At 39.8% G+C, this 68724-nt stretch overlaps 5 protein-coding genes across 7 annotated transcripts; 2 read left to right on the forward strand and 3 right to left on the reverse strand.

Moving 5' to 3' along the window:
• Positions 1-4724: 4724 nt before the first annotated feature.
• On the reverse strand, positions 4725-5767 carry LOC121055029. 2 transcript variants are annotated; one of them, XM_040526390.1, is made up of 2 exons: positions 5695-5767; positions 4725-5456 (listed from the first exon to the last, which is right to left on the reverse strand). In XM_040526390.1, the coding sequence occupies exon 2, from the start codon at positions 5441-5443 to the stop codon at positions 5012-5014; it is 432 nt and encodes a 143-aa protein (XP_040382324.1). In that variant the 5' UTR covers positions 5444-5456; positions 5695-5767; the 3' UTR covers positions 4725-5011. The 2 variants fall into 2 exon arrangements, with proteins under 2 accessions (XP_040382324.1, XP_040382325.1); XM_040526391.1 differs by having other exon boundaries at positions 4725-5459; positions 5695-5756.
• A 255-nt stretch (positions 5768-6022) lies between these two features.
• On the forward strand, positions 6023-9969 carry LOC102706770 (arabinogalactan protein 1-like). Its single transcript, XM_006658463.3, has 5 exons — positions 6023-6566; positions 6895-6990; positions 7065-7113; positions 7490-7615; positions 9421-9969. The coding sequence occupies exons 1-4, from the start codon at positions 6045-6047 to the stop codon at positions 7579-7581; spliced, it is 759 nt and encodes a 252-aa protein (XP_006658526.3). The 5' UTR covers positions 6023-6044; the 3' UTR covers positions 7582-7615; positions 9421-9969.
• Positions 9970-10920: 951 nt separating this feature from the next.
• LOC107304622 lies at positions 10921-12196 on the reverse strand. The gene is made up of 4 exons (XM_015839568.2): positions 12079-12196; positions 11891-11944; positions 11532-11601; positions 10921-11263 (listed from the first exon to the last, which is right to left on the reverse strand). The coding sequence occupies exons 1-4, from the start codon at positions 12145-12147 to the stop codon at positions 11214-11216; spliced, it is 243 nt and encodes an 80-aa protein (XP_015695054.2). The 5' UTR covers positions 12148-12196; the 3' UTR covers positions 10921-11213.
• Positions 12197-34461: 22265 nt separating this feature from the next.
• On the forward strand, positions 34462-39943 carry LOC102707047 (heterogeneous nuclear ribonucleoprotein R-like). The gene is made up of 10 exons (XM_015839133.2): positions 34462-35151; positions 37166-37255; positions 37345-37581; positions 37690-37911; positions 37995-38370; positions 38451-38671; positions 38747-38809; positions 38921-38980; positions 39065-39141; positions 39238-39943. The coding sequence occupies exons 1-10, from the start codon at positions 34645-34647 to the stop codon at positions 39368-39370; spliced, it is 1986 nt and encodes a 661-aa protein (XP_015694619.2). The 5' UTR covers positions 34462-34644; the 3' UTR covers positions 39371-39943.
• A 1509-nt stretch (positions 39944-41452) lies between these two features.
• LOC102699877 (tetratricopeptide repeat protein 27 homolog) lies at positions 41453-58923 on the reverse strand. 2 transcript variants are annotated; one of them, XM_015839945.2, is made up of 21 exons: positions 58454-58923; positions 55446-55596; positions 54149-54459; positions 53369-53450; positions 52320-52635; positions 51024-51082; positions 50648-50737; positions 48601-48692; positions 48414-48512; positions 48231-48308; positions 47688-47772; positions 47529-47587; positions 47385-47454; positions 45801-45892; positions 45248-45310; positions 45106-45172; positions 43535-43750; positions 43336-43455; positions 42706-42858; positions 42343-42436; positions 41453-41857 (listed from the first exon to the last, which is right to left on the reverse strand). In XM_015839945.2, exons 1-20 carry the CDS (start codon positions 58852-58854, stop codon positions 42353-42355), a joined length of 2688 nt encoding a protein of 895 aa, XP_015695431.2. In that variant the 5' UTR covers positions 58855-58923; the 3' UTR covers positions 41453-41857; positions 42343-42352. The 2 variants fall into 2 exon arrangements, with proteins under 2 accessions (XP_015695431.2, XP_040382089.1); XM_040526155.1 differs by lacking the exon at positions 58454-58923 and having other exon boundaries at positions 41457-41857; positions 54149-54443; positions 55446-55531.
• Between the last annotated feature and the right edge of the window lie 9801 nt (positions 58924-68724).

Raw genomic sequence — 68724 nt, forward strand, 5'->3', positions numbered from 1 at the left:
TAGTAGTTGCCTTATGTTAGTTCCCTCCCCTACATAAATTCTCCCCTTGTATCTTATGATTCCTGATTCCAGTGAATAGTCAGAAGGTTGGCCATCGTTTTGGTTGATCAGTGGTGTAATTTTTTGTGCTTGAGCATCAGCCACATAGCTATCTTTAATATCCTGAATCCAATCGGGAGTCACAGTCGTGATGGCCAAACATTTGGTTTCCTTTTCCTGAGGTTTCCTGGACAGAGCATCAGCTACTTTGTTCTCCTTCCCACTTTTATATTCTATGGTATAATCATACTCCATGAGCTTGAGTAATAGTTTATGTTGAATTCCCTCAACCAACCTCTGAGTGACCATATATTTCAGACTTTGCTGGTTTGTCCTAGTGATAAGTTTGTTTCCCAGCAAATAATGCCTCCATTTTTTTAAAGCTTCTAAGATAGCCATTGCCTCTTTTTCTTAAACTGATTGAGCTGCAGCTCTGGGTCCCAAGGCTTTACTCATGAAGGCAATAGGCCTACCAGATTGCATCAAAACAGCTCCAATGCCTATATTGCAAGCATCAGTCTCCACCACAAAGGGTTGCTGAAAATCAGGTAGAGCTAACACTGGACTATTGCATAAGCAGTTTTTGAGTTCCTAAAAAGCTTCTGTCTGACTTTCTCCCCACTGAAAGGCATCCTTCTTAAGCATATCATACAATGGTCTACATATTAGCCCATAATTTCTGATAAATCTTCTGTAGTATCCAGTCATGCTTAGGAAACTTCTGAGTTCTGTTATATCTTTGGGAATTTTCCATTTCAACACATCAGCCACATTTTTGGGGCTAGTTGCCACACCTTCCAAAGAAATCACATGTCCCAGATATGCCACACTAGATTCAGCAAATGTACACTTCGTCAGTTTTGCCACTAGCTGGTTATCCTGTAATGTCTGCAATACCTGCTGCAGATGCACTGTGTGTTCCTCCAGATTCTTGCTATAAATCAATATATCATCAAAGAAAACCAGCACGATTTTTCTAAGGAATGGTGCAAAAATCTGATTCATTAGTGACTGAAAAGTGGCAGGAGCATTAGTTAGGCCAAAAGGCATAACTAAGTACTCATAGTGTCCCACATGTGTTCTAAAAGCAGTTTTTGGTATATCCTCGTCCTTCATCCTGATTTGGTGATATCCAGATCTCAGGTCCAACTTAGAAAAAACTGATACTCCTTTTAGCTCATCTAGTAAATCTTCTATAATCGGCATAGGAAACTTGTTTTTTATAGTCTGTGCATTCAACTGTCGATAATCCACACACAGTCTCCAGGAGTCATCCTTCTTCCTAACCATCACCACTGGGGAAGCATAAGGACTTGAACTAGGTTGTATCTCATGTGATTCTAGCAATTCAGCAATTATTTCTTCCATAGCCTCTTTTTTATAATGTGGCACTCTATAGGGTCTGATGTTGGGAGGTTCTGACCCAGCTTTGAGTTCAATTGAGTAATCACATTGTCTTCTTGGTGGCAACCCTTTTGGTTCTTGAAACAGACTGATATTTATGAAGAACTGATTCAATTTCTAGGGGTAGAGCACTCTCCCCTTTTGTTGCTTCACTCTGATCTGACAGGGTGTGTATGTGTACCAAGCATCCCATGGCCCCCTTCTTGATTATCTTGTCCACTATCTTGTAATGTGTTTTGAAATTCTTCTTGGGCCTGGTGAAATCTTGGAACTGAATTTTCTTCCCTTCTTTAGTAATTTCCAGAATTCTTTCCTTTAGATCTAGACCAATAGGGCTGTGCTGGTATATCCAATCTATACCCAGAATAATATCATACCCCTTCAATTCCAGGACATTAAACTGATCTCCGAATTTAACTCTTTGTATAACATATTCTGTCTTAGGAACCAGGAAGTCAGAAAACAACTCTCCTCCTCCAGCTACTGTCACCCTTTTTGCTTTAGTAGTGACTAACTGACATTGACTTTTAACAGCAAACCTTTGATCCATAAAGGTAGTAGTACTTCCACTATCTACTAACCCCACAGCCTGTTTGCCATTAATTTGTAATAATAAAGAAAAAGTTCCTGTCCTAGGTGTCCCCTGTACTGCATTCAAGGAAATACTCATGACTTGTTTAGGTTGGACATTACCTTGGGGACTTCCAGGAGCTGTTTTATAATTAGGGTCATCCTTTTCATCTTCATCTGATTCTATTTCTTTTTCATCCTTCTCCTGCAACAATGCATAGACAACCCTTTTAATCTTGCATTGATGCTTAGGGTCCCATGGTTCCTTGCAATACGAACATTTTCTCCCTTCTCTGCCAAGGTTGCTACTTCCCTTTTCATTTGCTTTAGCAGTAATCAGCTTAGGACTTGAGTTCTGTCCCACAAATCGATTCTTCTGAAAAGTATTGTTAAAATTTGACCTCCTGGCCATAGCTGCCTTTTCATAATTCTTGGCATACCAATAAGTATCTAGTAGTCCTTGAGGCTTGTGACCACATACATCATGTTTGATTTCCCCCCTTAATCCACCAATGAAACAACTTCTGAGAAATGGCTCCTGCAAATAAGGATGGTCTCTTTTCACCAGATCCATGCATTCCTCAAATTTATCAATATATTGAGTCACAGTTGACCCCTGCTGCCTGACATTCTGCAACATTTCCACTGCTTCATGCATATTGGCATCCGAGAACCTAACACACACCATAGCACACCATTGAGGCCAGGATATAGTCTGCCATTGAAGTGGTACTCCTCTAAACCAGGTAGCTGCCCTTCCTTGCAGATGAGCTATAGCCATGTTTACCCATTGATCCCCAGGTGTTCCAGTTAATTCATAGAACTTCTCACATTGCTTAAGCCAATTCACTGGTTCCTCCCCTGAGAATAATGGAATCTCCAACCTAGGACCTTTTAGGACAGCTTCAGCATAAGTGTTTCCTTCCCCTTGAGGACCCAAATATACATTCCTCTGAGCATCAAACATTTGCACCCTTGCATTGAGTTTGAATTGTGCTCCCCCCATGACATTTCCCATCATCGGCTGATTAGAAAAACCTGGAGGAATCATACCAGAGTTCAGCAGTGGTGGAGTTGGTTGGTTTCCTATCATTCCCGGGTTGATGGAGTTTGGTATAATCCTGAACTGATTTGCCACCTTTCCTCCTTCACCAGGTGCCATGTTAAGGTTACTTGCCTCTAGCAACTGAGTATCTCTTGTTGGCCCTCCTTCTCCTGAACCTTCCCCAGGTGGTTCCTCCTCTTCTGCGTTCTTTTTCTTAAAAAATCCAGCAGCAAATCCTTGATCTCCCTCACCTCAGATCTCAGTGTCTTCAATCCGGTCACCTCCTTCTTCAGAGTAGCCAATTCCGCCCTGACTTCTACCAACTCTTCTCCCTCAGCCATAGATCCCTGTGAACGAGTCTTGCTCACCATACACTGGATTGAGATGAATCTGATCTACCGCCCCCTACTCCTCCGAAATGAACACTCACCAGCGCCGCCAGAAAACCACACGCCCAGGGAATTTTATGGTCGCTGAAGGATTAACAGCTCCTAACCCTAGACGTGCTTGCTGCCCGATCCAAGGACGGATCTGAGCTTTGATACCTCTGTCAGGAACCGTGGTGGAAACCTGACGAAACTGAACAGAAATCACACGAACAGAGCAAGAACAGAGCGAGTTCACGGAGAAAATTAGGTGGTCGCCGCAAGACAAACTAATTAAACCTAAATTACAAGATAGAGAATACTTTTAGGGTTCGAATGTCTCTTTCACCAGCCGGATCGGCTATATATATAGCTGTTTTCCCTTGATTACAAGCTAATGCTCGCTTAGAGCTTAAACAGTGCTTAATCGTAATTAACTGAAGAAAAAAATGACAAAGCATGACATCAACAGTAGCCGATCGCGTCCAGCCGTTAGATCTTCATAACTCTCATACCGTCTCCATCTGGACCGTCCATGTATTTGTGCCCTCTGTCTCTTTTTCTTTAGAGTGCAGACTGAATCTTCTTCAGAATTCAGTCTGAATCCTCCCGGCCTAACAAGGCGGCATCGGTCGCGGCGGAGTCGGGAGTGGAGGCGGCGACCGAGCGAAGGCGGGGGCGCGTCTGCTCCTCGCGGCGGCTCCCAGCGGCGCCGAGAGAGAATGCAGCTGAGTTGGAGGCGGGCTCCGAAGCAGAGGCGACGTAGGTGGCGACGACGTCTGTCTGGATGCCGGAAGCAGACACGGTGAGAGGATGCCAGCGCGCGCCGTGGTGGACGACGAGCGTAGCGTTGTACGTTGATCGCGGCGGCGTAGCCGGAAGCGGAGGCGGAGTCTTGGGGTGGCAATGAAGTTGGAAGTGAGGGAGGGGCGTCGATAGAAGGAAACCGCAAATTGGGGCCGGAAGAATGCAAGCCTGAGCGTTTGGATTAAACCCGACAGATGTAGTCCATTGAATCTAACAGGTGAGGTGAGGACATGGAAGTGAGTACCGCGTTGTAGAATACTCCCTCCGTTCCAAAACAAATTAATTTTTTTTCTTAAATACAATGTTTAACTCTCCGTTTTATTAAAAAAATTTTATGATTAATAATTTTATTTTTATTAGATGATAAAACATGCATAGAATAAAAGTGACTAATTTTTTTAAAATTTCTTAAAAGTTTTTCAAATAAGACAGATGATCAAATGCTCGAAAAAACCGAAAAAATTGGTTTTTCAAATAAGATGGATGATTTAAATTTGGTCATCCGATGATTATCTACACTAGTTTCATCTATATATGACATCCTCTTCGGAAGTGTTTGGTTGCCTGCATGGAACTTAGCTCATACCAGTGGAGCAGACATGTATGTTTGGTTGTCTGCATGCAAATAAATGCAAATAAGAGCCTGCACCCGCGGGTGCAAATATGGGCTCACAGCCAGGCTGAGGAACGCCCAATTTCTCGTGCAGGCGGTCGTCGTCGGGGCGTCGCTCCTTGGCCGTCGTCGCCTCATCGTCGTCACGGCCGTCGCTCCTCAGTCGTCTCATCGCGGCCGTGGCTCCTCAGTCGTCGCGGCCGTCGTCGCCCCGTTGTCTCCAATGTCGTCTTCGCTGGATCCGCTGCCGCCGCGCCGCCCGTCACTGGATCCGCGCCGCACACCGTCGCTCGTCACCGGATCCGTGGGCACGACGCCGCCCGTGGCCGGATCCGCGCCGCACGCCGCCGCCCGTCGCTGGATCGGCGCTGAGCACGCCGCCGTAGCGCTCCAAGCTGTCATGGTGGTGGATGTGGTGCCTGACGCGTCGAGGTTCCGCGCGTCGTCGCGGACGCAGGCCACACGGCCGCCCGCCCGCGCGGCGGCGACGGCGAGCGCGACGGCCGTGGCTGGGGACGCGTCGGCCGAGGCGACGAGGAGGAGGCACGCCTGGCTGCCGGCGGCCAGCGCGGCGAAGTACTCCATGCTCCTAGGCTCCATTACCACGCCGCTGCTGCTGTATGAATGATAAAAATATTAATTAATATATGTGCTATTTTTTACCACGCCGCTGCTGCTGCTGTATGAATGATAAAAAAGTTAATTAATATATGTGCTATTTTTACTATTTATTAAATTGTTTGAATAATTTTCACCTATAAACTATAAAAGAGAAGATAATCAACCAAACAAATATCTAAGGTATACAGGTTTGACAGATACATCAACCAAACAGCTTTCTTTGCACCCACCTATCTAGGCCAGAGGCAGCATGGATGGCTCGCCATGCGAAACTAATGTAAGCAACCAAACATGCCCGATATCTTTTCGGGAAATGGAGAGAATAGAGAGAGATCATCTAAATATAAAGATTCTCTTTTCTAATATAGATGACATCTAAAAATAGATGATAGGATGTCTTGTTCTGCTCAATTTTCTCTAACGCCGGAGACGACGGGGAGCCAAGACAGCCATCCTATGCACGGGCCCACATGTCTGTATCACTAACAGCTGAACCCTGTTACCACGTCACCATTTCAAAATTCAAATCGCCTCTACTCTCCCCAGCCGAAGCGGAGCGGAAACCAACCCCAACCCATCCATGGCGAGACCCAGGGCGACCATCGCCGCTGCGCGAGCTGCTGCCGGAGCCGCCGTCTCCAGGCGTGGCCGGGCCAGCACCAGGCCTAGGGCACCCTCCTTCCTCTCCCCCGTCGCGCCGCCGCCTGCGGCTCGACCGCTCCGCGCCGGGAGGCGCACCGGCTTCTCCTCCCCGTCGTCGCATGACACTCCGACGGCGGCGGGCCTCGGCTTCCTCTCCTCCCCAGCCTCCTCCGCCTCCCCGAACCCCATGCCGCCTAGGTCCAGGCCGTCGAGGCTGCGGCCTACGGCGCCCAAGCCGGCCGCGCGCTCGCCGCTCGACAGCCCCCGCACCGCCGCCTCCCCTCCCTCCGCCGCGGCGCCGGCCCCGTCCCCTGCATCCGCCGCGGTCTCCAGCGTCGGGGACCTCAGGAGAGTCGCCAACTTGCAGATGGAAGCCCTCAAGCGCCGCCTCGACGCGCTCCACTCCCGCTCCCATACCGACCTCGACGCCTCCCTCTCCCGAGCCTCCAAACGGTTCAAGGTGGGTGCCTCGTGCTCCTCTTCGGTCCCATTGGGGAATGGGGAGCCTTGCTGATCGCTAGGGTTTCATACCAGTGTGTCATGTGTATTTTGTTCATTCACCAGCAGGCATCAACGAACAGCAAGATATTAGGTGCTCACAGATAATGTGATAAACATTCCTTTGGAGTTTAGAAGAAAATTAATTGCAATAATAAAAATAATATGGATAGCTTTCATTTAATCTCCTTACTGAAGATATATCTATCTAGCTTAAATACATTTAGAGATAATTTGTATTTTCTGTGCTTTTGGAGGTAACATTTTGTGGGATTTCAACATCTTTTCAGATCCAGAACCAGGCCTGTCAGCAGCTTACAGATGAAGTGGACAGCGAATACAAGAAGATGTCTGATAGCATAAAGGAAAATGCAGAGATGATCAAGGTCAAATAGATCGTTTGTTTCACTGCAGGTTTTTCAATTCCTGTTTTGAGCTAAAATTTATTTTCCTTTTTCAGGTGAAGTACAAGCAGATCATGTCAGAGGCACAGTCATCTACATCTCGTGGTATTACAGCAGTGCTTTGAATTTCTTATCCACAATATTCACCTTAACTACACCTGCTCCTCCCAAGAATAAAATCATGATCTATAAACTGGCATAATATGTTCATAGCTGCATAAGTGAAAAAGAACATGCTGTTTCTTGTTAATTTGGTTTGTTTGATTAAATTCAAGTGGTCTGCTTTTAATGGAGAGGCAGTAATTTTTTAGCTCGAATTATCTTTATGATTTTTGAACACAACTGTTAAAAGGCTAGCTTATGATGATGATATCTGATATGTACCAAATCACCAATTCGTATAATCCCCATGTTTGAAGTTATCTTATGGAAATGTATTATGTTCTGTATCTTCACCCATTCATATATTCTTTAAAATTAGTGCGCAAGGTGACTATCCCTGAAATAACGAAGTCTGTGGAGAAAGCTATTGACGGTCTGCGCAGCCGTTATAATATCTCAATGCCAGTTTAGGTAGCAGTTCAAGCTCTATCTGCTACACTTCTGAGTAAGACTACTTTGCAGATCATCTGAACTATTATCTTTTCTATCTTGTATCTGCTACTTCAATTGATACAAACTGGAGACTTGTACATTGTATGTGTGATACTCTGGGCTGTAGCTTCTATGAAGCAAAGGCTGAGGTTTTTTTTCCCCATTATCCAAAAATGTGCAATGCTTGTTTTGTCTGTAGTATCAGTTTTAAATCATACTTTGGTTAAACCTTCTTACACCATCGTATTATTATTTGTCTGTTTGGTGCCTACCAGAGTAGTAACCTTTAGTTTGTTGCTCATTTCCTTTTTGGATCCTCTCTTTTGGCTACATTTGTTATGCCCTGATGCCGTAATTTGTCTGCTTATAAGCCTATAATACCTTTTATCTGAGAAAGCACACTTTACTAGCGAGTCATTGAATATAGTGATAAACGTAAGATATATTTGACAGACAGACCATATCCTTCTGTTGTGAGTTTGTGATTGCATTACGGGCCAATTCTTAGTTGGTTGCTGTAAAGAACTTTCAATTAGGATGTGTGGAAATTGTGAACAATTGCCATGTTGTTAAGAATGTCAACATGAAAAAAGAGTATTCAATTATTCATACTCATGCATTGCATACAAACTTGTCAAATTTCTAACCACACCATATTACTTCATAATATCCATGTAAAGCTTAACTTAGATGGCTGAGAATGATGGGACTTTAGTTCTCCACAAGGATTGAGCTGTAACCGATCCATTTTTAGAACCCATCCAAATAGTTCCTGATTCCTGCAAATTAAATTTGGGAAGTAGCCTTGGAAAGTCTGTGATCTTAACTCTTTTAAGTGCAAGTACAATGCAAATATTTTATCATGGCAAGAAGTTATTAGTATCTCAAGTCTTGTGGAGGCTGGAAGTAAATCTTCCAATATCTAAAAATGGTGGTGCCGACTGCCGAATAACTGTCCGTTGACTGTTCTAATATTTGTCCCATGGTTAGATTTGGATCTCGTTTGTGCAAAGAACAGATGCCCTTGAACTAGGGATGCGTTCCATTCTCATGAGAGATTTTAGATTTATGCAGGCATGCTTCCCAAACTCTTACATGGTGCCTTTCATGCAAAGGTTTTCTATCTAAAAGTTTATCATCTGACATTTTTAAAGTAGTTAATTTAGTCGTTTACACTCCCAAATAGCTATAAGAAATTCAGATAATACTTCAATCCTTCACTGACATCTATCACAAACATCACCCTAGGGTTTAGAGGTTACCTCTATGGTTCAAAGTTTTCTAGAAAAAGATGGATTGCTCTTTATATATAGCACTGTAAAATTATTTCACTGACTTACCAAGTACCCTTTTTTATCTTGCTATATTCATTGCAACTTACGATGGTTGAGAATATGCAAGCATGTGGAGAAGTGAGATGTTTTTCTCCTTCGGAGACTAGATATCTAGGTGGTGTTTGAGATAGCTAAGATTTTTAGATTGAAGGATTATCTGATTTTTTACGATAACTATTCGAGGGTATAAACGACTGAATTAACTTTAACAAAATGAAAATGTTACTTTAGAAAGATCAGATGATAAACATTTATATATAAATGTTGTGTACGAATGCACCGTTCAGAAAATTGAAAAGCTTACCCATAAAAATTGACAGTCATGGAAAAATAACACAGCCCTAGTTGATGTCTGGCAATGTTCTATCAAGTACATAAACAATGCAGTTCCCCTTGCTATTTCCATTACTCACTCATGCACATCGAATCCAGCTGGCGATGTAATATTTCTTAAATCTGATTATGGCATTTGTTAACTTTTCAGGTAGGTTTCTTCACATGAAGTCATCCTCTGGACCGTGAACCCTTTGGTGGCATGGGAGTGGTTATTGTTTGGACGTCTGTAGATAAAGTAGTACAGAATCATCAGGTCATTGATATACAATTAAGAACATAGGGGGGAGTTCATCAGTATAGAAATGGATACACCAAATAGATAGTTTGTCAGTACTCAGTACCATTCTGTGTCTCTTTTCTTTTTGTGTGTATGTAGCAGAATTGTGCAGAGCTCCTTTTTTTTTTTTCAAAAATACTGAAGCGACACCTCCAGAGCTGAAGCCTGAAGCGACTTGTCATGTTCTGTTATAGTAAGGCTGAGAAAGTTTTGCATTGTTGTATCGTATGAAATGCTATGTTTTCAGGTTGATCGGTTTTGTAGCATCAATGCTCTGATAAATATGAATCAGAAGATGCAGGTAGGCATGCAGAAAAAACAGCATATTTTTGTTGTTTCGTCGTTTGTCATGTTAAACAGCATATGTTGAATGGAAAGAGTGTGGAGATTAAAAATTTGATGTTAATAGGAGCATCTCTAATTTGCTGGGCTCTTTGGCTAAGCAGGAATGAGGTGGTTTTTGACAAATCCCTTCCCAAAACATATTTGCAGGTTTTTTTCAGAGTGACGTATTTGCTGTGGTGGTGGGCAATCCTACAAAATCATGAAGAGAACAAAAAAATTATCTCTATTACGTGTCAGAAGTTGGAGATTTTAGCTATGCAAGTGTTTGGATACTTTGGTTGGAGATTTAGCAATAGAATTGAGTAATGCTTTACTCTAGTGATCCTCGTTGTTTCTCTCTTGCTTGGACTTTCAGCTTTATGTATGGGCTAAATTTATGTGGGTTAGAAAACTATAAACTTTGTGATAAGTGGTTGTAGCTTCTTTAAAGTCAGGGCTGAATTCTTTTATCCATTATTAAAAAAAACTGTCCAAGAGAAAATATCCTGCCATGATGGAAACCTTAACATTCTGAAAACATAAGGCGACGACATGAACACCAACCCAGCATCCGCACATGGTAAAGGCCTGAAATTTTGACATTTGGTTCTTTTAAAAACTTATTTTATAAATAGGTCCCTAAAAAGATTTACTATTGAATCTTTTTGACCACTAAAAAGATTTAAAAATAGACCCTTTTTACCACATCATTGTCATTGGTATCATCGTTGTATAGGTCAAGCCAACGTCAGTGGCACTATTCTCCAAGTCACACTGGAGGATGACGTCAATGCTATTGGCACTATCCTATACAATGACGGCGTTAATGACGTTGGCGTGGTCAAAAAAAATTATTTGTGTAATAATTTTGTTTAAGTCTATTTATAAAATAAATTTTTGAAAAAGACAAATGTCAAAATTGCAGTGGTAAGGACACCTTCGGAATGAAAGAATCCTCCAAAACAAATAAAGCTCCTACAATCTGAATGGGGCCTAAGACTGTAAAGCACAGCATGATCACATACATTTATGTTTCCAATCCATCTTCAAGTTTCATCAAAGGATTACTGTGCTCTGATAAGGTAGCAACAAGCCTGATGGCAATATGACATCGATAGAGATCACCCTACTTTATCTGATTATTCTCTCTAGCAAGCTTGGTTTGGTCAGCAACACCAAAAATTTACATTGTCACGTGGTGTGATCCCAGATAAAGCTGGCCAGAATTACTACATCAGAGCAAGATCCTCCTAGCACAGGAATCATAATCAAATCTGTAGGCAAAGATTGATGCAGGCATGCAGCAGCATGTTGAGAAGTTCAATGGTAGCAATGATTTTTCAGGCCTGATCCAGCTTCTGCAGCCGAGCTTTCGACGCGTCGAGTTGCTCTATGAAGCAGGAACCAGAAGGCAGAAGCATTGTTAGCAACAGCAAATAGTTGGCATTAGCTACAGGAAACAATGATGATTATCCGTTCTTTCGTTTCTACTTATACTTATAACTCAAAATTTAAATTTTTAATCTTAAATTTGGAGTTGATTTAAGTTTTTATTTTCACAAAAAATTATTTTCCATTCTTGTCTTTTAGATCACTGAGAATAATTTTTTGTTTGCAAATATGCTATTTCGCAAATGAGCGATGAACTTAGACCGTACTCTGCTCCGACGCGACCGCCGACTTGACGCTCTTGCCGAAGAAGAGGTTGCCAGTCTTCTGGTACACGGCCTGCACCGATCCAAGAACAGCATGATTTCAGAGCCAGGATACATACCAACATATAAATAACTTGCCAGTTTGATGTAGCAAGAACAACAGCTAATGATGAATTTCAGAGCAGCACAAACGCCAACATCAATCTGCTATCAGTCTCATCCAGCATCAATGCTGAACGACCACCGGCAAAATCTTGCCCTAATTGGTGAAGAGCTCTGTGACATTTGCTCTAACTGGTGTAGCGGCATGCAAGTAAAAGTGGATAGGGAGGTGCAGTTGGGAAGAGGAGGGAGACGCTAACCCGGGAGGGAGGCAGGTTGTTGAGCTCACCGATCGCCACCTCGTGCGCCCTAACCTTCACGGATCCAAACCAGTTTCAATCCAAGCAGGGGAAAAAAAATGAAATTTAGCCTCACGAACCAAATCGCACGAACAGGAACCGATTACGGGAGGGGAAAAAGGGCAGTGAGATCGCTGATACGGTAATACCTCTTTCATCAGCTGCACCTTCTTGTCCGCCTCCTTCGCCGCCGGTGCCGGCGCCGCCGCAGTCGCCATTGCTGTCTATCTGCGCTCTCAGAGAAACCCTCTCTCTCTCTCTCTTTGATAATCACTAGAGATTGGAGAAGGCAAGGACTTCGACGCGTGAGTGCGGCTCAAGGCCCGATTCGCTTGCAGCCCAGCAAAGGCCCAGGATTGGAAAGAGCGGCCCACGATCGCTTTTCGCTTCTGCAAAACCGATCCCTCCCGGCGCGGCGGCCGGCGGCGCCTCCGCGCCTCCGAGTCGGAATTTTTTGAATTTTAAATTTTATTTATTAAATAATTTACCAATTTAATTTTGTATTTCAAAAAATCATGAAACTATCCTCCTGCCGCCCTCTAGAAGGACGGAAAGGTGACGTGGCAAACGGTCACTCGGTCACAACGAACAGCCCCAAACGGTGGCACAACAAATTTTATATTTAGGCCCTTTCTGAACGGAAAGGACCTAAATACAAAATTTGATGTGCCGTCCGGGAATTTTTCTATTGAAACGAGAATTTTTTAATTGAACCGCGGTTAGATACGTATATATACAACATATGTAATTGTTTGATCATAATTACTATTATAGCTCAGTGATCGTTGTCCCACTCTTCTATCCAGGAGACTAAAGGTTAAGTCTATCGGGCTAGTAAAAATAGGAAGAAAATATGCTCTTATGAGGATTCAACCTTGGGTCTTCTAAATAGAAGAGAGAGTTAGTATCCACTGAACCAAAGACTATTTGTGATCTAACAATTACATACGTTATACATATACATATCTAACCGTGGTTCAATCAAAAAATTACTGGGTGGTACGACAAATTTTGCGTTAGGTCTTTCCCGCGCTTACAGAGGGCGGAAAGGGCCTAAATGTAAAATTTGCCATGCCGCCGTTTCTGGCGGTTCGTCGTGACTGAGTGGCCGTTTGCCATATCACCTTTCCGCCCTCCCAGAGGATGGCAGAAGGTTAGTTTTGTGATTTTTTGAAATACAAAATTAAATTTGTAAATTATTTAATAAATAAAATTCAAAATTCAAAAAATTCTCCGAGTCGCCGGTGTCGGGTCGCGGCGGCGTTCTCTCTCTCCCCGCACCGGCACCGACGGACCGACCACCACTCCTGGCCGCTCGTAAGCCAGACGATGTCATCTGAGCGAGCAACCCACAGCGACAACGCCCTCACACAAGCTAGGGCGAGCACCAGAACGGAGAACCCCCTCCGACAGGCCTCCCACGGTGAGTGAGGGGAAGGAAGCCATGGAGTGGGGGGGGGGGAGGCGCTTCTTTTGTATTGGAAATACTCCGTACCCCAGTCGAAATAGGTTGCGAGATTGCTTGTTAACTTCCACTGTTTTGCAGTTTGCGCATACATGCCGCGGATTTGTGCCATGATCCGCACTGAATCTAAAAACCTCATCATGAAATGGGAAGAAATTATCTGTGGAGGTTCTTGTCTGCATAAGTGCAGGAGGGGCTGGAACTAAAGACTGAAGGCACATAAGAACCTCCACAGGATCCGTTTTTTCTCATCAGGATGCTAGCAGAGGGATGTGGCTTTTTTTTTGGAAGCAAAAGGATGCATACTAGGTTAGTGCTGATTCTGCTACCCAAACGTCCATTCCTATGTGCTAGTCAGAGTGTCAGAATCTGCTAAAATGGTGATATTGGATAATGCAACCATCCTTAAAAAAATTTGGAAGATTTGGCTAAGGGAGTATACTTTATTGCATAGTGTTAATATCATAGTATAGCGAAAGCTGTATGGGGACCAAAGGGTTGTTTAGTTTACTATAGTTCTATTAAAGGGAACAATTGAGACCTGATTGATTCTGTACTCAGGAAGGCCATGCAGAGTGCAGATCTGATCGGCCAGTCATTCCAAGCACCATGACATCAATAGTTCGACACCGAGCTGTAAAGCAATACCTACCATGTTTTAGAAGCTAGTTACACCTGTTATATTTGCATGCAATGGAGAGAGGGAGGGGCTAACTGGCAGGATAGGGCTGGACATCACGATGTTCTTGTTATGATGCATTGTGTGATTTGTGTCAGACCCACGAGATTGAAACTTATGAATATATTGCACAAACATACAGAAGTAATTGTGAGACTCAAACCAGATTTGCCCACCTGCTAAGAAAAAGATTCAATTTGGCTTCCTGTTTTTTTTTTAAAAAAAAAACAAAAATCCAAAGTGAGTGTAGCCATGATCTGACATTTTAAGGTGTATCTTGATAAAACTATTATGGATATACCTTTTTCTGTGAATATTTTTTCATTATTCATGTCCTAATAAATGCAGATGCTAATGTTTTTAGTTTTCAGTGATAATGCTGAACTTGTATGTTAACTCTCTAATTACATAGACAAAATGAAGGTCACAGGTTGAGTGATGCCAGTCTTTATTTCATTCATCAATTTTAATTTTATTTGTGCTATCTGTTTCTTTTACCTTTGTTGTAGAAGTTAGAAGCTATGAGTTGTGCATTACTTTTACTTGGACTAATACTAAATGTGGTGTTTATTTTTTTTCCTGTCACCACATACATTAATTTCTTCGTTGAATATATTTCATATGTTTTCTGCAAACTACAATTACAATCCACGCTTCATACTATATATTGAAAAACAGTTTTTTTTTATGCCAAAAGAAAGGAGTGAAGTATTCTTATGGTTAGAAACCTGTGAAAATCTGAACTGGTATGTATTATAGGCAATTACATCTGGTGTCAGTGTGATACAAACTTCAATCAGAAGCTTTGGCACACAAACTTTCGAAGCAAAGAATGCAAGTCAACATTCGCTAGTCCTCTACTATGGTGGAGTACACATGAAATACCATACACTTTTTCTGGCCTAGGGGTTGCCTGGATTTCAAATTTTCAGAAACACCACCTACACTCCTAATGCTGCGTTAGTTTTGCAAACAGTTTCAAATGAGAGTAGCATGTGGTGTCTTGCTGGGGCACACGCACTCCAAAAGTTCCTCAGTGAAAGGTTGACCCCAATTGTCTATATACTGCAGGGAGTTGTTTGGCGTGTGTCTTGGTTGTTGGGGAGGGGGGGTTCCCTTCCTCCTTTTTTCTTTGTACTCCTTATTATTGAAATGAAATGCAGCTCTCCTGCATTTTCGAGAAAGATAAAAGAAACACCTTCTACGTTGAGGTTCTTCAGCTCTTTTGCTTGCAATAAATTTCCTGTGAATAGCCTGGATTTGCAAACAAGGTGAACCTAATTCATTCTATTGCTTACAATGAACTGCAGGCCTTCCGGAATTTGCTGCCATTGCAGTAGTACATATCATTATGGAACTAATTCATTCTATTTATCTGCAAAAAAATTGTAGGTATTGTGGAATGTGTTTTCAGCTCTTTTGAGCAGGGTGGTCTGACCTTGGTCCTTTCAAAAGGAAAGAGGAAAGGGTGGTCTGACCTTGGTCCTTTCAAAAGGAAAGAGGAAAGGTATGGTACGAATTTCGAAACAGTGGAGAACTGACTAATCATCATATCATATGATTTATCAAACAACTGTTGTGTCCCTCCTTTTCTTTTCTCTTCCATTGATCTCAGAAGAATATGTTCAAATCGATTGCTATTCCTTACATAATATACTCTGGATCAACAACAAAAATATGAATGCCTTTGAAGTCCTACGGTGGAGAACTAACCAAACCAAGAAAGCAATGCTTGAAATTGAAAACACAAAAATATATTATTTGAACAAAAGAAAACACCATTCCTTTGTGTATGATTTAACTACCTATCCAGCAAGAATCACTATATGTCACTCTTTTTCCCCCTTTCTTATAGGAGTTGCACATCATGCAAGTAGAAACCATGGAAGGAATTCCAACAAAACAAGAAGATTTCTTAGTAAGACAACTTACAGTTTTGCAGCTGTTACAGAACAAAAGAGGACACGAAGTGATATTGGCTCGGCTCACCTCCAGCGCTGCATGCAGTCTGCTGTTGCTGAGATGAGCCAAGTCAATACCATGCCATGTCCTCCTGTTCTTTGCCTCACTTCGTCTGAATGCTTCTTCAACTTCATTACTTGCTCCGTCTTTTATAGAGCAGCTCTGAATAGTTTATGACTACATGGGTCATGTGCGGAGCAACTTGGGCTGAAGACACGGGATGAAAACTCAAGATCCTGATGACGATGGAACAGATGACAATCCTCTTTTACATGCTCGAAAGGTTAATATGGTCAGTTCTTTTAGCCTCATTTTTCATTCGGTTATTTGTATTCTTAACTTCTTATTTGTATCAAGCACTGGAATGTTGAAATTTCAAAATTTAGGGGAAAAAAATCAACTTGATTGTTGACTATGTGGTCTGCATACATCATAAGAATCAATCAAACATCAGCAGCCATTAAAAAGCAGAGTGAACTTGGAAAACTCCTCCATGGTCCAATTCTTGCTGGAAAGAAAGCAACAAGAATGCAGCAGAAGTGTCTTGTGAAAACGAAGCGTCTGCTTTGTTCCTTCCCTTTGACATGGTCAATGCTGTAACTAAAAACTTCCAGGCCGGCTGTACATTGTCCTCTTGTGAACAGTATGACCTGGAGATAACTTAGAATAGCTCGAGCAAAGCAAACCGACCAATGTCACAAATGCACAATGCACTGTCTCATCAATTGATTTCTAGCTTGTGGTCACTTTACATACTTTTTAATGGGTGGCTGCTAAGGGGGCTTGCCAAGAACAAGCTTCACGTTATTCCATCGATATTCAGATCACTAAAACATGTTCTTTTTGTACATTGACATGTCTAAAAAATACATCTTTGATCACTAGTTTATTTGTAAAATCTGATAAGCTTGATATTATGAAAATGTTTCTAAACAAATCTAAGCAAAACATATATATAATTTTAATGAATCAAATGTAAACATAATAAATGAATGATGTTGTTTAATTTTTTTAAAATGGACGGATTTGTAATATACATACACGAACCAGATGCAATGCCGTGCTTGGAAGGAGTAATTTTATAAAAAGAACAATGTTACACACACTGACAAGAATAAATCTCGCATTTGTTCTACTTATTTGTGGACTAAAACATAGATGGATTTGTAATATACATCACTATGCGTTTGGTGATGATCTGCTTCTCTCTCTCTCTCTACGCCCTTCAAAATTTGACCTGTGGATTGTTGCAAGGAGAGTTTCATACTTCAATTGTTGTATATTTGTTACTTACTACCTCTGTTTTATATTGCAAGACTTTCTAGTCTTATCTAGATTTATCCTTTGATGAATATATATAATTTATACATATGTCTAGATTTATTAGCATCTATATAAATCTAGATAAGGCTAGAAAGTTACATTATGAAGCTATGTGAAGTGGAGGGAGTACATAGGATCTTGTGTGGAATACATGTTTCTAAGGAAGTTGGGCAATAGAAAATTAGCTGATCATCATTGCAAAGTGTGCGTGGGGAACACCATTGAATTTGAGAATAATAGGTGTTGCTGGTGTGGAACAGGACATCAGTGATATATAATAATTAGGTTTTTTATTTTCATCCTTAAAAAATATCTCAAGATACCAAGAATTTTAATACAAAATTTTGGTATCTCAATATACCATACATTTTACACTAAAAGAGTAGTACATTTGTATACTTTTCTAATGATGATAAAAAAGCTCATAATAATTAGCCATCCAATGATTATGAGAATGACATAGGAAAATTGTGGGGGAGCAAAAGAAATGTAATATATCTGTACGAATTTCCAACCCATTGATTCTTTTTTTGGAAATTACAAGTCACACTTAAATTGGACCCAAAAATTACCACTGAAGCGCACTATGTGTGTGTAATTTCAGGCAATAGGATTTGAACATTGATCAGACGATTTTAAAACCGATCGAGAGAACTATTAACTAGTAAATGTACAACGAAGCATCACTAGGTTGAACCCTAAAGTAGGGGACATCACCCTGTTGTAACAGATTAACACTACTAATGAGAATCAAAATTGTTTAGACGTCCTCAATACTGTGAACTGATACGCCATACCAGTGAACGTGAACCTAAAATTGATGTACTATATACAATTGTGCTGCAGTACATTATTTATACAGTTGCCATGCAGTGCACACAGCATATAGATGTGACTCTGGCTCTTGCTAATCATGTTCGTTAATTTGTAACTAACCATTCATTTGCAGTAAGAGGCCTACCTAATATACACAAGGATATTGTACTTTGTGGGTGGATTATATAATTAATTGGATGCTGGTCTATGTGTGTTGCGCTTGCACAAGTTAAGATTCTTCACGTATGCAACCATATGTTTGAAAACTAAGTTTTTTTTTATCATTTTTGAAAAATACCTCAAGGTAACAAAAATTTTAATATAAATTTTTGGTACCTCGAGGTATAATATATCTCAAGGTTCCACACTTTTTACATTAAAGAGTATGGTACCTTGAGATACTTTTTCAAAGATGGTAAAAAACTCTTGAAAATAACATGACTTAGACTGAATTTACACTGTTTGTTGCTTGTAGGTATCCTGAATTTCAGAGCTTGTAGTGTTACCATGTACACTTATTTGATGAAAACTACCGCAACGCATGAGTCGTGCTTGGCTAGTAGTTAATTAAAAAAATAGCTAACTATCATTGCAAAGTGGTTTAGAATGTAAAATGCAATTAAATTTGAGAATAATAGGTATTGCTGGTGTGTGACAGGATGTCAGTGGTATACTAGTCATTAGCAATAGAATATTAACTATGAGCATCAATATGATTTTTCATCTTTATTTTCAACAATTTCTCCAATCCATTGCTCTTTTTCCACAATTGCAAGGGAGGTGCACACCCACTTTCACCACCACACATTTAATATGTGGATTGCCAAGAATAAATTCATATAACCACAACAAAAAAAAAATTACCATTGAAGCGCACTGTCGTGTAGGAGAGTAACCGACAGTAACCTGAGCAGCAGGATTTAAACTAGATCGGACAACAAATCAGTGAGGGCAAAATTTTGTTGATAGAATTACAAGATGGAGTGTTTATCACCCATATTGAACCCTACAATACCACCCCTGATGCCCTACTGTAACAGAAAGCTACTGAGAATCAAAATAATTAAACCTAATTAACCACTAGATCACCACTGTGAACTTGGTGAGACATGCATATATATGCCAGCGAATGTGAACCTCAAATGGATCAAATTGTTGTATACAATTGTATTTCTGCTGTATTCAGTGCATGTACATACAGTTGCCACACAGCTGGCCATCTCAATATCATATATACTCCTGCCTCTGACTGCTAATTCAAGTTCATGTGTAACAAACCATGCATGAATGGCATAAACAGGCTAAGCCTGCATAATGCTGAAGGATATTGTTGTATACCATATCAAAAGGCTATCATGCAGGTAACAATTTCACTGGGATTGGTGTGCCAAGTGATTTCACGTGCTTGTGGGCGCAACAGTCAAATAATTTTGTGAACTCCGTACAGTTCACATGCAGACCTAAATTAGAGTAAGCTCTAGGACGTTTAAACAATTTTTTTGATAAGAATCTTCCTGCCTCCACTCTATGTACCTACAAGTCAAAGCAGTGCTGATAATATTTTTCATACAGCAACTAGATCATATAGTATTTGGAGTGCATTGCATGGGCTATATTATAACTATCTCAAACTTCCTATACTTCCAAAATAAACCTTTTCAGGAATCAGGACCATAGCTAATTAAGGTTGTGTTAGGAAGCAGGGGTACCCTCCCCAAGTGGCCAAAAAACAAGGTAACTTATTAGCCTGTGTTTAATTAATTGTTGATTGTAAAAACTTTAAAATAGATTAATATAATTTTTGAAATCAACTTTCTTATAGAAATTCTTTGCAAAAGATGTAATTTAGCATAACGGAAAACATGTGTCCAGAAAACTAAGGGATAAGAAGCTGCGAAGATGGATTGCCTCCTTATGGTCTATTGTCTCTCATTGTATACTTGTTAGCTTATCAAGAACAACCAACATTTGAGTTTTTCATAGTTTTAAAAGTTGATTTTGAGGATTTTCATCGAAGTCTGGCATTGGCATTTTTTTCCCCTGTAAGAGTAACTATAACTTATTTTTGGTCGGTTAGTTTTATTTCATGGCTTATCGATCGGCGCAACCAGAGCTGGACAACTCCCGGATTTATAACACAAATTCCTTGATTCTTAAAGAAAAATAGAGTTTGTTCATCAAACTAGAGTATATTAAAATTTCTTATTTAGAATAAAAATATGAAAATGTATAGCTTCACAACCTCATAGTCTTATTAATCTACCAGCACCTTCTACTTCCAAAAAAAAAAAAACTTGGAGTAGCAGTATCAAATAGGGCCTAAATTTATAGCCCTCCTCATTAAAGAGAAGTTTTGTATAAGGCGTTTTAGAATCGTTTCATTCAAGTTTATCCATTCGTGGATAAGAGAAAAACAACTTTGTTCTTGTATTAAAACATAGTTTCATATATAGTTCTTCTTCATGGTGCAATAAGATTGAAGTTAATTAATCTTTGGACGGTATCGTTTTGGTTCTTATTTAATACTCCATTTGCATCAAAATTAGTTCGCGTTCAAAATTTAAACTATATAAACAAAGAAATCGATGCACTCGCTGTCGCTGGCATGTATACGTGCACATACATGTGCGTTGTCCACGTAACCGAAAAGAATTACAAATAATTAATGACACATATACATAACGCTCGCTTCCCAGTGCGCAACCATAGCTAGGTCTCAATAGCAATTTCTTGATCCATTATTTGTAAATTTTTCATGATTAGTTTTTAAGATATATTTATAAACATATTTAGGACAAGATTTGGTCGAGCTTTGAAAATTTCGACTGTCAACAATTTCTCACATGCTTAGCTTAGAAAAAAAAAGGTCTGGTATATGCAGAAATAGTTTGGTGCAAAAAGTACTGCCATAAGCTTATTCTAATATAAATTGATTATTCTAATTTTAAAAGTTTTCTAAATGTCAAATAGTCCTTTTGTGTTATAAAATATAAGTATTTATGTATTGTTTAGCATAGATTAATATTAAGAAGAAAATGTTTTGATGCTCCTTTAATAAATATAAAATAAACGAAGGTGTGAACATAGATAGAGGTAATACTGGAAAAATATGAATGGAAAGTGGTTGGTACGAGTATATAATAAGTAGTGCTAGACATCCGTACATGATTTGAATCCTATAAATGCTTATAATATGTGATGGAAATCTCGGACAAATGGTTTATTTATAAGGGAATATTTCTTCCAATGTTGGCTTTTTTAGCAACATGCATGCGTTCTTTTCTGCCAGAGTGTTTACCCACCTTGTCCAAGTTGGTTACATATAAATTAATATATCCTTCAGACAACATTGGTCAAAAAGAGTACATGTCAGTGGAGAGCATTGGTAGCTATTAACAATCATGCAGTTGCAAGAGCAAGATTCCATGTGATCTGAGGAAGACAACAAATCCATCACATTAATCCAATGATCAGTAAATAACCCAGCTGCAGTAGAGATCGTAAACCGGCCAGCTGCACATGCACAAATCCATCATACTCACCCAATGATCATCTAATGCTTACTTATCACCTAGAACTTTTAATAAGTAAAGCACGATTGTAAATGCAACTTTTCATAGCTACTCTAATATACCCAGAGCATATGCATTTTCATGTCCAAACTACACCAATCAACGTAAGCATATAATTGTATTTTTTTCTAAAAAACCATTAAGCATAAAATAATACCGTTTGACATATTGTCTATGACTACGTACCGGCCCGGCCCGTTGATAGCTCTGTCCCCTGGCAGTGTGGCCAATTGGGCCATTGTACTGTTCACAAAGTGGATGGGCTATATCGCAAGCTCCAAGCGATTTATCTATAATATTGTTGTTAGTGATTTGAATATTTGGTCATCAACAATAGTGTGGTGTAGAGACTTGATCGATGTTATGATTAGCGCAACTATGACATGGTGGCAAACACGAACTACATTGTCTTGGTAGCATTTTTGGTGTTCCAACTATGTTTCATGCCAACTTGTGCTACAACACCTGTCGCACCAATGTTATGATTGAACTTCGATTCTAAAGGTATACAATGCATATTTATAAAAATTTTATGATTGAAAAGTTTATACATTTATGTTTATATAAAGTCTCTAATATATAGAAAGTGTTTGCCTTGTTTCTAATTGGAAAGATAATTTTTAACATATGAAAACTTTATAATTGGTAAGATAATTTCTAATTTAGAAAGTCTCTAATATATGAAAAGTTTGCATAAGGAGAGGTGGAGCCTGTCCTAGCCATCTGATCTTACGAAGATGATTTTAACTATCAAATTTAAAGAATGGTGAATGAAGCATAAAGAATGAGTAAAACCAGTTAGTTCACTATAGGGTAGAAAAAATTTGACCATGTGGATTTATACTATGTAGTGCACAAACAAGTTTTAATCATTCTACCTCCTTCATTCATCATTCTTCAAATCCAACGGCTAAATTCATCTTTATAAGATTAGACGGCTAGGACAAACTCCACGACTCTATATGCATACTTTCCATATATCAGAGATTTTTTTAAAAAAAATTAGTTAATTATCTCACCAATTATAAAGTTTTCATATGTTAGAAAATATTCTTCCAATTAGAAACACTTTTGACATATTAGACTTTAAGGATAAATATATAACCTTTTAATTATAAAGTTTCTACGAATATGCAATGTATATCTTTAGTATCAAAGTTCAATCACAATTTTTTAATCACGCCATTGGACCGACAATGACATCAAGACAATGAAGTTCGTGTTCAACATCATGCCACAGTTGTGGTAAACATAAGATCTATCAAGGCTCTACCCACTATTACTGGACCTTCAAATAGTCAAGCCACTAACAATAACATCAGAGATAAGTCTCTGATAAATAGGAATGAGTATATGTTGTTCCAAAAATATTTTGTTAGCACCAATGTTTTCATATGAAATAAGTAAATTTCTTGATCTATTAAATGATGCATTGATGTAGAATATCTTTTAATGACATATATGCACCTTCTGATAATAACAAATTGAAAACACAACCAATGAAAAATATTATTAGTAATTTTACTTTGTTAAAAACTAGGCAAAATTTGCTACAGGGCATCGAAAAACGTGTAATTAGCCAATGGACACTATAAGATCACGAATTTGCTGTAGGGCACCACAAAAATATGGTAATTAGCTCGTAGACACTCCGCCCATTATTTTATTAATTTTAGAGTAAAAATAACAAGATTGCCTTTGGTGGCCAACCTGTTATGCCGACTATGTCCGGTCGAACCAGACCCAGTCGGTCTCGGCGCCGCAGTGCACCCGGACCCTAGCCTACAGGGTGACTAAGCATACGGCGGTAGCAGCGACCCAGCTGCGGCAAGGGTGACGACGAACCAATCACCAAGGGCAATCTCGCCATTTTAAAAATTTTTTACTCTGAAATTAATAAAATAATAGCCGGAGTGTCTACCAGCTAATTACCATATTTTTGTGGTGCCCTATAGCAAAATCGTAATCTCTCAATGTCTACCGTCTAATTACACGTTTTTTCAATGCCCTGTAGCAAATTTTTCCTAAAAACTATCATATTTTTTTAAAACTATAAACAACTCGTGTGATTAATATTTGATTTAGATTTCTTTATGTAATATAGGAAGACATGATGAAATTTGTTTTAAAACTCATAACAAATTTAGACTTTGAATTGTGTGTTATCTGAGAGATGCACGTTGTTTTGTTCCTTAATATATAGACCAACGTTAACAAAATTTTATTTATTATAAGAAGCAGGAAAGTTGTATGTGATGTAACTCGTGTTTGTATAAAGTGGTTTTTATTAAATTTATTTTTATAGAGTTTAAACTTCGTATTAATATTAGGATTTTTATTTTTTAAAAAATAATAAATAATTTTATTACTAAGTCTTGAAATTTTGTGGCCACACGACCCCTCCTGGTGTGGCAAAAAAATTTGTGACGCCACCACCACTAGCGTGGAAGACAACGCTATCACGCCAACTACTTTGTGTGGCATTGTTGTCTTGGCATGCTAGGCAGGAGTGGCGCGACCAAAAGATTCAGATGGTGAAAATATTTTCTCTTCAGGTTTAGTACATTTATTTTTTAAAAAAATCTAATATTAGATAAGGCTAATAATTTATTTAATTAAAATTATCATTGCAATGTGTGAATTTGATCTTGTAGTTATTCTAAAATTAGTGTATCAATTTGTTGTTGTAATGTTTCTAAACTTAGTGTATTAACTTGGTGTTGCAAGGTCTGGAATTAACGCGCAGCCTTGAAAACTTGTAATTGCAATATGTGCAACCTATAGTTGAATATGCAAATCTACAATAGTCACTTTTAATTAGTGATTTGCTACTATTTTATCAGAGTTTATTAAAATAATAATCATATTAACAAATTCTTGATAGACAAACCACTTCGAATGTTTGGTTTATATAATTGCATTTGAAAGATTTTATTATATCTAATTTGCATTACTATATTAAGTTGTAGCGTTAGCACTGTTATAGTACTAGTTATGGGTGGGAGTTGGGGCAGGGTCTTCGTTTGAGGAGGGTTGGGAATCCTCTCCCACGGTACGTACAGGGACGACCCTTGGAGGGGTCAAGCGGTGAAAAAATCTTAGCCCCCCTAATTTTTATTAAGGTAACATACAATGTTTTCTATATTATTTCTAAATGCGATTTAAATGTTAAGGTTTCTATGTTTAGTTTTGCACCGGGGCTCTAAAAGGTTAGGACTGACCCTGGGTACCTAAAACGGAATGGTAAATTATACATGATTAATTTAGTAGTATCTAAGTTAAAAATGAATCGATATGTTTTTATAAAACAACTTTTCTATTAACTTTTTGCAACAAAATCAACAAGTGATCCATGCGCATGCAGAAAATAAGGAAAATAGAACTTGAGAAAGAGCTCCTTCGAAAGCAGCTTTAGACAATCCAAATGAGTTCATTGGGAGCTAATAGTTGAGAACTTGACATGGCACATGATTTGGATTATGCCCTGACATACCATTTTGCATGGGTGAATAGCTTGGAAGCTTTGGAGTTATCAAGGTGCCTGCCTTGGGTCCATGCCTTCATAAGTGAACTAACACGATGTGTTTTCAGGGTATTCTACTGGTGGTATGATCTTATATCCCTATTCATGTAAAAGACCTCGAGGATGGCGACCACATATGATCGTATTCCTGCTCCTTCAGAGTTACTCTAATTGACCTAGATTACACATTTACGTGGATCATGTGTAAAGGAGTAGGAGGAACAATAATAGATACTAAGACTCTAATGTTCTCACGAACAACTCGAAAGGAGTAAAAAATATGATTTTATGATAACTCCATTATTAGATGTGTTTTATTGTGATGTCGTGCTTTGAACATATAGAGTAGCCATATATCGTTCAACACAAATTATTTAGCAAATATGTCGATTTTTTACCCATAACTGCAAGATTCACACAAGCAGTGATAGGAAAAAATAACACAACACATACATTTATGTGGACCATGTATAAAGGAGTAGGAAGAACAATAATAGATAAAACTCTAAAGTTCTCACGAACATCTCCAAAGAAGTAAACATGTGGTTTTATGATAACTCCATTACTAGATGTGTAGTTCTGTAATGCTTGCTTTGAATGAACAGAATAGCCATATCTCTTTCAACATAAATTGTTTAGCAAACCTATCGAATTTTGGACCCCTAATTCCGATATTCATGCAAGGTGGTGATAGGAGAACATAAGACAACACACACAATAAGGGACTCGAACATGCACCCTCTCTTCCTCAAAAAGGGGTAGCGGTATGCTAACCTTTTTTACAATTAAACATCATTTACATACAAATTATATTGGTGTTACACTTAAGTTATAGTGTAATCACATTTCAATTATACAATAGTTACATTTGAAAGATTTCAAGAGGGATTTTGTATGGAATGTTTACTTGGTAGTCCCTCCCTTAAATATATAGTTTTGAAATAAATTTAATGTTAAATCTATAATTATGTGATTCAACATAATTTTGCAATGTTTGACCAAAGTATTTGTTTACAAAATTTAATTTAAATTTTTTAATCTCTTAGCAAAAACATAGAATGTGCCTAATTCATTGTAGAAGATAGAAACTTTTTCGATCTTTCTTCTTCCCTACTCCTCCCCAAGTTGGCATCTCTGATTGCCTCTTCCTAGCTGGTCAAGATCTCGATGGTCCTACCTCTAGCCCACAACAATCCCTAACCTTGTGGCCTTGTTGCCACCCACTACCGGACTACAAACTTCCTTGATCATCCATATAAGCCTGAGAACTTATCCCTCTCCCCTTCCCCTCTCCTAACCTGGAAGCCTAAACCCTAACTTTACTACAATCTTGCTAGAGTCATAGCACACTTGTGGCAGGCATCCAATGGTAAAGGATTTGACAGGAAAGATCCAATTTTTTGTTACACGAAAGTTAGCAATTCACTTTATGATAACGACATTTATTAGATGTGCAGTTTCGTGATATTATGCCTTAAATATATATGTATTTTAGCATAAATTTGGTGCTAAAATATACTTTTGGGATACAACATCATCTTAAATATGTGTAGTTTTGCCCTGTTTGATTAAAGTTTATGTGACTTTACAGAATTTATGTAATATACCCAAGCCTGTAAACCTGAGAACTAAATTTAACTTAAATGCATCATGTGGTTGTGGAGTGATTTTAATTGTTTTTGTATCTTCATCATCTCATCATCATATGCAATGATAGGCCTAAGTCACAAAAACAATTAATCTGGTAATTATATGCATCCAAAAATTTTACAAAAATTCTCAAAAATACCTTGATATGTCAGAAATCAACCCACAAATTTTCATAATTTTTCACTACGGTTTGCTAACTCGATCTATTTTAATCTCTCCAAAATCCTGAAAACTGCTTAGCAGATTCAAACTTTCTCACTCTGTAAAATTTATTTCAAAACCTCTTTTTGAAGTTTGTATTCAGCCAAAGTCTTCTACTAACTTTCTTCTAACACCCAAAGGAGTGGCACACACTGGATCACTCTCTAACCCTTTCTTCTCTCCCTTCAAAAATCTAATCAGCTGCTAATTGCACTGTCAACTACTGCCTAACCAATACTATCAAGCCATGTTCATCACTCCATCAAGCCTAAACCAGAGACTTCTAACCCAAACCACTTCAGCACATTTACTGTCCACTTCACTCGCGACCAAGAGGATACCTAGCCCAGGTTTCTTGCTGCACAAACTCCACCATGAATCTCCTCCAAAGATCCTTGCCAGACAACCCTTCTTAACAGACTTCAAGACTGCCTTCGAATTTCTTTCACTGACAAGTGGACTCCACACCCCCTGGGACCCACATGACAGCCTCCTACTCTCTCCTCACAGCATCCACCGCTCCCTATGCCCAATGGAAGCCCAAGAAAAACCATGAGTGCACCAGCAACCTTCTCTCCCTCTCCCTGTCCTTGTAGGCATTTCGTCGAAAACATGGCGTGCGTCTTCTTTGGAGTGTAGAGCAGCACCCCTTAGCTTCCCACCACACCAAGCCAGGCCTTCTCCGCGAAGCAATGACGTTAGCAGTCGCTGCAGGTGGGTCTAGACACCGTGTCTCCCTACCCATCGTCCACCTCGCGCCGTCCTCCCCAATCGCCACGCGAGTACTGCTCCATTGAGAGTAGACGAAGTCGTTCCGACCAAATCTCCGCGCCTAGACCAAATCTCCTCCTCCATTACTCTTCCCAACACAAAGCAAAGCTCCTAACACGCCGAGCCGTCCCGTTCCATCGTCGCACTGCTCAAGAACGGAGGAATAGAGTTAAGGCCATAGATCGAGCTCACGGGCACCGCGTCCAAACTCCACCTTTAAACCTACCCTTGCACCAACAGGCTCTCCTACCTCGCCTCTTCACGTTCCAAGCGAACTCAGGGAAGGAAGTCCCTTGGGACGACCGGAACGCGAGCGCCCATATCGACGCCGGTGAGCCCACATCACCATTAATCTCCCTCTAGTGAGTCTCACGAGAAACCGTTCGCGTCATCTTTCTTATCATCCCTCAGTGAACCCATTTTACCCTTGTGCTCAGACAAAACACCGCCGAGCCCGCCGCCTCTCCGACATCCTTCACATCGGGCATAACACCGTCTCTGCTGCCCTCACCATCGTCGAAGCTTTTCCGCCTCGGCCAGCCATGTCATAAGCTCCCTGGAACCTCTAGGTACCCATTTCATGCATCATACTAGCCGAATCAATCAAATATAGCAACATGCAGCGCCGCCCAACCGACCGCCGCCGCTCGCCGCCATCGTCGGTGCTGCACAGGCCACCGTCGTCGTCGCCACGACCACCTATAGATTTGCCTTGACCTCCTCTATATTCTCTCTGTTGATCACGACCCCATCCGAGCTTCGGTTCGCCGTCGGCGAGCCCTAGATCGAGCCAGGCATGGCTGCTCCTTGTGTGAGTCCGACTAGGGACCTCTTGTGGAGAATTTGACTAAAGCTAGGGCCTATTTTGTAAAACAACCAAGACTCAGAGCACTGTAGCTTGGACTGTTCTGTAATATCCAAGAAGTCCAAGGGATCTTAATGAAAATTGTTTTCAGTAAGTGCTGAAATTGAGCAGAACTTCAAAAATGCCTAGAAAATTCATTTTAACTTCAAAAATTATGAAACCAGTTTTGTTAGATTCATAAAGTTGTGAAATATTTTGAAATATATATATATATATATATAAACTTGGTACTTTATGTACAAACTTTTCCTTTATTTTTATTTTGCCCTAAATGTTGTCTAGTACTTGTTAAATCCATAACAAATTGAATATAGCTCTAAAAATTACGAAACCACTTTTGTTGACTTTCTAAAATCATGCTCTATAACTTTGTAAAAGGAATTTTGTTCACTTTTGTACAAAAATGTTGCTTAATAAAACTTAGCCATTTTTAGACTTTTTAATGCATATCTCTGTAAAACAAAGTGACAAAATAAAAATTTCTTCACCAGAGACCACCTGAGGTCAGCACACACTCACTGCATAAGTTTCATGCTTTTTTGGTTTTTATGCATTTTTGTATTTATCGTATACGCGTATTTTGCATAGAGGAAGAATACGTCAAGAAGAAGAGAGTGAGTTCGTCGACGACCAGGTTCATCGGTTTACAGACGAAGGCAAGTTTGCCTCTCCTTTGACCATATTGATCCTATGTTTTATTAGGCTAAATAATTCTATTGCAAACATACATACGTTCGCTCCTATTAATTTTGGTAAAAAGAAATTATATAAATGTGGGAATGGTAGATATGACCCAATTGCTGCATAATCCACCTTGAAATATTGAATACTTGCTGGTTGTAACCCTAGGATGCTTTTGAATGCAACTATTGTATTCTTTGGGATTATACTATGCTTATATTGCCGCTATATGCTTATATTCGGTTACCGCCTTGCAAATTACTTATTTTGATAAATGTTATATGTGAAAAATGTTATTTTGATGCTACTGGACATAATTTTAAATGTGTGAGTATTGCGAATTGAAAATAGAGATAACTTGTTTTTAGACTTGGGCGGCGAGTGGTTACATATGGTGGTAGTTGTACACCGATAGAGGCGTTCGCCCGAGTCGTTTAAGGACATCACTCTATGTCACCAACTAATAAAAATAATACAAACCATATGTGCTAAGTATGGGCTGGCCTTAACCTATTAAGTTGTTTAGAGTTTAGTCTTTCATCTTGGTAGGCCGAAGGATATGGGTTACTGCGTTTTGGGAATTTATCGAAACTTCCCATGGTTTGTGATATGATAAAATTGATTAATGACATGTGGTATGTGATGATTTGAGAGGGCAGTCTGTCCAATACAACGGTGTCATGCCTCGTGAGGGATTCTGGGGTGGGTTCCTTACGACACTAGGTTAAAGCATGGGCCCGCTACCTAGTAGCGCTACTTTGCTAGTAGCATGGGTAAAACACACATCGTGCCGGTGTAAGGCTAGACAATAAACAATGTAACGGTTTCGTTATGACCTCTAGATCACACTCAATGTGTAGAGTGTGGAGATACCAACGGGTACCAGACAAACTAGAGCGATCCATATCATGTGAACATAAAAGTTGTACAAACTCTGCAGAGTCTAAAACTAATCGATTAGTCATGCTCACGGTCATGAGCGGCACAATGAAGTGTCATGAGTATAGTTGGTGATTTTGATAAACTCTTGTGTACTTGAAAAATAGTTGGAATGTTTTGTTGGTGAACTTGGGTAAAGTTCGATGAATGGTGATGAGATGTTGTTAAGTGGTGATGATCTACCTTAAGGGGCAGATATGTGTTATTTATTAATTTACATTACAAGTTTTACTTACTTTATACTATTGTTATAAAATTCCGTTGCGAAACATGTTGTGAACTAAAATTGGCATTTATGCAAATTAACCTATACACAGCTTATCCTTGAATATGGCCAACATGTAGTATGCTAGGGTTGTCCCTGACTTGACAGTACATTAATTTGATTAATGTATTGATTTCTTGCTTCCTTTTACTTGTTTTTGCTTAGACCCTGCTACAGGTATGACTGTTTGGATAAGGAGTTTGATGCAGCTTGTGATATTGCAGATTTTTAAGATGGTTCTAACTAGGGATTTACCCTAGTCAGTTTGCCTATGGGCTTTTGGGTAGCACGCTTACCGCATGAACCAATATGTATGGCTTGACGCCAAGTACTACTTAAAACCTTATTAAGACTATTTATGCTTTATGCTTAGAACTACTTATTATTTGGATATCATGCTTGAGATGATTTTGAGACTATGTTGCATTCCTGGGCGACTAGTCCCACATGAAGATGGGTTTGAAATGGTTGAGATAACAGGGGAATATGTCTTTGTTGAGATCGAGTCTTTGGGGTACGCTTTTGGTTGCCACCATCGAGTAGTTGACGGGCGGATGACGGAGATGACTAGTGTGGCTATTTCAACGGTTGTATCTTCTATTTCATATCCGATGGTTTAGAGCCTTTGTAATGCCCTCTTTAAGACATGTCGGGGTCTACGATGAGGTTGGATGGTTACCTTAATTATTTGGGTTTAATTTGAGACCTCATCCATCCATATATTTCACGTTGACATGTCTCGGAGCATTGCACCACCTATGCTTTGGGATGTCCTCGCAATTTACTTACATATTTTTTTTGAAGTACATTAATCTCAAAGCAAAAAATGCACTACACCTCATTCATGGCAAAACATGAAAAATCCTTTAATCTTTCTCTTTCCCTTCACTCCCCTCTACCGTGCTCATATCTCAATCCACATAGGCACCCATGTCGTCCATTACGATCACCTAGTCAGTTCTCCACATGACATTCAGGTCCCATGAGAACATGTCCCTATACAGACACCCGAACCAGCAACAGCAGGCCCACCATGGGCTCACTCACTGATACCGGGACCCTATGGTCAAACGAACGGCCCACCCACTTCATCCTCTCTTAATGAAAAGAACACGTCACGTGGAAATAAGTCCACCCTAGGTCCCTTATGTTAACACCAAGTTTTAAAATCGTCCCTAAACCATAATACTAAAAATATTAGAACTCAAACTTATGAATTCCGTCTAATAGAGGTCCCTAGGCACCTAGGCAGTATGAAGAGGTGGTTTTGCTTATGTGACATCCTATTAAGCTTGTGTGGGACCCACTTGTCAGTTAAATAGAGAAAAAAACTCTCTTCCCTATATTTTTTTCCTCCTTTCTCATTCTCCTTTCTTTCTTCTTCTTCGTTCGTTCTCTCCCTGTGCAGAAGACAGGGGAGGGCACCTGCGGCGTCCTTCACCGCCTCCACCGCGTGGCGCGCCTAGCACTACATGCAAACACACCGCCGCCGTCACTAGCTCAACAAACTAACAAACCGCACATCACAACAGTAATAGTTAACTAGACGATGAACTCGCGAACCTCGCCGTCGACATGTGCCTTGCCGACCTCGAAGGATTGATGGTGTTCGACGACATGGTTGCTTTTTGATCGAGCTTGATTGATTACTCCTCTTTGTTAATCTTTTTAATCCAATCTTTTAATTTTTTTTAAATTTGCATGAACTGTAATGGAGTGAGTTTATTCACCTGCTTAAATTGCTTACGTTAATCTACATCATATATGTGTAATCATTACATAAAAATGGCTGGATGGTTGGTTATAAGCTCAAAATTGTTACATTTTTTAGAATAGTCTACATACATGAACAAATCATTAACAAGCACCGAAAGGAAGAAAAGAAAATGGATGCAGCTAGGGGTAGTCGGAGTCCGGCGTGGTGTTGAACACCGGCTTGTCCTTATCCACCACCGCCACCGTGGCAGTGGCGGCGGCGGACTTGGCGCTGCCGCTGCCGGTGGAGCTGCCGCTCTTGCCGCGCAACCTGGCCTCGCCGAGCATGGTGATGACGTCTCGCATGGATGGACTGTCCCGCGACAACTTGGCGGTGCCCGGTGCAGAGCACGGCGATGCGGAGCACGAGCAACATCTCCTCCCAGACGTGCGCACAGCCGACGCCGAAGAGCGGGTCGAGGTGCTCCTCCACCGTGTTGCTCCTCCAGACCGGCGGCGGTGGCCATGGAGACGCCAGCTCCAGCAAGCTCCGACTGGGCGGCGGTCGGAGAGGGTTCAGAGGAGTATGGACAGCGAGAGATGAGAAAGAGGATGCGTGTGTACGGGAGAACGCCGACAAGCGGAGGAGCGGGGGGACCTCCTCGCGCTCGCGTCTCGGCAGTACCGGCGAGCTTCGCCGGCGGTCCTGGCCGCCGCCGCAACCGAGGGGAATTAAACCCCCTCGGGTCCATGGTCCCGGAGCTGGTTCGCCGCCCTCCTGGTCGCCGGCGCCCTCACCTATCGGCTGCACAGGGAGAGAACGAACGAACGAAGAAGAAAGAAGGGAGGAAAGACAGCAGAAAAAAAAGATAGAGGAGAGAGAGTTTTTTTCTCCATTTAACTGACAAGTGGTCCCACACAAGCTTACTAGAATGCCACGTAATCAAAACCATCTCTCCATATTGTTCGGGAATCTGTATTAGACGGATTTATAAGTTCAGAGTCTAACATTTCTGATATTAGGGTTTAGGGACGATTTTGAAACTCGGTGTTAACATAAGAGATCTAGAGTGGACTTATTCCCATCATGTGTCGACCCACCGGATACTTATGCAACAGGAAAAAAATAATCTTGTTGCCCCATCCGCCACATCACACCCACCCTCATAGTGATTTTTTTGAATTTTGAATTTTATTTATTAAATAATTTAAAATTTTAATTTTGTATTTCAAAAAATCACAAAACTAACCTCATGCCGCTCTCTAGGAGGGCGGAAAAGTGACGGGACAAACGGTCGCTCGGATGCGAGAAACGATGCACAACAAATTTTACATTTAGCCTCTTTGCTCTTTGTAAGGACAGAAAGGGATTAAATGTAAAATTGCCGCGCCGCCAGAGAATTTTGAGATTGAACTCAAAATTTTTAGATTTGAACTGCGGTTTGATACATATATGTATAACATATTTAATTATTCAATCACATGTAGTATCTTGGCTGAGTGGTCATCGTCGAGGTTGAATCCTCGTTGAAGCATATTTTCATTTATTTTTGCCTCCTAGATAGAAAGGATTCGACCATTGGTTTGCTAGATAGAAAAGAGGGCAGTGACCACTGAGGTAAGGTAGCAATTATGATCGAACAATTTCATACACTATATATATACATTATATATATATATATATATATCAAACCGCGGTTAAATTGAAAAAAATTTAGGCGGTACGGCGAAATTTACGTTTGGCCCTTTCCGCCTGTACAGAGAACGAAAAGGAACTAAATGTAAAATTCGTCGTGCCGTCGTTTCTAGCCATCTCTCGCGTCCGAGTAACTGTTTTCCATATCACCTTCCGCCCTCCTAGAGAGTGGCTGGAGGTTAGTTTGTGCTTTTTTAAAATACAAAATTAAATTTATAAATTATTTAATAAATAAAATTCAAAATTCAAAAAATTCCCCTCGTAGTCACCGACATGTGGGCCCAGTTGGCCCCACCCACACCGTTAGGCGGCCCCAAACCCTTCGTCCCCGGCCGCAGCCGCACCCACCTGAGCCGGGTGGGCAGCACGAGTCCGTATATATAGCCGCGCCTCCGCCCCACGCCGCCTCTCTCCTCCGCCGTCCGCCGCGTGCTCTCTCTCTCTTTCCCCCACCACCGCCGTCCGCCGCGGCGCGCAAACGCGGAGCAATCGGGCAGACGCGGGGCGGCGGTGCCCACGCGGGTTCACTGGACCAGGGGAAACCGCCACGCACGCGAAACCCTAGGGTCGGCCGCCTGCGGCGGCGGCGGCGGCGGCGGCGACCCGTCGGGGATGGCGGAGCGGAGGCCTCTGTTCGACCTCAACGTGGCCCACGAGGATTGGGAGTGGCAGAATGAGGAGGACCCTGAGGAGGTGGTCGAGGAGCAGGGGCAGAAGGTGGTAGTGCTGGAGGAGGGGGAGGAAGAAGAGGAGCCCGAGGAGGTGATCATGGAGGAGGCGACGGGGGAGGAGGAGGACGAGGAGCCCGTGGAGGAGATAGTGGAGGAAGTGGTGGTTGAGGAGGAGGTGGTGGCTGAAGCGGAGGAAGGAGAGGGGGAAGGGGACGGGGACGGGGATGGGAGGAGGAAGAGGAAGGACTGCGAGGTTTTGGTGGGAGGGCTGCCGCGGGACGCGGCGGAGGAGGACGTGGCGCGGGCGCTCTCAGACGCCGGCGAGGTAGAGGAGGTGCGGCTCGTGCGGGATCCGGCGGAGCCCCGACTCAACAAAGGGTTCGCCTTCGTACGCTTTGCCGCCGCCTGGCAGGCGCGGTGGGCTGCAGACGACGTCCGCACAGCTATGGTATTGTTTACTGCTGCACTATATTTGTATCTCCAACACCTGAATTTGAATTTGGGCAAAGCTGTGTCTAATGGGAAATTAATATTGAGAATAAGTAGTTTGGGAAAAGTTGTTGCTTTAGTCATGCTTCAAATAGGGTTGATAAAGTTAATGGTCTGGAATGTTTGTTGTTAACTGATTTGAGTTAGGTTACAATCTTGCAATCTCATTCTTTTAGCTTGTGAAATTTAAATTAGTGGATGTGGAATTAGAGGGGAATTTGGTAGCGAGAATAAGTAATTGGGAAAAAGTGTTGCTTAGTCATACTGGAAGTAGAGCCAATAAATTTATTGGTCTGGAATGCTTGTTGTTTACTAATTTTGAGGTAACTTATACTCCTGCAATCTCATTTGATAATTGAATTATGAAATTTAAATTAGTGGATGTATTATCAGGGCTTTTGATTTGTAGTTGGAAAGTGGATGTATTGTTTGTAATCTTGATTTTTCATGGTCTTACTGACTGATCAGACCACAAAATTGGGGGAAACAGATTAGCCAGTTTGAAGATGGTACCTTTTGTTGATTTGTATCATGTTCTATGTTCAATTATTGACTAGAGTCGTAGAGGTATCTAAAAGTCTTAGTGTTGAAAAATACTGTTCTATATTGTGACCACGTAGCATGCTATGGCGCTTGGTGTTACCTTCCCGCCATGGTCCTATGTGCCACCCTGCTTTCCCGCCCAGCGTCTTTTCAAAGATAGTTTTAATGGTTCAATACGTTAAAGCTTACTTCACAATTTGGTAATGCATTTTATAGTCCTTCTTGAATGCCTTCTTAAATGCGGTGTGTTTCATGTATCTGGTTATAATGACCAAGATTTGGCAATTAATAGAAGCTTACACTAAATTAGTAAGTATTTTGGCGCTCATTTCTATCATTTTCGGAAAGTTTTAATTGATTGTCCTCAGTGTGATATAAAACTAATTAGTTAAGTTTATGTATTTTTTAAAAAAGAAATGTGGTATCTACTTTTGTGTTTTGCTATGAGTTCCAAAAGAGTGAGAGGTAAAGTGGAGTGTAGCGATGGAAGATAGAATATTTTTTCCAAAAATGGCAATAGTAGTTGTATAAGCCATATGATAATAGCTAATGATTTTAGTCATGCTGTCTTTTGCTAAAGATGCACTCGGTTAGATCTACCTATTGAAAACGGGAAATTCCTGATAATTTATTCTGTTACCTATAAAGATTTCAAATGCTGCCAACTAATTTATACCATGGTGCCTCATGCTGAGTACAGAAACACTGTTATAACGAAGATGCTACCTACATGAATCCTATTCAATGTTTCTTAATTGAATTTCAGTTATCTTATTGTAGCATCAATTTAGATTGTATATAAGATGTAAAACTTGCATACTTGATACAAATCTGTAATTGACCGACATGTGCACAGTCACACAAACATCCAATTACTAAGATGCATTCACATCCCATGTTCTGCCAAAGTGTGTACAAGTCCAAATTGGCATACCTGCATTTATGTTTTGGGTATTATTTATGTTTATGCACTGGTAATTATGTGAGCTATTATATCGAAATAGTGAATGTGAACAAGCATCTAATCTGAACTTCTAGAGGCCAACTGCTCTTATGAACTATTACTTCTGTTGAAGTAGTTACTGCGGTATAAGAGTCACAATTAGAGCCTCAATGCTCATATTTTATCTGTTCATTTAGCTGTGGATAAGTACTTGTGCCTCTATAATTTAGTATTGTATGTCTGCATCTGTTCGATGCTGCACTGGGGCACCCCTCAGAATCCGTGAAATGTTTTAACTAGCTATTTGGTGTGCCAAGCTTATTATACTTTGCAATACTGCCAAGTGCAAATCCATTGCGAAGTTTGCTGTTACATTGAACTGTTAGATCATTAGATCTAGGTCTGTTAAAGACTCCTGTTAGTTTTAGTTCTTTTCTATTAGTTGATAAAGTGATATATTTCTTGACAAGTAATAATGTATTTCCAGGTCAAGGGAGAAACTTGTGGGATATGCAAGAACGATGCAAATGAGACCCTTCATCTGCGGAATATATGCTTTGATTGGACAAAAGATGATGTATACGCTCATCCTTATTTAATTAATTGACTGTAATATTTGTCATAAGCATGTTCTTATTTCTATAAGGGTTGATCTCTTCTGTGCAGCTAGCAGAGGAACTGAAAATTTACAAGTTGGAAAACCTTGAAGATATTAATTTAGTCGAGGATCCAGACAGAAAAGGAAACAACAGGGGCTATGCATTTCTTGATTTCCACACCCTTGTTGATGCTGTGGATGCTTTCTTTAAACTAAAGAACAGAAATATTTTTCTTGGTACGGATGTTCGAGCTCAAGTGTCATTTTCAAAAACTCTTTCACAGGATGACAAGGTTATGGAAAAGGTAGTGCCACAAACAAGGCATATATGTCTTGTATATGAATCTTTTACAGGTATTGCATTATCTTGGTTTTGGCATTTAAGTTGTTGTTTCTTTCATTATGTACTGCAGGTAAAATCCGTTTTCTTGGATGGATTACCTCCTCACTGGGATGAAGACAAAGTGAGGGAAGTGTTTGGGAAGTTCGGTGAAATTGATAGTATACAACTTGCCAGAAACATGTTTAAAGCAAAACGAAAAGATTTTGGTTTCGTCGGCTTTACCTCAAGACAATCAGCTTTAGATTGCATTAGTACAGTTAATAAAGGTGGAATAGGTGAAGGTAGCGCAAAGGTAAACACTTTAGGTATTTCTGGGTATTTTTCACTTGGTTTATTTGCTCCTGCTACCATTACTTACTAGCTCAATATTTTCAGGTTCGCATCAAGGCTTCTTTACAAAGGCCCAGGCCTACTTTGAAAAAACATTCATGGCAAGGAACTAATCCCATGTTGCGTGTCAGGGGGGGATTTATTGGAAAATGTTGTGGTGATAGAGAACGCTATGGTGATAGAGAGCGCTATCGTGATAGGGAATGTTATGGTGATAGGGATCGCTACGGTGATAGAGTAACCCACCCAAACAGAGTTGGGTTTTCAGGTCACTCAAGACGTGATTACTCAAATAATTTTCTTGATGACAGATACGGTCACAATATGGTTGGTAGGTTGCCTCATATGGCTATTCATGTAGAAAGGCATGTTTCATCGCAAGAATACAGATCTCATTATAGAAGAGATTCTGCAGTATCTGGTTGGTTTCCTTTATATCCTCTAAATATATTTCTTTTTCTCCAAGGCTAATGAACGATAGTTTCCAACGCTTGGTTCTAGGCCCCAGCCACAGGTATGGGAGTGCTAGGCCCAGGGAAGCATGTCTTGAGAGAAGATATACTAATGAATACCTAAGACAGAGGCAGTCAAGGCATGAAGAATCTACCCAGCGAGATGCATACAGGAGTAAATATGGACACTCATACCTGGAGAGGTCACACAGAGATTCCTGCCCAGATTGTAATCAAAGTGATCATAGTTCCAGTGCCTACTATAAGACAGTGAGCACACAATATCTATTTTTTGGTTTTATTTCCATTGCTTGATGTTCACTGGAGCTGGTTTGCTTTTTCTAGGACCATGAGCCAACACCTTCATCCTCCCAAGTAGCATCTCACTGTGAGGAATCCTTCAGTCAGGTAGTTTTTGTACACTTCCTATAAATTTTTTTTTGAGTAATCACCTTAATCCTCCCTATAATTTGTGCTTCTTCAGGTTGATGCTGACTATTCAATCTTTATGTTTCCCAGGGCCATAAGTTGATGGCATCAAGTTCCCCCGGGATGTGTAATTGTGGCGAATGTTATATTGTAAGCACTGAACTACAGTATTAGTGCTTGGCATGAAATTTCCTTGTAATACTTGATTCTGATTGTCGAGTCTTGTTTTCTCAGAAACAAGATGCAGCCCCAGAAAGCTCGCAAGTTGTGCCTCTTCGTCATCAGATGGCTAAACCATTTCATGAGCGAAGGTATATATATTCTGGTGCTTCGATTGCTCCCATCCTTTACCCTTTTAGTCCCCTTCAGACTTGTAAAAGGAGACTACTTTCTGATCTTTCCTGCAGCTCTGAGCCTGACGACCGCTCTGCCTATGAAGCAGAGTACAAGGAACGTAGGGGCGGGTATCATCTTCCTTCCAGAAATGGCCCCAGTACTAATCACCACAGCAATTACGGTAGACAAGATAGGTCGAAGTAAGCAAAAAAAAATTAATTTAACAAGATTGGAGAAGCTGCTCGTGCAGTTGCTGCTGCTAGTAGCGTCGAGAGTTACCATTGGTGCTCCCCGGTGTAGAATCCTCCCCCAAGGATTCTGGCTTTTGCGGGCGTTACATTTTTTTTTTGTCTCCGCCCCGTGGTTGCATTTTACCTGGGATCACAATGTGACGCTGTAGCTTTTACCGGACGCTATACCCTGATAAGAAATCCAAAGAAGAGATGTTAACATGCATGGACGTTCCTTGCAGCCCTGGTGCAGTTCGTATAAGTTAACTGGTCTCATTGGCTGCTTGTTAACCGAGATGTTTACTTGAGTCAAAATTTCGTTCACACGCATTAGCATGTATGAGATTGCATCATTACCTGGGAGAATCTCAGTGCTTATATTAATAACGTACTATGGATTTTTTTTCTGAGGTGCGCAACGTGCCATGCTACAGAGAATCAATTTAAAAGTTCCATGTACGCACGGGAAAGAGATCAAAAGTTCTATGTGCGCACGGGAAAGAGAGAAATTTGATCTCCAAGGTTCAAAACTCGCACATTACTGTTTACAAAAATGTACGCATTCCTTATGTTTCACATTATACTATGTTATGACATTATCTAGATTTATTTGTGTGGTAATAAATCTTGACACAAATATATATATATATATATATCTAGATAAACTCAGAAAGTCTTTATAGAAGATATGAAGTATATATCTTTATATGTGTACATCAAATCAAAGTTGATTTTAACGTGGTATTGCACATCATTGTGGAACACGTTAATACTTTTTTTACATAAATTGTTGGGCCCTAAATTATTCACCACATCTAAGCACTTTGGTTTAGGGTTGGTGAATACTAGCTCGTACGGTTGGCATATTCCCTACCTAGGCCAGGGATCTGTTAGGGCTAGGGGTAGGAAAAATTTTCACCCGTGAGGCCCAAAGTATATTAGCCCACTAACATGTCTATCTTTAGAGTCTAATAAGTTCAATAACACCGTTGTTAGAGTAGCCCTAGATAAACCATCAAACCCTAGTTTCAAATCTCCCTTTCTCATTCTAGGGTTTCATCAATCCACCCACTGCTGCCACTGCCCCTTAGCTTTGGCTCTGCCTTTGACGTGCTCACAATACGCCCGCATCCATCGTTGCACTGACAACCGCCGTCTCGATGCCTAGCTTCGTGCCACGTCCTCACCGTCCACTTGTATGCCCTGGTTAGGGTGGAGGGTGTCGAGTTCAGGGCTTTACTTGTCCCGTTGCCAACCCTACTTCGGTGCTTGGCTATGTAGCACCTAATAACCTTATATCCTCTTGTTCTTAGGAAACTACTTCTTAGGAAACTACTAGAGGGCAATTTACATATTGTGCATACTTTATTAGACAATAATTTATTGACTAGCATAAGGTTTGAATGGTAGCAATACACAAGAATGAATAATGTGCATCATTTTGGTGAGATTATTTAGAGTAAAGTACATAGCCGCTTTTTAAACTTATGCCACAGTACACTTAGGTCCATAAACTTAGAAAATACACGTTTAGATCCATAAACTTGTTTTAATGTACTATCCAGATCCATAAATTTATTTTAATGTATCATCCAGGTCCATAAACTTATTTTAATATACCATCCAGGTCCATGATTTTAAACGTTAAAACGAGTTCATAGATCTAAACATGTATTTTCTAAATTTATGGACCTAAGTGGTATCGCGTCACAAATTTAAAGACCGACCATATACTTTACTCGATTATATATATGAATCTGAGGACCGTAAAACTCAAAAAAATATAGGAATAATAATTTGGATAAACCATGTGAAAACTAGACGAGATACAAGACATGAAATTCTTAAAGAGGTTGAATCCCATACCTTTCAGTGGGACTTCATAGGAATCAATGTTGTCCAATCTTTGGTTGCAAAGGATCGATTTGGAAAACTAATTTATAAGATTCAAAATCGACAAAAATCCTCCGTTAACTATTTGTTCCAAAGGGTGGTTTAACACTAAAGGGTGAAAGTTTGGGCCTCTTTGAAATGTAGAATATGTAAAGCCCATGAATAGAGAAAAAGTAGCAATAAGATATAACCATTACCTATGAAAATTGGCACATCATCTACAACTGATATATAGTCCATCCATAAAATAATTAGTTGTAGACATACTATAAATTATGAGATCTCTTTCACAGTTTCTTTGACTCTGTGTTGCAACTAGCTTTTGTAGCACGTTTTTAGCTATAAGAAAATTGCGCAGACCTTCCTCATATAACCACATATGCCGATAAAGTTACATACTAAGTTTACAACAGAGAGTAGTCTTCCCCGATGACTCCTGACGCAGGAGTTGGAACTTTAAAGTTGCATTTGTTAAGAGATGTATCTTCCTGTGATGACGCTTGTCGTCACTTGTTCAATGGGAAACTCGGGGATGTTCTGAACAGTTGATCATGATTCACAATGAGATCTACAAAGAAATGAGAAACCGAATCATGAGCTGGGCTGAGCATATTTCTATCATACATCAGGCATGCAGGCATATCTTTATGTCAACCAGTGGTTCCAAACCTAGATGAATTAGACCAGACAAACGACCACCACCAATGATGACAAATGCCGACGCTAGCCAAACACCACCAAACTGATTGAACCATAAATTGATTTCACAGCAGCAAAAACTCGCCTAAACCTAAGCCACGGACCAAACTATTTTTTATTTCTAATGAATACCTTTCCATGTTTCTAACAAAATATGCCAATGGGCAGAAAAGGCATTTACGGATGAAAACAAAATTCTGCTGTCAATCCTGTAACCCAATCCACCAGAAAAATGTATGCAGTGGTTCTCACCAAATTAAACATTTGCCCTGTAGTCTCTGTAGCAGTTACTATCAAATTTCAGTACCTCGGTCAAAACTTTATAAAGAAATGAAAATTAAGAACTGAGCCCACCTCAGTAACTCTAGGTAGAGCCAATAAGGTTTTTTATTTCTGCAAGGCAGTCATCGAGAGCTTTATACTCGGGGGTATGTAAGAAGTCTGCCGCCTACATAAGAGAGGTCCAAACAATGAGCTATCTGGAGGAACGGGGCATTAGAGAGCAAACAGACTTAACTTATTTAGAATTGGCATTTTGTTTTGTTTTGCTATGTTATTTCTGAAGATATTACAGCCATATGTTGTAGCTGATCTTAGCATCACATATTCAATTGTTCATTACCCATTCTTTCTGGCTAAGGATCATAAAGTCTACATCACAACCTATCAATTTCACATACAAGTGAAATGGAACAGTGCATGAAATGAGTCATCTACCTGTTTTAAGGAGCTTTTAAGGTGCATCTCAGCTGAAAATAACTCTCGTCGGCTTCCAGTTGAAGAAGAAATTTCCATGTACACCTTGCAAAGCTGCAGAGAAGCTTGAGCATACTTAGTGAACTTCATCTGGTCATGCCATAGTCCAGAACCCTGCAAGTACACTAGTCTAATTAATAACACGATATAACAGTGCATGCTATCAATAATGATATAGAAACAAGCAGAATTAAATGATTTCATGAGACAAAAATGAAGCACAAATCAGTAATAACAATGGAAGGCATATTTTCAAAATTCCACACATTTGCAGCTAGGGGTAACAAGGTAAAATTACTGACTTTTGTATAAGAAAGTAGAAAAGGGTCATGTCCATTCAAGTGTATCATGCACAAACTCAACAGACAAAATTCTCTCTGACATTGCAACATTAGCCATGCCCATCCTGAATATCACAATTGATACCAGGTTTTTAGTAGGGCAGCAGTGGAACCACCTACCATAGCTATGATCCAAGCAAGGCATGTCTGGGCTTTAAGGAGATGAGACACAGAAATCAATGGAACTTTTAATGGCAAGCAAACAAAGATGTTATCACAGTCAGCATGAGCATAGTCATGCTGTACACACCTGGAGAGATCGCACTTGCTTCAACAGAGCTTCCGAACATGCAATGAGGTTACCCTTAGTTTTATGCCACCTTGCATACAAACCCCATATCTCCGAATTGCTACCCCCACTTTGTACAATCTACAGACAATACCAATCAGATATAACACACAAAGATGTTGGAATATAAGAAGATATGCATTTCATATAGCTTATGAACCTGCTGAAGGATATCACCAATTATATCTAACAACTGGTTGGACTTCCTGGTCTCTTGATTTGCATCACCTGAACTGCTGCTGATAGATTCAGTTTCTTGAGTATCACAGAGATGTGTAGGTTGTTCTTCAAGCATGGTCATCACTTTTTCCAACAAATCAGTGTTGAAGCGTTTGTTCGACGACAAGTTTAGTACTATTTTGACAGCCTCTAGTGTCTGCACAGGGTACCTCATATTATTTTAATAATCATGATGAACAAATTAAAATCATACTAGCTGGCATGGTCTGATATATTCAAATGAGGTAAAAATATTCATCCTGCAAAATGCTGACAAAAAGACATGTAATTCAAATGCTCATATTCTAGATTAGTAACTATTAGATATATTTGTATAGCATGTATGTATGGTAGTACATATATTGTATTCAAATCCTCTAATTGAGTATCTATTCTACCAACCTCGGCTATAATATCTATACATGGTCACCCCCTCTAATTGGGTGTGAGGTGTTCCACCAATCTCTTTCTACAATAAACAATTTGGTAATGAGCAAAATGCATTGTTGGCCATTAAACTTGTCATGAGAGTTGTCATGTGGATCCCTTAAACCTAGAATCGCACTCCGACACTGCACTTGTTTAAAGGGTTTACAGTACAATCCAAATCACACATGGTTGTGTCTTACACCATCTTACAACTGACCTGACACCATGCTACTTACCAACAATGTATCAAGTTTGGTTTCTTTCTCAACCCTCCTGGCTATGTAGTGTGCCTTGGATCTGGACAAGATGAGAAAGTAGTTGTAGTTTTTGCTGGTGTTCGGCAGTAGAGACCTAAGTTAGGTTGGTTGACTGTTGTGGACTCCTTGTCCATTTCTGTTTCATGGCTTTGCTCCGTGGTGATGTTAGTTGGGGTGGTATGTACTGATCTGATCCTTTAGGGTTAGATTTATGTTGGCCATTAGGGCATCCGGAGTAAGTTGCTCTCCAACTAGGAGGTGGCCAGCAACCTTGGATATGGAGGGCAGGCTGAAGTGTGTGGAGCACTGGCATCAGGGAAGAAATCAGTAGCGAAGGGGATAACTAATATTAGTGGTGAAGTGGTAACCCCACTGTTGTTAGCCATGGACATGAATGCATCTTCACTCATACAGTCATACTAAGTGTTCAAAGATCCATGTTGGCAAGCGATCAGGCGTCAGATCGCTTGTAAGATATAACCATGTGCAGTTTGAACCTAGAAAGTGCAATTCTAGAGCTTTGGCACCTAGAAGTGTATTTTTCTTCATGGCATGGTAAAGTACAGGAGACAATCTGTAGAAAGATTAGTATCAGCACCTAATAATGAATTAGACAAAATAAGCAAATGAAGAAATAAACATTTTTTAACAAGGAGTGTGTGAAAGCATTAAAAAATATTGTATAAAATTAGGAGATGAGCTATTGAATATATAAGCTTATGCATTTGATGAGCTCTCAATAAACATGATGAACTCTCAAATAAACTCACCTAAAAGTTTAAAACGCAAGCTTCAAGCGAGAAAAGTAAACTAATATACAGCTCACCTGTCGAGTATTCCCTGTATCCAAAAGAACCTTGCTGTAATTATCCCAAACTTCCCAGCTATTCCTCCTAAAAAGGAATTGATTTATTGCTAATCAGAAACTTTAAAGTAATGAAATTTATTGAATATAATGTTCTACACACTTGAACTTTACAGCTTCCTTGAATGCTTGAACTGCTGCTTGGCTCTTTCCTCTAATCATGTGCCTGGACAGTGAACAACAACAGAGATATAATACAAAAACCTATAACACAAGAAAACTAAGCTTACATGATAATGGAACATCCAGAACTTCCTCAGACCCAATAAGCCTAGCTTTTCCATCCCCAGAACATGTTAACCCCACCTAAGCACTAAAGCTTAGGAAGTAGTTTTTTATTTGCATACTTACTGCACCAAAACCATAACTTCTAAACACCTAAGCATGCATCTTTCCATGCAGTTAATTTTAAGGCAATGATTTCTAAACTAATATATATCCTAGAACTGCTCCCTAAAGCTTTTTGACAAAAATCTCTACAGTTAGGTTGATATGAGGACTTCATTATTTTCCCAAATGAGATAATATTTCCTGTGCAAAGGAGGAAAAAGAACTGCATCTTTGAGGTGAATAATGAAATCAGGGCACAATATACCAAGTGAAACATCACCACCATAGTATAATAATGAAGGAATAAATAGCAAAAGTGAGCATACAGGCAGGCTATGTTGTTCCATGCTTCTCCATTTTCAGGATCTATCTGCACAGAGCGACTAAAAGCATCCACAGCTTTCTGAAGATCTTTATCCTGTATGCACAAAACAAAAATAGTAGATTATTTTTTTCACCAAGTCCAAGTTAATTGAAAATAACTATTAATAGTGTCCATCTATTCTATGTTATAAGTGAGCAAATCTGTCCATGGAAATACAGGCAGAAGAGCTACTATAGTGCAATCATGGTAGCAACTAATCCCATGGTGGAGATTGGAGAACACTAAGTTGAATGATAATGGGGAAACAGAAACTGTATAGCATGTCATTTAGGCAAGAAAAGTTTTTCTCTAATAACTTAATCATCTAGCATGATATTTCTCCTGCATTATAAATTAATGCTTCCTCCTTCCCAAAATAACATCATCTTTGGTCCATCTTGTTTGTCCCAAAATAAGTCCACTTTTGAGCGATCGTTGCATTGAAAGTTTGTGAAAGTAGGGAACAAATGCATTGAAACTAGATAAAGTAGGGGGACAATTGCATTGGAATTTGATAAAGTGAAGTGTATTCTAATCTCTTTGCTTTGGTATTGGTATGTGGAATAGGTGAAAAATCAAGTTACTTGGGACAGAGGGAGTATGTTACAATTATATATGTATACTTGTGCACAATACATACGATTTTCAAAGCATCTAAAATCCAAGAACCATCCTACAAGTCTTCAGAGAGTGGAAACAAGTGAAGAGGAAAGGTATGCAAACATGTTTGTGACTAACAGTTGTATGTAGCAAAGACATCTCACTAAATGAATAACAAGAAAACTTAGCTGCACAGGTTCATCGTTATTCACTAGTGTATAATCATTAACCTATAAGTATAAAAGCATAAACCATTTTTTATAAATGCCTAAATATGACACAAGTATGCAGACAGTTTTCATTAACCTTATTCTTTTTTGCATAAATTTGATATGATATTGTGAACAGGATCATTATACAGGAGGAAGATTACTTAGAATTGTTATCCAACTCATCAGATATTAGAAACCTGTTAAAATGCGACTTATCCAACCTTTCATGCCTATGCCCCAAAAGGTTAATACTACTGTTCAATCAGTGTTCTTAACGTGACAAGGCAAGGCGACCCCCCCCCCCCCCCCCGGCCCCCAATTGCCTAGGTGACGCCTAGACGTTTAAGGCGATGCCTTGCACACATGAGCACAAGAGGCATACTAGAGACCTAATCATGTTTTCAATTGGAATATGAAAATAAGGCAAAAAGTCAACAAGAACGCTAGGCGGTGGCGATGCTTTGCTTCCCAACTGCGCTCGGACACCTAGGTGACGCTTCAAGAACCATGCGATTAACACAGAAAAATCATTGAACCAGGGTAACACTAAATGTTTATTGGATGTTTTTTACGCATCTGCAAACAAAAAACATGAACATGACACAAATATTATGGCTTATAGTACTGATAAGCAAATTTCAGGCAGGACACACAAAAAAAGGTTCTAGTGTGCAATTAACTGTAGCCTCCGAAAAATTCTCGATACAAAAAATAGATACAATTTTGAAAGTTACCTTCCATGCCACTGTTCCATATGCAAACCAGCCATCTGGAAACAAAGTATTCAATGCCAATGCGGATTCCCTACCCAAAGTTCAAAAATATGCAATTTTCAGATGAAAATGTAAAAAACAATTCACTCAAAATTAGTTCCATACCAGAGTATTTTGGATGCATGGAAGTCATTCCTGTTGTATGCACTGCGAGCCAGTGAACGCTACACCAAAAGGTAAAAGATCGTTAAGACAAATACTCCATTTATGAAAACATGCATTAGTAACAGTTTGATGACAAAAGCAACTGAGGAAGGAAAATACCAGAGCTCGAGCAGATTTGTTATTTGATACTTCCAATGCTTTCTTGTAATAATCATCATTATTAGTAACATCACCAAGTGAACACCTAGATGTAAATAATTTCCATCAGCCAACACAGATTTCCATTCAGCACCAAAGATAAAACAAAATTATTCGAGTCAGAACAGAGTCATTCCATAAAGTGAAGTGTATGGCTGACACAATGACAGATGAAAACCAAGCGGAATACCTTTGAGATCATTGAGGATGGGTCAGTTATAGTGTCATAGTTTGAGGTTGAAATTTTCTTGAAGTGTAATTTAGGATTTTTTTATCAAAGTATTTGTACAACTTTTGGACATTTACTTTAAAATAAATAAATTCTCCATATTGGCTCCAAACAAAAATGATTTGAAATTTTAGGTGGAACTGTAGAAGATAGGAAGTTATGTTAAAGAATTTATTAAGTCATAGGCAATTGCTAAAATAGCATATGACAAATGAGGCTGTAAACCCACATAAATAGCCTAGAACATCTCAAGTAAATAAAAAAAATCTACTTACCATAATCTTGGGTCATGGGGTGTAACCGATATTCGAGCATTTATTATACTAGTGGCATCAGCAACTTTACCTAATAATCTGCCAAAGAACAATTGTTAACTTTTCTTTTACGGCAACTGTTAACTCATACAAGAACAATATCAACTGATTGTATGCCAGGTATATTTCAAATGGAACGCATACCTATAGCAGTAGATTAAATTATCCCACAATTCAAGATCTTTAAAAATATCCAGTGCTTCTCCAACTATACCACAACTTATCAAAAGCTCACCATATTCTCTGATTTCATATGTAGCAAAACAAGTCAAATTAGTTTTTTTTTTTTCTGAAACAAAGGAAAAACAGCAAGGCTTATATCAATACATACTTTCTTAATGCAGGGAGAGTTGCCATCTGAATTCCGAAAACCAGTTTGGCTCTCTGTGCAGCCACAGGGAAATCATTGCCAATATTTTCAACCTAAGGAAATGCACAAAATATAAGTATTAGTAGCACCAGAAATTGAAAGTACAGACAGGAGATAGCCACTTCTCCCCCAACCTTCTCAAAGGCCCTGTTTTGGGAGCCCATAATCACCAGCCTTTCCACCAGGATGTGCTGGGGATTGTTGGCTTACAAATCAAGCCAAAATATGAACAAACAAAATATTATGATCATTGGGTAAATCAATTTGACCTATCACAAAGTATCAAGAACATGTGAATAAATCAAGTCAGATCTAAACCAAAGTGTTCAGCACATCAGTTTGACAGACCAATTAAAGAAATAGATCGTGAAAAAAAAAACTTTTTTTTATTCTCCTCCAAGAAAAGGCATATCAGTTCTCCAAACAACTTATCTACTACTCCTATAAAAGGGAGTAGTGGTGGTGGTGGGTGGTGGTGAATCTGCCACCTACCCCACCACCAACTCACTCCTATTTTTTAAAATAAAAAAAATTGCGACCTATATATCAAACCACTTTTATTAATTCTATTTTAATAAAATGCTAATGATATTTTTTAATAAGACCCCGTTGCAACGCATGGGTAATATGCTAGTACTACTAGATTCTTACAGCAACCACAATGTACGAGCAGAACTATTAACATGGATTTGGTTACATTTGTCTTGTCAGTCACACTGAGTGTGATTTATGTAACCACTATGTCCATATTAATATTTTCTATATCTACCCATTGTCAGCACAGTAATTTAATGACAATTTGATCTAACAAAGAACTGGTCTAGCAATCAAGTAAATGAAGCAACTATTGCTTCAATAGTGTTTCCTTGAAGGAACTGTGCTATTGTTCAAATAAAAACTATAGCAGAGAGAACTGAACCAGATCAGGGTATTGTAGTGCATAGGAGAACATTGGCTCTGTTTGGCAGAGGGTTGAGCTAAAAACTTCCCTTGGTTTCAGTGAGCACACTTTCCGAACTACTAAATGGTATGTTTTGCATATATATATAAAATCTAAAAGTTTCTTTAAAAAATTATATTAATCTATTTTTTAAGATTGCAATAGCTAATACTTAATTATTGATTCACTAATGAGATACATCTTCAATCAATCTCAAACTCACCCTAAAGAACACTGCAAGAAGGAAGTTCTAACAGGTGGACTCTTTCAATTAGTGCTTCCATTTAACTCAATGAAAAATGGTTAAGGCTGCTAACTAGGGTGAACAGTTTACAAGATAAGGGAGGGTGGGATTTTGGGGAAAAGCAAGACAGCACTTATCTGGAAGTTTTGCCCAATATCCTATCAAATTGTAATCAACTATCCAAGTATTTCATCACTCCTTATAATGCCCATTAAATCCTGGAAGCTTCTACAAGGAAAACACATCATGGCTTATGCCACATGGATGCATAAGCGCTGATGTTTCTAAAGCGGAGTTACTGATGTCTTACAAGACATTACTTAAACCACACGACCACGTGGTTGCTTCTTGCAAATCTTAATTGGCAGAAGTTCCCATGTGACGCTTCAGACTTACAGATGCATCTAGTTGGAAACCACTAATAATCTCAAGTCCAGGCAACAAGGGGCCCTTATTACCTACTAACGGTCCACAGTATTTTCAGCAGTTGAGCACAGCTCACGGAGGTGCCAAGCCTGGGTGGGCCCTGACTTGCCCAAGAGGTGACCCCACTGCTGCAGCTGGTTGAAGTCCATTAATTAAGACTCGTTATAAGCATATCTTAGCGGTATGTATGAAAATTGACAAAGAGCATGTAATTCTGTAAAAAGTTGTCTTAACAGCATAGTATTGTGACGATTTGTTAAACCATGAACACATATGTAGATTCTATGAGTTTGTAAGACTAAAAGCAAAATGCATCTCAGAAAGATCAACACAGAAACATGAAAACTGAGACCTAATGGGGAAAATTGCGCGAATGTAGTAACTGATAATGCATTTACCAGATTTTCCATCATTAATAGTGCCCTCTGCTTAGTCCGACTGCGGGTGGACTCCCATCTAATACGCAGAATATCACACAAACTCCTGACCTGAAATAAGGAAGGCGTGACTGAACTTCATTTGACCAAAGCTGAATGATAATAATATAGATATAATTGGACAGCACACAGCAAAACATCCAACAAATTAACATTTTGCCTCTTTATGTACGCATATAAGATTAGAGTTGCAACTTGCATGTGACAGGTTCAATGGCCAATGGTCTAAAATAGTTTGGGGACAGCCTTTGCCGGTTTATAATTTTATGTAATACACCTGTGTAGGATTAGGGATGCACATGTTTCCAGCAAATAATTTGATGCAATTAAACCATACCACAAAGTAGGACTCCTCCTGAGAATCAATTGACTCTATGTATGGTGCCATCTCCCACCCTGTGTAAATAAAAATGCCAAATAACTTACATGTGCATAGCAGAATACATGAAAAATACAGAGGCATATCATTTGAGTGATATACATGATTAATAAAAGAGCTCCAAAGAAGTTTATGTTGTAAAAAGGGTGATTCTAATCTAACAGGACTAGGATAAAGAAAGCCCAAAAGAATCCAAGCTAATCTATTAGGATTAGGATCCCCACTTTCTTTTGGAATAGAACTAGCCAGGGCTATAAATACCCAAGGAAAAGGCCCTAAGTAACCAAGCCAAAAGGCCCAAAACCAAAAGAGAGGTGGTCGTTCAAAAAGAAGTAGCAACATTAGGGCATACGAGAGGATTAGAGCCTAGGAACCCTTTAGCATTAGATTCTTGTATAGAGGAAGGAATCAAAGAGTTCACGAGGTTACTACAATCCTTTGTATTTTTTGGAGGTCCAGTTGTTTTTAAGTTCAACGTGCTAGACAGACTTCCATGTAAAGTTTAGGATAGTATATGGACTTTTTCCTTAGTATTATATAAAACAATGTAATAAACGCTTCTAGGGCTACATAGTGCCCAGGCACCATCATTTCACAGATATATATCATAGACAACCCACAAGAAAATTTTGAATTTATTTGGTTATCAAGGTTAGCCTGTTCACTAACTAAAGTCCGAGTTGAGGATAAAACTGATAAGCCTTAGTTGAAAGTACACATCTCACTCGGTTCTCCCCTACTGTTTTCCCTACATAATTTCATTTGAGTCAGACAATGTACAAAATACAACTCACATCAATTGAGAAGAAAATGAGTACTGGCAAATTAAATTAAAAACTAAAGATTCAGAAATGATTTTGTGAGTGCCAGAAGATGGATTTGCTGATGCAACACCACTCAAAGTTTTAAAATTTAACCAAATAACAAATTAACAGAATGCCAAGCTATTGCAGTACATCGCTTTAGCCACAACAGGCAGCTTCTGCTCGTTGAGACTTGTCGCCTTCCAAGGTAAAATATGCAGGCCAAACAAGCATTCATTGAGACTTTCCACATCTATGATGTATATAAGAACATGATGCTTTTAAATTTATGTATTTTGCAATTATTGAGAAAATTAGCCATCTTTGTGGCTCCATCTATTTGAAAACTAGAAAGTCGCCAAGATATAGTAATATCAGAATAAGTTTAGAGAAGGACCAAAGTTCACCAATACTGTCCACACTACACAATGAATGATAAATATGGGCATACCAGACATCTCATCATGCCGACTCCTTCGGCTAACATGTAAACATTCTGCAAGGACAGCAGCTTGCTGCATAGCTGTCAGTACAGCCTTCTTGCCTGAATCTTTTGTGCTTTCATTGCCTGAATCACTTTCATTTTCTACCAGTCTTGGCATTCTTAGTATGTCACAGAATTCATCACTTTCACCAGGAACAGAACTCCTTGCATTTTTCAAAGCAGCGGCATCATCCTGAGTTCCTGTGAGTTTTGTTGCGTGTCCCTCGCCAGCTGCTGGTTCACTGCTATTTGCAACAAGTACCATTTGGGACTTTGCGTTCACCTATAGCAAGGAACAGTTCACTTCAAAGTTTTTAAAGGATAAATGTTCTCTTTATGAATTTATGTTATAGAAGAGCAAAATGTCATGTAGAGGAAACAGTATGGCCATCAGGATGAAGCAAACACGTGCAGGAATAAGCAGCACAGTGGCCAGCAAGTTCAACTCCATCGATTGTTTAAACAGAATTCAAGTCATTAAGTATTGATTCTAGGTAGTAGGGCAATTTTAGGATTCTCAATAGAGTTGGACACTGTTATACCAAAGTTATGGCTGGACTCTTCAGCATATAAGAAGAGCAGATCATTATTTAATTAGGCAAATCGTTAATCTAATCTCCCCAATCTTCTTCTCTGCCCTGCCCTAGTGCACTTAGTCTTTTCTGATCTTTCAACACCATGGCGTCATTCCACCGAAGCTACATACCTTGTCCAACCATCTACCATAGTTCAATTCTCCTCTCTCTAGTACATGCATGTGACATAAGATAAATCATGTAACTGAAGTAACCGCAATTATACAGTATAATTTTCTCATTTAGCATAAACAATGCTTTGAAGAAACAGACTGAAGCGGGGTTAGGTGTTATTTGGTAAAAACAAAATCGAGGTGAAGACTCAAGATAAATCTACCTAACATCCTTTGCTAAATGAAAATAAGTCACCTATGAATCTATCTATGAAAAGCATCATATGAATAACAGAAACAAAGGGACAAGTAGAGCATTATAATCCACCTGATGTATTGTTCGAAAGCCAAGAATCCCTGTGAGAGAGAGATGCAGCCCACATGCTTCTTGAGCACTATCCAGATGCAGCCTAATCAAATACACAATCAAAATAATTTTAAGATGGTAGTATTATACTCAGCGTGGCTACAGTTTGCTGAAATTAAAGTAGATAATAGGGATGGGTGTGGGTCGACCAGCGAGTACTCCTTGGCCCATGCTAGTTCAAATAAATGAACTAAATTCCATTTTAGGTATGGGTCAAGAAATACCTGCAAGTGGCCTGTGCCCATCCCTAGTAGATAATGATTGTCAATCAGCATCCCCTTCTTATTTTTATTGAACTGTATGCCCAGGATCCTAAGTAGATTTTCCTGATAATGTTAATAGTTCACAAAGTGAAAAAAAAAACTATGTAGAAGGAATACATTTTTACCAATATTTCAATTACAAATATCTAACTGTTGCAAAAACTAAATTTAGTTGTTCTCAGCACAATCTGTAGTTGCTTGAAAGTATCATGTATGGCCATGCACATCATATCACATGAATAGAAATTAACTTGAGAGCAATTAGAAAATGATAGTTGGAAATCATGTTTCGAAATCTGGAAATGCAAAGGTCCATACAAATTTATTACACTGACTGTCAGTTCAATCCTACTGATCTTAAATAACAGCCTCAAGCAAGGAAGTATCAATGATTTAGGTAGTCAGTATAACAAACAAATGATGAATATCATCCAGTGAACTTTTACATTAAATTAAATAATTATAAAGGGAGACCGACCTTGATTGATCAATTCTGCCATATTTATATTCCGCAATTCCAGCTTCTAAGAAAGCAGCCGAGACAAAGTATGAGCCTTCTCCATCACATAACAAAGGACCCCAGTAGCTAAAAACATTTTCAAGTTCACCAAAGTGGGCCAACGTCTTATTCTTGTACTCTTGTACTTGATCAAACAAAGTGGATGATAACTCATCGACAATGTTCTGCTGGACCATAGATAGTCTACACAACCACCATGAGACACTACAACAATCTGTGGTGTCCAGACTCTTTATACAAGTTAACATTTGTTCTGCAAAGACAATAAACTGCATAACAGTAAGATAGAATCTAACTCGTTACAATTTTTAAACAGACAGTACAAAAAGAAGGCAAATTCATTTGCCCTCTTGAAGTCTGTAGTTACACAAGGAGAACTGAGCAAATTTGCCAGACTAAACTCTGAAACCAACATATCCATAACAGTGCTGATTAGGAAACAAGGCAACTGATACAAGATTATTCGAAGTGGGAATCGGTACAGAGTTTTCTGGAGGGGGGTATTGGTCCAATGTTAAGTTGGTTTGTCACCATGATGCCATCAATAACACCTAATGCTCAATATACAGCAAACCATGGAATCGCTAACATGGTTAACTCAATTGAACCTACTGTTGACATAATTAAGAACACAACCAGTTAAAAATTTTGATATTTTAAACCTCCCTGCATTCAATGAACAGCAAATAGCAACCCACCAGTTCTGATTCTATGAATTTATAGTCTTAAGATACAAAAGCACACACTATCAATATTATATTCATGTGTAAAACCAAATTTTATATTATTTATTTATTGTGATAACATTATACCAAAACAAAAGGTAAAGTATACTTATCCTTTTAAAAGTATAATATTCCGCTGTTTTTTTGTAAAAAAACATGTCCACAATCCAATTACTGTCCATTGTTTAGTGTCCTGAGACTTGCTCAAATTTGGTCGGGTCAGGGTGTAGACTGGATAGGGTAGTCCATTAAGTGGAGAGACTGTGCGTGTGTCATAAACTATAGATGACTTGAATCACCTGGCATTCAATGATTATGACAGTGTTATTTCAAAAGGCTCAGAAACCTACCATCTATTTATGCTGTTAAACAACAAGTCATTTCAACATAGATCGACTTATTGAAGAAAGACTGGAGGGGAGGTGCAAGTAGTTCAAAAGAAGGGAATATGTAAGTCACCTCGAATACTATGCAAACCACTAAGATAAGTTGCATGAAAGAAATAAATGATCGAAGGCTCAAAAGCATACCTGCATAAGTGAGAATTTCCCATGAACATGGGAACCAGTAGAAGCTATGCGAGCAGAAGCCCATGCATCCCATTCACCTTCAAGATTCCTATAACATCCTTCATCCAAAGATGAAGTCCAGAAGGGGAAAGGGGAATACTTACCTTGGGGCCTACAAATATTTCATAGAAAGCAAATATATAGTTGCACAAATAAATATTAGATGCATTAAAATCTTTCAAGATATTCCAATTCCTTTCAAAATATTCTAAAGAAAAGAAACCAACTCTTCTTTTGAGGTAAAAATAAACCAAACTGAATGTTAATTTTCTGGTATACAACACAACCAACATATATGTGTTTAACAATTAATAAAAACATTAAAATCTTTCAAGATATTCCAATTCCTTTCAAATATTCTAAAGAAGATAAACCAATTCTTTTTTTGAGGTAACAATAAATCAAATTGAATGTTATTTTTCTGGTATACAACAAAACCAACATATATGTGTTGAATAATTAACAGAAACATGCAGGTGTTAACAATATCACACAGAGGATGTAATATGTCACGCAAGATAGAGGTTATACTGAAACATCAAATGCGCAAGTGTTTACTATACAAGTAGCAAACAGATTCCATGCACTTCCATTTTAGTTCGTGTTTTAGAAGGTTTACAGAAAGTTAATATTAAGCAATTCATTGATTGGTTTGGTATATTAAACCCTACTTTTTTTATTATTACTGAGGTTATAGATTGTTCCCATGAGTTGAATATGAACCCACTGCATTCTCTCCTACCAGCATCTTTAGGCCTGTCCACCAGCATCCTCCAGATACTTCTTACCATGAACTGGATGTGCCTCACCTACAATCTAGTGCTTCCCAGTTGCATTTCCTACTGTGGCCCATTTTTTTACTGCTTGTTACAGCTGGCATGAAAGATTTTGAGATTTCAGAATGTCACTCCACAGTATTTTCATATTTTTCTTTGTTAATATCTCTGGTCTTTTAAAAAGGAAGTGATGAAGGTGGTGAGCATGAGTTTGTTGCCACCACCCACTAACATGAGGGGTCTTAGAGTAACACAGATGAGCACTCCACTCTCTGCACCAATCCAGACCCAAATCAAAACCTACCAAGGACTGAACAGTCCACTCCAAGAGCATCCCCGAGCTTATGGTCAGCTAGCCACACCATTCCATGGTTGCTGCAGCAAAAAGTGTTGCTGGTGCTGAGAAGGAAGAATGAAGTCGTTCATGCTCCATTGTGGAGTGTCAACAGAAGCCTACCAATGAGGACTGTCACCAATGTGTTAGTGAATCCATAGGCATGGAATAAGATTTAGTAGAGCTGACCTAAGGAGGAAGATGCAGTGCTGTCATCAATTTGCACGCTGGCGGCAGCAGCTCTACAGGCACTGAAGTTAAAGGGAGCTCAGCTCACCATTGATAGGGCCATCATTGTCATCAGCCATGGCATGAGAGACTGAGGTAGCAGGAGATGGTATCCTGAGTGAGATAAAGAAGAGAAAGGGAGAGGTGGTGCAAATTTGCATTGGTACAGAGCTGAGTGGTGGAGAACGGACAGTATGTATGTCAGGTAGAAGTACAACGGGGGGAGGGAGAGGTACAAGAGGACAGAAGGCAGAGAGAACAATCAGAATGGCTTAGCATCCTGGGAATTTAGTGAGGTAAACCCATAGACAAGGTTGAAGAAACACAACTTCCTTCCATGGCTGCTTCATCATAGGTTGGGAAGACAAGAGTTATTGTCGCTATAGCCATGGTTGCTTTGTGGAAGAAAAAGACTAAAACCACTACTCCTTTGATCGACATTATTGTATACCAACGACCTTTGAACAACAGCACAGTGCTCCTCGAGCAGGTAGAGGCGAGGATTTGCATATTCCATTTAGACCCTCTGATAATCATGAACAATTCTTCCTCTGATCTATTTTGGCCATCAGAATCTTCATATTAGACCATCGAAACTCGATCGATTTCTTCAAGCTTGACATATTGAGTACATACCACTACCGTGTATACCAGTGGAGCCAATTCAAACAACCCACTATTAGAATTACTTCCCCAATAATCTACCATTTTTCTTTTATCAAAAAACCCTTTTGCAACATACAGGCACATGGCTAGTATAGGAAGAATATCTATAAGACATGGCCATTGAGCATCAGCTTATGTGCTAGGGAACAGGAAACCCTGAATTTAGCAATGTGTATCACAGAATTCAATCAAATTTACAACAGCTTGGTCCCAAAGGGCATAGTTCCCCATTGCATTCAACAGATTGGTCCCAAAGGGCATGAATACCCCCACTGCATTCTTAGACCTATCAACTAAAGCGCAAGCTTGAAAGAAGTCCGGGAGTCAGATTTTTTTCAGTTTTTAAGAACTTATACCATTTCTCCCAACAAGAAAACATATTCTGAATCCAGAATCAGCTAATTGCATACAGGCAGTGGCGGAGCCACCTATATGGCGAGCTATGGCGGCCGCCATACCTGGCCGCCGGCAGAACCCCTCGCCATACTCAGTGTTGTACGCCGCGTAAAAAATGATTTATAAGTATTGTGATTTATATGGAGTACCATCCGCACGATGATTTATAAGTTAATGCATTATAGCTTCATTTTATTTTACATATGTGGTTCTTATACACAAATTAGAACTTAGGCCGCGTTTGGGGTAAGGGGATAAGTTAACTTATCTGGCGCGAAAAACATAGTAATAGATTAGTACATGATTAATTAATTATTAGTTGTTAAAAAATATAAAATAGATTAATATGATTTTTTCAAACAACTTCAAAATAAATTAATATGATTTTTTCAAATAACTTTTATATAGAAAATTTTTGCAAAAAATTACACCGTTTAACAGTTCGGGACAAAAAAGTACACAGTTAGCAGTTCGCCAAAGGCAGATTTTCGTCCCGGCTCCGCCACTGCATACAGGTGCAACAGAGACACACAACCCAGCAAGAAATTCAGAGGAACCGGGCAACTCACCCTGTCACGTTCTGCTGCGTGAACGAGAGCAGCGCAGCCACCGCGGCAGAGAGCACGACGGCGCACCTGCACTCGAACTCATCGCCCGCCGCCCCGCCGTCCCCGCGCAGGAACGCCTCGACGGCGGTGGCGAGGTCGCCGTAGAACTGCGCCGCGGACTCGGGCGCGGAGGCGGAGGCGGCGGGCGGGAGGAGGTGCGGGGCGGCGGAGGCTAGGGCGGCCGCGTACTCGCCCGCTTCGACGGCGGCGACGGCGGAGGCCGCGACCGGGCCGAGCGGGTGGACAGGGGGAGGCGAGGGTGCCGGGGGCGCGGCCAGGGAAGGGAGCGTGCAGCGGAGGAGGCGGAGCTCGACCTCGCGGAGGAAGGTGGCGGGGCCCGGAGGGTCGGGCGACGCCGCCATGGCTGCTTGGGCGGCGGCGACTGCGAGGTTTAGGGTTTTACTACAACGACGGGCAATAGGGCCAGCGAAGCAGCGAATGGTCGACGACTGGACGTCAAGGACAGTAATGTTTTTGTTGGTAAGAGGAAGTTACCGCTCCGATTCATCTAAGGGGTTGTTTAGTTCCCAAAAATTTTCACTTAAGAATATCACATTAAATTTTTGGACATCTAAATAGAGTATTAAATATAGATAAAACAAAAAACTAATTGCACAATTATGTGAGAAATCGTGCGACGAATCTTTTGAGTCTAATTAGTACGTGATTAGCCATAAATGCTACAGTAACTCATATGCGCTAATGACTGACTAATTAGGCTCAAAAGATTCGTCTCGCGGTTTCCACGCCAGCCGTGAAGTTTGTTTTTTCATTCGTGTCCGAAAATCCATTCCAATATCCAGTCAAACGTCTGATGTGACGTGCAAAAATTTTCATTTCACCAACTAAACACCCCCTAATTACGCATTTGACTTCTTTTTTACTTTGTATTTTTGACCCCGTTTTTTAAAAATGAATCGGCCGTTTGACCCCTGACGTGACGTTAGGCTAACATGAGTTAGAAGTTAAAAAAATAAATAAAAAAGAAAAAGACACGTGAAAAGACCAAAATACCCTCTCTAACCCTGTCCTCCCTCCTGGTTCACGGGTGCAAGCAGGAGAGGGCTACAGCGGCGTGTGGGGAGGTGGGTTATGGCCGGACCTATCCCCTCTCGCCACCGCTGCCCCCCAAATCGCCCAACGCGCGCCACCGCCATGGGTGCGGTCGTCAGCCACACTTCCTCCCTTCAGGGACGCCGCCGAGCCCTCATGAGACGGCAGCCAAGGAGAAGGTGGACTACATGGACCTCCCCTGCACCGTCCTGTATGAGGAGATCCAAAGTGAGGCCTTCAGTAAGCCTCCGCCGCATTTTCCTATCCCCTCTTTGATTTGGTGATTGGTTCGGTAGTGAAGCGAAGCGTCTGATCCCATCATTCGTTGTGATGCAGTGTCGCTAAAGCCCGATACTTTCCAATCCCCTCTTTGCCTAAATATAAATGCTCAGGTGATTTGTTCGGAACCATGAGCCGAACTATCTGCAATTTGAGATTAGCACTACTTGATTCCATCCTTTTTGTACGTGGGGCATTCTCAATGTGTGTATAGCTAAAATAACCTTAAGCTGGGACCCACAAAGATCATTGAATTAATATTAAATATTTCACAATGCTTATAACCGGTGCAGCCATTATAGTTGGGCCTACGTCGTTATAAAAAAAATTGTATCAACTAGTTCTATTTGTTTGATTGCTTCTCTCTCCTTGTAATTGTTTCCATGTATTATTTTATTCTTATGGCCACACCATAAGCTTCCAGCTAACTTTTACATTTAATGCCTTATGATCCATTACCACAATGTTTACAACCAACCATTTGAACTTTTTTACTCCAACAACTCTCCTTATGTTAACATTGTGGATGCTCTTACTAATTAGCTGCTTTTGTGTATCCTTGGAACCTAGATCACATGTAGTTGCTATTACAACAGCAACTTAAGCTAAGCAGTAGTATTTGTTGCCTTTGGATGTAAATTGGATGATCCAAATTAGCCTGGCGTACTGTAGTACAAGATCTAAGCCGTTGATCATCGAAATGGACGGGCAAAAATTCATGCAGTCCTTACCGTGCAGTCAAGGCTATGACTGCAGGTGATCCAAATTCGTATCCTCACAGCCGAAGCCCCATTATTCCCAAGGAATGTTCTGTGTACCCCAGTGTTGGACTTGTGATAGCTATATATTTGTATGATTATGTACTATTATTTGTGTTATCCCTGTGTGTTGATCTGTCAATATGTATTTTGGAGATGATAATGTGCTATTTTTATATGAACATGCTTGTATATTTACCTCACAATATGCAATTTGGCAATTTTGGGCAATATGCTGTCAAAATTTAGTTTAAATTAATTCATATTGGAGCTAATTAATTCAGATTTGAGCTAAATTTAGTTCAAATTTTACTACCTTTGTCAATTTAGTCAAATTTCACTGAAATATCAAACAAATTTGTCTCAAACAGTAAACATAAATAAATCAAATATTACAAGTACATTATTTGTTACAAAAGATAGATGTACAAAATTGGGCCAAATGTACAATAAGCATTTACAAGTAGGTTCAAATATGCAAGGGTAAAAACATCTATTCACGTCTCATTTAACACCGTTAAGCTCACTTAACGGACTAGGGTTAGCCGGTTCCTTCAATTTTGAAAACCGGAATCAAATCTACAAAATGAAAAAAGGTCAAATGTGCAGTTAGCTTTGAAAGTAAGATCGGTTATGCAATAACTCCTTCATCTATAGTTAATCTAATAACCAATTCATACAATAATTACATACCAAGCATACCATCTATTAATACCCGGTCCCACCTATCATACACACACTGAGTCTTAGAGTCTGTGCTGTAACTGGCTATAAATATGTAGCTTACTACTCCTCTCTCCTATTTTCTCTCTTTAAAATATGTTTATAGCTGGCTTATGGTCTGCTATTGTACCTGCTCTAAAAATACAGGAGTAGTACTAATGGCATGTTTAGCTTAGAGCATCCGTAGTGTACTCTAAAAGTGGTCATTATACGATAAATATTTCTATATAGCCTGGCTTTTATATTGTGAGAGTAGTCATTATAGCATTATGGTTAAAATAGTTCTTAGCCATATGGACTGCCTACATGGGTACAAAATATACTACTTTTTAGATAAATTGTTTACAAGTTAATATAAAATGGAAACCACTGACGCATTGTTGCATGGAGTAGTTGCAATGTAGCCGTTGGCTGCTTGCTGGCTTCAACTCCATATAAACTTTGCAAAACAATTGCAACTTCCCATTTAATCTCTAAAAATTTCCATTTAATCTCTACAAATTAATATAACACGGAAGCAATTGATGCACGACTCGCTACAGGGAAGCTTACAATGTAGCCGTTGGCAGCTTGCTGGCTTGAGCTCCATATATTCCCTACAAAATACACATGACTTTCACTTGCAACTTTCCATTTCATGTCCACAAATTCCTATTTCATCCAGAGATGGATTCATCCCATAGAAATTTCACAAATCTAAAATCAAGATACTTCAAACGCTACAGAAAATTCTAGCAAAAACTCTCCTCCCAGACAATTCCCCATTAGTTTTTCCCAATCTCAGTTAGCACAAGGATTCAGCCCACATTTTTTTGCACAATTTCTACCCATTTGCTACCACGGGCAATTACCAACCATATGTCATTCTCCTCCAAGCTTTCAAGCCACTCCACATCAAGGAAATTGGGCACAAGGTTTTCAGCTACAAGAAAAATTAGTGCACTTACCACATCAGGAATATGGGGCTGCAAGCAACAGAGCAATCTTTCTGCCACATGCCCCCTAGTTGGAACCGTTGCCAACACTTGTTCCCATGTGTCGGGCTCATCGATTCCCTACCCTGCAAAACAACGAGAGAAGCAACCGGTTAACATTGAAGAGTCAAGCAACAGAAGCGAAAAAGGGGAGAGGAGAGCGCCACGCACCAACTGGACGGGAGAAGAAAACACAAGGTTACTTAACCATTGCCTTTTCTTAAGAAAAACCTATAAATATGCATAGATATAAGCATGCTTAAAGTACTTTCAATGATAAAACAAATTATATCCAAGTAACCTATTGTTATATACTACTTTTACATAAGACGAATGATCAAATATATTTAACGGCATCATACATTAAAAACCAAAGATGTTTAAATATTGTCTACTAGTTGTATCTATTATGGATAATTAATGTTAAATAAGGACCAGTTATTCGACAAATCATCAAACTCTTATTCATGCTAGGTTATTGATTTTTACTACTTATCTACCCTACGGTGGACAAACATGAAGTCATCACTTCTATTATCCTCAACCCTCATAACCAACGTGTCACATTCAATCTACCTTGAAATCAACGGACATGGTTATCTCCTACTAAAGTATAGATAGTGCATAATTGTAGGAACTACAATTTGGAAAGTGCACAATTAATGGATATGATTATATAATATTATGGAATTTAATTAAAAAAAGAAGATATAGATTTTATTTTGATATACACTTTCCAATAATGCAATCACTATAATTATAATTATGCACTATCTATATTTATAAGCATTAATGTCTACAATGAAGTCTAGATACTGGATAGTGCGAGCAGCAGTAGCGGTCTAGATGCCGAAGTTCTATACTGGAGCTTGGTTGAGCAAATCGAGTATCAACACATCGATAGATCAGGCAGTGACCGGTAACTGCTAGATGCAAGTTGTTTCTTTTATTTCTTTTCACTTCTAAGTAAAAAAGGCATTTCAATAATTAACAATGCCATGACTTATTTCATATTTGGTTGTTTAATTGTTGTTGTTATTTTTGAATCTTATAAGGAATATGTGTTTGGTGGAGTTAAAACTTCGAATGATAAGTCTCCGATCATTATCTTTTTTTTCAAAATATAAGGTTTGCTCTTTGGATTGCATCTTAGAATAACTTTGTTAGCTACTTCAAGTAATGCATTCTCAACTTGCCGTTATTCACTGGTCTACATCTTAGTATCCTATCACTTAGATTTTTTAAAAAATAAGTTGAGATAAAATGTGAAGTAAAATGTTCATGGATGCTAACGAAATTCAACTATGTCAAACATGATCATATCATCATTTGTGTCATTTGAAAAGTAATAGATGATTGCATTATATTATATATCCTGTACAATGCTAAATATATGGACCAACTAACGATGAATAAGATTTCTTATATAATTTCAGTTAAGATAGGTTGTATAAACAAGACAAACCATTTCTATATAATATTAAGGGATTTCTATAAAAAATGATATACACGCTTCAATTATAACATCTATTATAAATCTATTGGCATATCATAAGAATAAATGTGAAAGCAATATTTCTTATGGTGCACAAGATCTTCTTAAGTGTATTGCTAATGCTAAACGTTAAAATATTTTGATTAGTCGTAGTGCATTGACAATTGCTTTAATCAAGGTTTATGTTTTGATCTTTTTTGTGTCTGGAATAAATTAATGTAACAATATTATATCATTCTTTCCTATGTGGATGTATATTGTTCTCATGTATATGGACAACATATATTTATTGATGATATTGAGTTTAATATTTATAGGTAATATTATACTATTGCAATTTGCCTTAATTATATTCAATATGTGACATGAATTGATTTAAAGCTTGATTAGAATGATTGCAATTTAATAATATATTACCAAACATTTAATAATATGTTATCAAATATATATATTGTAACCGTAGCGTTAGCACGTGCACATTAGACCCAAAGCATAATCGAAAACACTACTGATGGATGAGCTTCAGGCACAAACACGTTGCAACACCGGACGGGGTGGCAGAGCCAAAAGGTTCAGACGACGAAAATATTTATCTAAAAGGATTAGTAATAAAATTATTTATTAAAAATGATATTAAAAATGTTGATTTTTATAATAAGATAGTAAAAGCCAGGCAAACACTTAAGCCTTTTCTCTAAAAAAAATCAAATATGACTCATACAAATTGTAAAAAGAACCATACCTGCGAATATATGTATACTAATTAGAGTATGTTTTTTAAATAATTTGAAGAGGTTATATTTGAATTTGCATATTTAAAGTCATAACATACTAATCCATCTTGCCATTTTTTCATCTTTCTTGATATCTATTTACATGTCATGTAAGAGGTGAGGGGATATCCTCTCAAAGAGTTTAAAATTCATTCCAGACACTTGCCCTTGAGTGCGTGTGTCGATACCATCACTAGTACTTAACAGTAGATTTGTTCGTCAGTGTTGCAGCACTTAGATCTTATCGATGGTGATGATTTCATCCATAGGAACTCATGTTTGGTAGTTTGTATGCTCCAATCATGGCATGTATAGATGACGACAGAAGTTACGCTCTGGGGTCAAGTATAGGGTTAGCAACGGGGTGGGGCGGGGCCGGGGAGTGCTGGAACAGCCCTGGCCCCAACCCTGAAATGGGTCCCTGGCCCCGGCCCCAAAATGGAGTTCGGGGAAAAAACCGGCCCCGCCCCCGACCCCGCCGGGGCCCCGCCCCTGAACGGGGCCCCGAACTAAGCATGCATAGATATAAAAAAGAAAAAAAACATTCCTTAGATCAAGCGGAGCGGAGGAGTCGGAGGCGGCGGCGTTGGCCAGATGCGGGCAAGCGGAGTCACAACGAGGTCTGGATGTGGGCAAACGGCGTCGGCTGGAGGCCCGAGGCAGCGTCACAGGGACGTCGAGATACGGGCAGGCGGTGTCGGTCGAAGGCCCGAGGCGGCAACGTCGCGGGCTCACGACGAGCGGTGACGTCCAGAGGCATCACGAGGCGGCGGCGTCGTGGGCTCGCGGCGAGGGGCGACGTCCGGAGGCACCAAGAGGCGGTGGCGTACAGGGCTCGCGGCGAGGGGCGGCGTGGAGCGGGGGGCGGCACGACAGGCGGCGGTCGGCGGGCTGGCGCGGCACCTGCGTCGCCGAGCGTCGAGTGGAGTCAGGGTAGGCTAGGGCGGTGGGGAGTGGGTGGCTTAGGGTTTTGCACTTTTAATGATGTATGTATGGGCTAGGCCCAATTAGAATATTTTTTCCCTATTTTTATATTTCGGGGCCCCGTGGGGATCCCCGCGGGTTAAAAATGGCCCCTGGCCCCGACTCCCCGCGGGGTGAAAAGTGCCCCCGACCCCGGCGGGGATTTTGCCATCCCTAGTCAAGTATGGCGGCAGTGGCTTTGCTCGACAACAACGGGTGGTACAACACATGGCACCGACGCACAGGGGTGGAAGCATGACCACGCCACATGCCTAGATGCATCTGTTCTGGTAGTGGCGATGGCGAGCGGTAGCGCCGAGAGCAAGTCAATGGTGCGCATCAACGTGGTGTTGAGCCCCCTGCCTAGTAGAAGCTGGTAGTCAGGGCGAGCGGCGAAGTGTTAGACTTGATGTTCTTAGACCTAGCAACGTACTACGATTGGTTGTGGGACTCGATGTTGCGATTGCGTGTCAACTTAAGATGCTCGAAGCATGTGTTGTCACTGGAGTTTGTGTGTAAGGTGTCGAAATGACAACACCTATAGGGATGTCAATGCACTTCAAAGAGAGAGGAACGGGAAGGGACTATGGGGATGTGTGCGCTAGTAGTGGTGCCCACTATTTCGCCAGTCTGATTGGCTTGCCATCTTTGCCTAGTGAGGAGAAGATTTTAGCCATTCATTTAGCTTGGGAACTTAGACGACAAGTCCACTAGAGGCTGAATTTTCACCTAAATTGTTTTTTTTTTCAAATTTGACTTGAAGAGTTAAGTAGTTATTCTCTTGAAGATGCTCTAAGACACCAACGAGACTTAAGACCAGTGGCTACGGATGCAAACTAATCAGATTCGAGTGGATGGTGGTCATACCATATCCTAAGCCATAATTTTTAAGTGGATTCGAAGTTGGTGCAGGTGACGTGCGGATGCAGATATGAAGTGGATTATTTTGGATGACAACGCGGTGTGGAAAGGGTATGAAGTTGGCCCGGCTGAAAGGAGAGCCTAAGCAGGTACGAAATCACATGGGACACTCGGATAGGTCCAGCAGACCTAAAGGGCAAACAATGAGGACCCTCATCCGCCGAGGGTTGCCCTCGGAGGCCTTCTTGGGAGCCAGGAGGGTGGCCCCTCTCCGAGGGGTCTCAAAGCCCCACCTCAAGGGGAATAAGCATTCGACCATGGGCACCAACCTCTATCGACAAAGACTAGGCTCTGATAACCAGATGGAGGAGACAAGCGAGGACATGCATCCATAGTCTCAACTTATCCCGTGCCCTTCCTCGGGCTATCTGTGTAGGGTGGTAGGCGATAGTCAAGGTAACAACTACACCTAAGGTGTCGCATGCCTCATCTCTCGTGATCTCTAGGATACGACTGACTCATTTCTTAATTGGCCGGTATCCCTACCCTTCATGGGGCCCACTTCTCGACATCTAGGCTAGGTGAGGAGCCTAGGGGTCGTGCATATATTCCTCTTCCCCACATGGGGATATAAAAACACATGTAATGAGCATGCATGAGTGGTAAGAAAGTAGAGGAGATTTTCCCTCGGCTCTTTAAGTCATGCTTGTTCTCACTTACATTAGTCTGTTTGATTTTGTTCCAACAAAATCCATACACACACACATATATATAGTATTGATTAAATATATCCTAGTACTATTACTCTATTTGGGGAGCTTAATATTTTAAGAAGCAATAGTTATTAAGCCAACTTCTTAGAATCCGTGAAAGATGGGTTTTTAGTTTCTGCCTTCTAATTCATTTTCTACATTCTATGATTGCCAATTCTCGTAAGAGAAGCTACATCTGAAAAGCTCCTCCAAACATATGTTTAACTTAGAGCTTGTTTGGGTAAAACTCAGTTTTGCAACTTCTGACTTCTAAGGAGAATTTTGGGGTTTTCCTTTCCCTTTTAGCCTCTCTTTTGCTTCCTTCTGCCCCTTAGGGCACTTCTCTTTGTTTGATGATTCTTCTTCAGTGCCTTGGTTTGATGACGATGTGTAAACTCCTGACTTGGAAATCTTAGTCCTTTTGTTCTTGCCTTCATCCTTTTTGAAAATGTCGTGCCATTTTTGTTGATCCTTGTGCTCTCTCCACATATACTCTAAGGTGAAAGGTTTCTCATTTGACTGGTTATTGTACCATGCATGGGTTTCTTCCATGATCATGTCATCAGAGTGTTCGCCGGTATAGGTATTTCTAATTTGAGCATAGCCCCCACAAAACCTTGCAATATCCTTCTTGACATTACACCAATGTGTCTTCGGTTGATTAATTGTCCTCTGGTAGCCATTTGAAGGTCGGTTGCTTTTGAACTCATTAGCCACATCCTTCCAATAATATTCTGCGTTCTTGTCATTTCCATCTATGAAATCAATTGAGTTGTTCAAACAAGCACTAAGGGCAGTCCTAATGGAAGAAACTGACATGATTACCATAGCACAAGAAATCATCTATAAAAACCATTTTTCACAATGGAGGTGTTTTAGAGTAATAATTATTTTATCTTTCTCTCTCTTAACTCTATATTCTTCCACCAATGATGAGCATGCCACATGCTCACTAGAACTATTGGTTTCTCCTCAATGGTAAAGTTATGTTTTCTTGGTGCATTGGGTGAAGAGAAGACTTAGTTTCTTCGTGATGAAATAATTTCTATTTTTTTCCTCTCTTTTTTTATTAATTACATGGTCATATCATCATTTTGCTTATGTAGTAAGCTATTTAATGATAATAGAAACCACTATTAATATACCATTAGAACTGCAAGTCAAACCTTAAAAGCAGAGTAAAAAATTGTTTTTTTTCTATTGCCTGTTGACTTATTTCACTGTAAATTTATTTTCTCCGTTCATGATCCATGTAAGAAAATTTGGTGCTCATAAGTAGGCTAATGATCAGATGTGATTATCGACTGGTGATAGAAATTCTGATAGATATATGGCTGCCCGAGCAGGTTGAATAAAGGAAAAAAAAAAGAGTAGGGCAAATTAAAAAGAGTAGGTTCATGATCCATGCAAGAAAATTTGGTGCTCATAAGCAGGCTAATGATCAGATGTGATTATCGATTTGGTGATAGAAATTCTGATATATGGCTGCCCGAGCAGGTTGAATAAAGGAAAAAAAAAAGAGTAGGGGTGTTGCGACAATCGAACACGCGACCTCTCGCAACCGAAGCGAGAATCATACCACTAGACCAAACACCCGTAGT

This window comes from Oryza brachyantha, chromosome 7, assembly GCF_000231095.2.
Source record: "Oryza brachyantha chromosome 7, ObraRS2, whole genome shotgun sequence".
NCBI classification, from domain to species: Eukaryota; Viridiplantae; Streptophyta; class Magnoliopsida; order Poales; family Poaceae; genus Oryza; species Oryza brachyantha.

Excerpts from the sequence above, each read along its gene's own strand:
- LOC121055029 (XM_040526390.1), bottom strand. The coding sequence starts at position 5,443 with ATGGAGCCTAGGAGCATGGAGTACTTCGCCGCGCTGGCCGCCGGCAGC.
- LOC102706770 (XM_006658463.3), top strand. The coding sequence starts at position 6,045 with ATGGCGAGACCCAGGGCGACCATCGCCGCTGCGCGAGCTGCTGCCGGA. Across the intron at positions 6,991-7,064 it reads AAAATGCAGAGATGATCAAG|GTGAAGTACAAGCAGATCAT; the intron begins GTCAAATAGATC and ends TTCCTTTTTCAG. Across the intron at positions 7,114-7,489 it reads ACAGTCATCTACATCTCGTG|TGCGCAAGGTGACTATCCCT; the intron begins GTATTACAGCAG and ends CTTTAAAATTAG.
- LOC107304622 (XM_015839568.2), bottom strand. The coding sequence starts at position 12,147 with ATGGCGACTGCGGCGGCGCCGGCACCGGCGGCGAAGGAGGCGGACAAG. Across the intron at positions 11,945-12,078 it reads AGGTGCAGCTGATGAAAGAG|GTTAGGGCGCACGAGGTGGC; the intron begins GTATTACCGTAT and ends GGATCCGTGAAG. Across the intron at positions 11,264-11,531 it reads GGCGGTCGCGTCGGAGCAGA|AGCAACTCGACGCGTCGAAA; the intron begins GTACGGTCTAAG and ends CCTGCTTCATAG.
- LOC102707047 (XM_015839133.2), top strand. The coding sequence starts at position 34,645 with ATGGCGGAGCGGAGGCCTCTGTTCGACCTCAACGTGGCCCACGAGGAT. Across the intron at positions 38,371-38,450 it reads AAGAGATTCTGCAGTATCTG|GCCCCAGCCACAGGTATGGG; the intron begins GTTGGTTTCCTT and ends GCTTGGTTCTAG. Across the intron at positions 38,810-38,920 it reads GTGAGGAATCCTTCAGTCAG|GGCCATAAGTTGATGGCATC; the intron begins GTAGTTTTTGTA and ends TATGTTTCCCAG.
- LOC102699877 (XM_015839945.2), bottom strand. The coding sequence starts at position 58,854 with ATGGCGGCGTCGCCCGACCCTCCGGGCCCCGCCACCTTCCTCCGCGAG. Across the intron at positions 47,455-47,528 it reads CATGCATCCAAAATACTCTG|GGAATCCGCATTGGCATTGA; the intron begins GTATGGAACTAA and ends AACTTTGGGTAG. Across the intron at positions 42,859-43,335 it reads AGCAAGTGCGATCTCTCCAG|GGTTCTGGACTATGGCATGA; the intron begins GTGTGTACAGCA and ends GTGTACTTGCAG.